Source organism: Erinaceus europaeus, chromosome X (assembly GCF_950295315.1).
Source record: "Erinaceus europaeus chromosome X, mEriEur2.1, whole genome shotgun sequence".
NCBI classification, from domain to species: domain Eukaryota; kingdom Metazoa; phylum Chordata; class Mammalia; order Eulipotyphla; family Erinaceidae; genus Erinaceus; species Erinaceus europaeus.
The window spans coordinates 27,809,653-27,881,741 of NC_080185.1; the positions used below are offsets into that span (position 1 = coordinate 27,809,653).

Sequence of the window (72,089 nt, forward strand, 5' to 3'; positions counted from 1 at the left end):
TACTACTTTTGATATCATCCCACACTTTGTCCTTTTTTCCTTACTTGCCAGGCTAGCATGAGGGTGCCTCTTCCAAGGCACGTACTTTCTGGGTTGGAGATAATGCGACTGGATTCAGCCTGGGCTGCTACTCACTCAGTGATGTGAGAGAGATGACTCAGGAACAGACTTGTGGTGGCTAGGCAATTTGATTCTTTATTGATCAAAGAGCCAAGGCTTTTAAAGGGCAGACCTGGAAGTGGCAATTCAGAAACGGAAATGGCTAGGAAAGGGGAGGAGAAAGGTAAAAGGGACTGAAAAGGTAGGAACTTCCTTAGTAACTGTTGTGAAGGTTTTAACTGGTAGGATTAATAATACCCTGCAGGCAGGGAGGGTCTTGAGGGTAGAAAGAAGATAGATCAAAGGATTCAAAGGTGGGGATCTGTCAGGAAAAACAATGATTATGTAGATAATAAGTCTGATAAGACGAAAGAATGGATGTCCCTTCAAGTCAAGCCCTGCCAAGCTCAACCACATCCTCACAATTTCCTGACAACTCCCCCTTTCTTTTTATATAATGGCCATAGTATCAGGTGTTGTATTCTCGGAGTACTCTAAAAGGTAATTGGCTTTATATAAAAATGCTGGACTCAGCCAAAGTTTCTGGAGATGTCCAGAAACATTCTAAAAATTTTTTTCTTTCTCCCTCTTTTGATTTTTATATATAGTTTTGGTATATATGTAAGTGTTTAGTCTTAAACTGTGTGACTAATGACAGATATAAATTTGTTGTTAAAATTCGGAGGCTCCAGCTGGCTAGGCTAGCTTTACAGGCGGGTAACAGAGACGACCAGCCACACGGCTGGGCAGGGAAGCTGTATTTCTTTATTTAAGAACAACGATTTATAAACTAAGACAAACTAATCACCAAAGAGAACTCTACTGCCTCTTTCCCCCGTGACGGCACCAAGCACTCTCTAACTCTGTAACTCTCCAACTCTCCAACTCTGGAACTCTGGAACCCTCTCGGGCTTCTTTGGGGCGGGGCCAAGTGGGCCCGCGAAATTAGCAGGACTGATCCAATTTTCTTGGCGGGGGAGAGCTAGAACAACCCAATGTAAAGCATACAACAATCAGGAATGCAGGGTGCTTTGTGAGGCAGGGAGTCTGATAAGATGGGGTAAACCTTTGGGATTACTCCTGTCCATCCTTGCTTAAATTCATGGTAGACAGAGAGACTGACAGGATAGATGCACTCCTCAGGTCAAGCCCTGCCAGGCTCTACCACATCCTCACAATTTCCCGACACTCTTATCAGAGCACTAAAGAATTTTTTTACTGGTCTTCACTGTGAGAATGTTGAGCTCCCTGAAGGAAAATCCACAGAAGTGTAAAGAGTGTGCCCTGGAGAGTTTCTAACTTCAATACTAGTACATACTTAACCTCCAACAATTTTTCATAATTAATAATGAATTAAGTAGTTCTGCTGATGATGAACTCTAGCTTGTCACCTCCAGGCAAGCAGATTTGAATATACATGTTACTCCAGAATGTGAGGTCCTCAATTATCTGAGTCTAAGAAAAGTCATGTATTTTAGGTTTTTGTCCAGGAGTTCCTTTAAAAATATTTTATTTACTATTTATCTATTTTGGAGAGAAATTGAGAAGGAAAGTGGAGACAGAGAGAGAGACAGGAGAGACACTTGCAGCTCTGCTTCACCACTGCTGAAGTTTTCCCTGTCCTTGTGGGGACTGAAGACTTGAACCTAAATCCTTGTGCATTGTAACAGATGTATTCAACTAAGTGCACCGCTGCTTGGCCCCTCCAGATGTTTATTATTAAAGGTGGGAATAGGAATTTCTACACACTTTATATACATTTTTAACTTTTATTAGTGTTTTAATATTGATTTACAAAACTATGTGTCAACAGAGATATAATTCCATACCATTCCCACCACCAGAGTTCTGAATCCTTGATCCTTCCATTGCAAGCCATCATGGTTGTCCCCCAAGATTGCTGACATGGGTTAACTATCATTTCTAAACTATCTGTCTACATTTATACATAATTGTCCCCTTTTTCTTCCAGGTCCAGTCCTCTCTACCCATCAAAGCTACACATAACCCTATTATTACATCCAAATCCCTTTTCCCTACTCTCTCTCTCTCTCTCTATCAGGGTCCTTGTGGAGCTGGAGTTCAGAGCCCTCTTATTTTCTTCCTCCTATCACATCTCCCCCACTTGGTATGTAGATCAAAATTGTTTTGGGGGCACAGAAGTTAGGAGTTCAGGCTTCTGTAATCGCTTCTCTGCTGGACATGGGCATTAGCAGGTGGATCCATACTCCCAGCCTGTTTCTATCTTTCCTTACTAGGGTAGCGCTCTGGAAAGGAGAAGTTCCAGGATATATTGGTGAGGTAATCTAACCAGAGAAGTTGGAATAGAATCATGACTGCAACTTAATGTGTGAAAGGTGGCAGGATATAAAGTGAAACAAAATGGTTACTGAACAGGAACCAGAGTAGGAACAGAACAGATGAAATTAGGGCTCTTAGGATGGAAGGAAGCTAGGAAATCCATTTTAGGCATATTTCTTGGTTCCCATGACTATGATAGTTGTTGCATGAGTTTGATAGCTAGGATGAAGTTGGATAAAAATACTGTCTGAGAAAATGGTGTCTGCATAGAGAAAAGGGCTAGAAAGCTGGATTAAGGCAGAGAGTAGATCACATTCTTGAAACAAATTTTATGGATAAAGTTCACTATTTACATCTATCCATCCAACTCAGGGCCCATATATTTATTTATATTTACCACCAGAGCCTGTGTAACCTGAGTCCCTATTGGTCTGAGCTCACAGCTCCAGCCATCCCTTATATTTTTCTACTTAAGACAACTCATATATTTACTGATATCTCTACCCCTTTCAATAGTTTATATTTCTTCTGAAGAATTTGAGTTTCCAATCAGTCTTATTTCCAGTTTGTTTGTAAAAAATATTTTTAACAATTCTTACAGTGTAGTTCTGCTGGTAACTGGTTTGCTAAGTTTCTGTTTATGGAAACATATTTACTTTGATTTTATTATTATGTAAAATTCTTGCTTCTTTGCTTTTGTGTCTTTGTTCTTTAAGGCATTCTTTCACTATCTTCTAGCATCTATAGCTTCTGATCAGAATTCTGTGGTGAATTAAATTATTCATCTTTACACAACGCATTATTTTCACTTGTGTCTTTTGAGATATTTCTGCATAGCTTTGGGTTTCAGAAGTTTAATTGTGATATATTTTTGTATTCATTTCAACTTAATTAAATGTTTTCAATCTTCAATTTTATGCCTTTCACAAAATTGTGAATGTTTGGGAAGTGTTGTCTCCTCAAATACATTTATATACCTTCCCTATTTAGCATTCTCATTGATTAAGACACTGTATATTTCTTGATATTTTTTATCTGTTCTTCAGGTTGAATGCTGTCTTTGAGTTATCAAATAGTTTACTGCCTCTTTCCTACATTATCATTCTTTAGTAATTTTTTAGATAGAGAAGTAGAGAGGCATAAACTGTGTGTGTATGTGTGTGTGAATTGTGCTCCTCTTATCCAACAATCCTGTTGATCAGTATTAAATCAGTAGTAATAATAGAAAATAGAAGCTGAAAAATAAGAAAACACAAAGCACAAGTTGAACTAGGTTTGGTATATTGCACCAAAGCAATAGACTCTGGGTGAAGGAGAAGGTTCAGATACTGGAACATGATGGCAGAGGAGGACCTAGAAGGGGTTGAACTGTTATGTGGAAAACTGAGAAATGTTACACATGTTACAAACTACTGTATTTTACTGTTGCCTGTAAACCACTGGTCCCCCCCAATAAAGAAAAAAAAAGTTGTTGGAGTGATATATCAGCTAGCACTATTCATTCATACTTATTAGTTGAATATGAATTCATGAGGTATATTTTTTATTCCCTGTAAAACATTTTAATGTTAGCAATTACAACCTTACAAATATAAATTTCAATTAAAAAACAAATGTATTAAGTTTCTTGTAAGCATTTCTTGTAAGTTGTTTTCATGTGTATTAGAAAATTTTTAAGGCCAGATTTAACTTTTTACATTAACTGAACAAGTTGAACCCAAAATTCATGCAAAGAAAATTACATTTTTATTCAAAAACTGTCAGTGGAGTCAACTTAACAAAGATTGCTAGTAAGAGTGGTATGCAGACAAGAAGAAATCATACCTATGTGTCAGCAACTGTTATGTAAAACATGATTTTTCCAATAAAATTATTTGAAAAAAATCTCATTAAATCAAGAAAAATAAACTTTTGAATTTATATACATATATATGTATCAATTCGCAGTCACAAAATGCAATTGTTCCATCAGGAAAGTAGTCACAGTGAAAAAAAAAAAAGAGTAACTGATGTCTGTCTCTTCTTATAGCGTCAATAATGTGTTATTTCAGTACCCCACACTTATAACTTCATTTAACTTTAGTTATCATTATGAATCTCCTCTCTCCAAATGTAGCCACATGGGGCTTTGAGGATTCAACAAATGCATATTAGTGGGTCTCATAAATTCATTCCATAACAGGATGCAACACTTATATGACATACATTGTTATATAAAGTCTTCCTATACCTAACAGATGTATGCAAATTAACTTCACTAAAAAGAAATGTTATGTATTGATCTTAACTCTAAAAATTAAGAATGAGAAGGAATGTGAATTGTACATTGAATTTTTCACTTCATTCCAACCGAGCATAGCTTAGCAACTGTGCACATAATAGAACAGTAGATTTGGAATTCAACACACAGTATATATCCATATTAGCTACATATACTTTTTAAAACTATCCATTTAGATTATATTTACAGTAGGAGATCCAAAATGAGAGAAGTAATTACTTACTGTTCTCTGCCATTACAAGATAACACCTTGAATATTTTACTTAGTTGTAGATGTCATACTCATTAAAATTACAAATACACTAATCTATACTCCAGTGAACAACCAGAATCAGTATAGAATGCAAAAACTGTATTATATAAACTGTGGTTGGAGACACTGGTAAGAGTAATCTATAAAATAGAAATAAAAAAGGGCTACGATCTCTGCTTTTAAACACATGACTGAGAAGTAAAGTGCTCTGTTTAGTGAGAAGTAAACAGAGCACTTTAAATCTCAGATACATAGTTAAATTGATTATAAGCCAAGCCAATCAGCACTGTGCAGATGGAATGGGTTGAACTGGGGCATGAAGAACTCAATGTGAGCAATGATATGTAAGTAACAACCAGATAGCCGTACCAGGGAGAAAAAATTCTTTTTCATTTATTTATTTATTATTATTGGACAGAGATAAAGAGAAATTGAGAGGAGACAGGGAGAGCGAGAGAGAGGGAGAGAGACAGAGAAATACCTGCAGCACTACTTCACCGCTCGTGAAGATTTCCCCCTGCTGGCTTGAACCTGGATCCTTGCTCACTGTAATGTGTGCACTTGACCAGGTACCCCACTGCCTGGCCCCAGAAAAAATTCTAACACCAGTTAAGTTATGGTCTAAGAAACATTTCAGAGCTCTTGAAACTTGAATATTTGTTTTTAATAGTTATTTAGTTTTATAAGAGAAAAAGGTATCTCTCAATTCTGGCCTGTGGTATTACCAGGAATTGAACTGGGAGCCTCTGAAATCTGAGGCATTCAAGTCTGGTATGCTACTAGTCACATTTCTCTAGCCTTTAACTTTAAGATTATTGAAGATTATCATTTTAAGATCACCAGAGGAGATTTTCATCTTTTTTTTTAATTTAAGAAAGGATTAATTAACAAAACCATAAGGTAGGAGGGGTACAACTCCACACAATTCCCACCACCCAATCTCCATAACCCACCCCCTCCCCTGATAGCTTTCCCATTCTCTATCCTTCTGGGAGCATGGACGTAAGGTCATTGAGGGTTGCAGAAGGTAGAAGGTCTGGCTTCTGTAATTGCTTCCCCGCTGAACATGGGCGTTGACTGGTCGGTCCATACTCCCAGTCTGCCTCTCTCTTCCCTAGTAAGGTGTGTCTTTGGGGAAGCTGAGATCCAGGACACATTGGTGGGGTCTTCAATCCAGGGAAGCCTGGTCAGCATCCTAGTGGCATCTGGAACCTGGTGATTGAAAAGAGAGTTAACATACGAAGCCAAACAATTTGTTGAGCAATCAAGGACCCAAAGCTTGGAATAGTGGAGAGGAAGTGTTAGGGAGGTACTCACTACAAACTCTAGTGTACTTCTGCTTTCAGGTATATATTTTGCAGTAGTTCATGGATACCTGTGAACATAAGCTCTCTCCCATAGAAACTGGTGTATATCTAGGTTATGGGACTATGTTAGAAAGTGAACCACCTGAGATGAAATTAGAGTGTACTACAAAAGGAAAGGTCTCACCAGAGTAATGAAGCTGAAGGGTTGTCATTCCACATGTGAAGTCTCTGGACACAGTCTGAGGTGAAGCATGTTGAGGTGGCAATCGTTGCGTTGGTTAGGCTGTGATCAGCAGATGCAATATTATTTGGTATGGATTGGGAGACGCATACGGGAAAGTGGGCCCTATCCAAGGGTTCCAGGACTGGGGGAAGTAGGGGCTCTACAGTGGAGATGTGAGGTTCCTGCTGTCTTAGGGTTCAAAAAGATAATCTATAGTTAATGTTATCATCACATTATCTGGTAATTGGGTTAACTTTGAAAAGTCCTTTTGTTAGGGTTTGCTGTACAGTATCCAGTATCTTGTATATAGCTGTGCTATTAGATGCTTCTAATCTACTTGGTCTAGGTTTTTGAGAGAGTCCGCATATCAAATATATAGCCTATATATTAAAAAGATTCAGTTAGTGTTTTGAAAAACTTTGAGATGTACAACTGATTTTCCCCCTCTCATATTAATTAACTACAGATTTATATGTCTACATTTTGCTAGGAGTGTACATAAACAGCATTCCCACCACCAAAAGACTGTGACCCATCCCTCCCAACCACTCTCACCCCCCACTGGCCCAGGAAGCTTCATGTCTACCCCTCACCACAGTGTTTTTACTTTGGTGCCCTACTAACAATTTGATCAGGTCCTGCTTTTAGTTTCCCTTTCAGATCTTCTTACTCAACTTCTGTTGAGGAGTGGGACCATCCCATACTCATCTTTATCTTTCTGACTTAGTTCACTTAACATAATTCCTTCTAGCTCTGTCCAAGATGAGTCAGAGAAGGTGGGTTCATTGTTCTTGATAGCTGCATAGTATTCCATTGTGTATATATACCACAGCTTTCTCAGCCACTCATCTGTTGTTGGGCACCTGGGTTGCTTCCAGGTTTTAGCTATTATGAATTGTGCTGCTATAAACATAGGAGTACACACCTCTTTTTGGTTGGGTGTTATGGAGTCCTTGGGGTAAAACCCCAGGAGAGGAATTACTGGATCATATGGAAGGTCCATGTCTAGCCTTCTGAGAGTTTTCCAGACTGCTCTCCACAGAGGCTGTACCAATTTACATTCCCACCAGCAATGTAAAAGGGTTCCTCTGTCCCCACATCCTCTCCAGCATTTGTTGCTGCTGTCCTTTTTGATGTATGCCATTCTTACAGGAGTGAGGTGGTATCTTAGTGTTGTCTTAATTTGCATTTCTCTGACAATCAGTGACCTAGAGCAGTTTTTCATATGTTTGTTAGCCTTTTGGATCTCCTCTGAGGTGAATGTTTTGTTCATATCCTCTGCCCATTTTTGGATGGGGTCATTTGCTTTTTTGGCGCTAAGTTTGCTGAGCTCTTTATATATTTTGGTGATTAGTTTCTTGTCTGATGTAAGGCATGTGAAGATCTTCTCCCATTCTGTGAGGGGTCTCTCTGTTTGTTTAATAGTTTCTTTGGATGTGCAGAAGCTTTTCAATTTGATGTATTCCCATTGGTTTGTTTCTTCTTTAGTCTTCCTTGCAATTGGGTTTGATTCATCAAAGATGTCCTTGAGGTGTAGGTGGGAAAGTGTTTTACCAATGTTTTCCTCTAAGTATTTGATTGTTTCTGGTCTGGCATCTAGGTCTTTTATCCATTTGGAGTTGATTTTTGTTTCTGGTGAGATAAAGTGGTTCAATTTCAGTCTTCTGCATGTTACAACCCAGTTTTGCCAGCACCATTTATTGAAGAGAGCCTCCGTTTTCCATTTAATCCTTTGGGCCCCCTTATCAAAGATTAGATGCCCATAGCTGTGGGGACTTATTTTTGGGCTTTCAATTCTGTTCCACTGGTCTGTGTGCCTATTTTTGTTCCAGTACCATGCTGTTTTGTTGATGATGGCTTTATAATATAGTTTAAGGTCTGGGAGTGTGATGCCTCCATTTCTGTTTCTTTTCCTCAAGATGGTTTTGGCAATTCTCGGTGTTTTCAGGTTCCAGATAAATGACTGTAGTGTTTGTTCTATTCTCTTAAAGAAGCTTGGTGGAACTTTGATGGGTGTTGCATTAAATTTGTATATGGCTCTGGGGAGAATATTCATTTTGATGATATTTATTCATGATATTTATTCATTTATTTATTTCCAATCCATGACCATGGGATATCTTTCCATTTCTTGGTATCAGTTTCTATTTCCTTGAGTAGCGACTCATAGTTTTCAGCATACAAGTCTTTCACTTCTTTGGTCAACTTTATTCCTAGGTATTTGATTGATTTTGCTGAAACAGTAAATGGGAGTGATTTCTGGATGTCTTCTTCAGATTTAGTGTTTGCATAAAGAAATGCCACTGATTTTTGTACATTGACTTTGTAGCCTGATACCTTGCTATATTGCCTAATAACGTCCAGTAATTTTCTACTGGATTCTTTAGGTCTTTCTATGTATACTATCATATCATCTGCAAATAGTGAGAACTTGACTTCTTCCCTTCCAATCTGTATTCCTTTGATTCCTTTCTCTTGCCTGATTACTATGGCAAGAACTTCCAATACTATGTTGAAGAGTAACGGTGACAGTGGACAGCCCTGTCTAGTCCCTGATCTGAGGGGGAATGCTTTCAGCTTCTGTCCATTGAGTATGATGTTGGCTGTCGGTTTGCTATATATAGACTCCACTATCTTGAGCAATTTCCCATCTATTCCCATTTTTTGTAGAGTTTTGAGCATGAATGGGTGTTGGATTTTGTCAAAGATTTTGTCAATAGATGCTTTCTCTGCATCTATTGAGATAATCATGTGGTTTTTGGCTTTGATTTTATTGATGTGGTGAATGACATTGATTGACTTACAGATGTTGAACCAGCCTTGCATTCCTGGGATGAATACCACTTGGTCGTGATGAACAATCTTTTTTATATGTTGCTGTATCCAGTTTGCCAAGATCTTGTTTAATATTTTGGCACCTATGTTCATCAGAGATATTGGTCTGTAGTTTTCCTTTTTTGTTCTGTCCCTATCAGCTTTTGGTATCAGGGTGATGTTGTCTTCATAGAAGGTGGAAGGGAGTATTCCTGTTTCTTCAATCTTATGGAATAGCTTAAGAAGTATGGGTATTAACTGTTTCCTGAAAGTTTTGTAGAATTCGCTTGTGAAGCCATCTGGTCCAGGACTTTTGTTGTGGGGAGATTCTTAATAACAGTTTCAATTTCTTTGTCTGTGATTGGTGCATTTAGATTTTGTAGTTCTTCTTGGTTCAGTTTTGGAAGGGCATATGTTTCTAGGAATTGTTCCATTTCTTCCAGATTCTCTAGCTTGGTGGCATATAGTTCTTCATAGAAGTTTCGAAGGATTCTCTGGATTTCTGTGGTGTCAGTTGTGATATCTCCTCCATCGTTTACAATTGTATTAATTTGAGTCTTCTCTCTTTTTTGTTTGGTGAGTCTGGCTAGGGGTTTGTCAACTTTGCTTAATCTTTCAAAGAACCAACATTTGGCTTCATTGATCTTTTGTATGGTCCTTTTATTTTCGATGTTGTTTATTTCTGCTCGAACTTTAGTGATTTCTGTCCTTCTGGATGCTTTAGGGTTCCTTTGTTCCTCTTCCTCTAAGTCCTTGAGGTGTGCAGTAAGGTTGTTCATTTGAGCTTTTTCTCGGTGTTTAATATGTGATTGTATGGCTATAAGTTTCCCTCTCAGTACTGCTTTAGCTGTGTCCCAAATATTTTGATAGGTTGTGTCTTCATTTTCATTAGTTTCCAGGAACATTTGAATTTCCCACTTGAGTGAGTCTCTGACCCAGTGGTTCTTAAGGAGCATGTTGTTTAGTTTACAAATTCTGTGTCTTTTAATAATTTTCTGTTTGTTCTTAAATGTTAGTTTTACTCCACTGTCGTCTGAGAAGATACTTGGGATGATTTCAATGCTCTTGAATTTATTGATGCTGTCTTTGTGGCCTAACATGTGGTCTATCCTTGAGTATGTGTTATGTGGATTTGTAAAGAAGGTGTATTCCAGTTTTTGGGGTGGAGGAGTCTGAAAATGTCCAAGAGGTCTAGTCTGTCGATCTCTTCATTCAATTCTCTTGTATCTTTATTGGTTCTCTGCTTTGTTGATCTGTCTAAGTGTGAGAGTGGGGTATTGAAGTCTCCCACTATTATTGTATTACTATTGATGTGTTTTTGAAATTCTTTCAGTAGATGCTTAATGTATTTAGATGGTCCCTCGTTGGGTGCATAGATGTTAATAATTGTTAAGTCTTCTTGGCTGATTGATCCTGTAATCATTATGTAATGTCCTTGCCTATCTTTTATTACTTTATTTAATTTAAAATCTATCGTGTCTGAGATGAGAATGGCTGTTCCTGCCCTTTTTTGTGGTCCGTTAGCCTGTATGATAGTTTTCCATCCTTTCACTTTAAGTCTGTGTTTATCTTGTTGTGATAGATGGGATTCCTGCAAGCAGCATATGGTTGGGTTATGTTTTCTGATCCATCCCCCCACCCTGTGCCTTTTGATGGGTGAGTTTAAGCCATTGACATTTATTGATATTATGGATTTAATGTATTGTAGTGCCATTGTTCAAAAAAATTTTTGCTCTGATATATTGCAAGTATTATAGTGATGTTTTTGTTTATAAGAGGTCTTTTAGAACCTCTTTCAGGGCTGGCTTGGTGATGGTTGCCTCCTTTAACTGTTGTTTATCTAAGAAGGTTTTGATCCCTCCATCTAGTTTGAATGAAAGTCTAGCAGGATATATTATCCTTGGTTAAAACCCTTTTTCATTCAGGGCTCCATAGATATCTTGCCACTCCCTTCTGGCTTTTAGAGTTTGAGTGGAGAAGTCTGCAGATAATCTTATGGGTTTTCCCCTGTATGTGACTTTTTGTTTCTCTCTTGCAGCCTTTAGGATCCTTTTTTTATCCTTACTTCTTCTCATTGTGACTATGATGTGTCTTGGTGTCTTTAGGTCTTGGTTGATTCTGTTTGGTACTCTCTGGGCCTCTTGAATCTTGATGTCCTTTCTGTTATTCAGGTGGTAAGTTTTCTTCTATTGTTTCCTCTAGAATGTTTGCTTCCCCTTCCTCTCTTCCTCTGGCAGGCCAATTATACGAATGTTACTTCCTTTGAGATCATCCCATATGTCTCTGTTGTTGTTTTCAGTGTCTCTCAATCTCTTTTTAAGCTCTTTCACCTCTTTCTTAATTTTCTCTAACTCATCCTCTGTCTGACTAATTTTGTTTTCTGCTTCTGTTAGTCTGCTTTCCCTTGTCTCAGCTTCTTTCTTCATTACAGCTATTTCAGCTTTCAGTTCTCTAATTGCCTCAAGATAATCAGTATTTTCTTTGGGGGTCTCAACTGTTGTTTCCCTAATACTGCCATTCCTTTCCTCCAATGTTGTTTTCATTTCTGTGATTAATAAGTTTATTATTGCTTGCATACTTTTCTTATCTATGGTTACTTCTGGCTGATTTGTAGCTTCTTCTGGGCTCTTGTCTTCATTCATTGTAGTAGCAGTTTTATTTGTTTTTGATCTACCCATTTTTTTGATTTGTGTGTTTCTTTTTTTTATGCTCTGTTGTTCCTCAGTTGTTGTGTCTTGAGTACAAGTAACACTGTACTAAATACCTTTATGACAATTGCACTCACCAACCTCAGCAATTACAGTAGCAACTGAAGCAAGTATTGAAGTAGTTTAATCATTACCAGTTAGCCAAACAATTTCTCCAATCCGTGAAAAAATAGTAACCAAATCCCAGTGAAGAAAGAGAAAAGAAAGAAAGGATAGCAAGAATAGACAATTATGCAAATCTACTATCCACTGTATATTCTAGGGGTAACAAGAGATACACACATAGAGAGTCCACTCTGAGTCAGATTTCTTCCCCCAAATAATTCACAAATTCAGAAAGGCAAAGAAGAAGGAAGAAGTGTATGACAAGATAAAAAGAGAGAGAGAGAGAAAGACGAGAGAGAGAAAAGGGAAAAGATAAGAAAAAGAGCTGTAATTAAAGAGCAGTGAAAGGAAATTCCCAAATGTGTATCAGTGAATTCAAAAAAGCACACTGTGGTGTGAAGGCTGGGGGCTGTGACTTTGGAAGCTGTAGGATTAAGGATGAAGGGATGACAAGAATGAGAAAAAGAAAAAAAAAGGAAGAGAGAGAGTGCAAAAATGAAAAAATAAGAAAAAGAACAGTCATAAAAGGGCAGTGAAAGGAAAGGGCTTTTTGTATTTATTTTTAATTATTTAATTAGCTATTCTGGGTGAGGTTGGGGGGGGTTGGCTACTTAGAAAGAAAAAAGGCCAGAGGTTTCAGAAGGGTATAGACTTATGATTAATGATACTCCCTGGTGGGGCAGGAATTTGGTAAAGAAAAGGAGCTCCCCTCCCCTGCTAGGAGCTGGTCCCCAGGGACTGGTTATGGGGGGGGGGCAGGAAGGAGGTATGCTTGAAAATTAAAAGGAAGAAAAAAAATTTTTTTCTCATTTTTTCCCTACTCAAATTCTTAACCCAAATTAAGTTATAGTCATCTCCTTGGTGTCACTGCTAGGACCCCTTATTGGCTGGCCTGCTAAAGGCAGAAAATCCTACTGTTTCCAGGAGATGTGGTCAGAGCTCAGCCACTAGCAGCTTCTCAGTCCACCTTCTTCTGGGAACCCCCCCCCCCCGAAGCTTTTTTAAAGGATTTATCAAAAATGAAAACTAGCTCCAAGTCCTTTTGATCCAATGAGAGCTATACTCAAGGATGTCCTTGGATCCGCCCTCAGAGTTGCGGTGGTCCCTGGAGACTCCCAAGAGAAAGTCCCTGAGCTACAGTGCTCCCTCCTGGTCCTCTGCCAGCCGCCCAGCAGCGCTCTGCAACCGTCGGAGGAGCCGCCTTCCCGGGCCGAGGACAGTGCCGGCGCACCCACCTTGCCTGCCACCGCCTGGGAAGTCTGGAGCAGCACGCCGGCTAGTCCGTGCCACTTCTACTCTAATTATTAACCTAAATTAAGTTATAGTCACCTCCTTGGTGTCACCGCTAGGACCCCTTATTGACTGGCCTACTAAAGGCAGAAAATCCTACCGTTTCCAGAAGATGTGATCAGAGCTCAAGTCACTAGCAGCTTCTCAGTCTGCCATCTTCCGGAAATCTCCGGAGTTTTTCTTCTATGAAAGAATCTATCAAAATCTCTCCTCATTTAAATGTCAGCTCTTCTGATAGATTTTATATGAGATTCAATTTTTGTAATTGAGTAAACTGAGAAAAATTAAACCATGAATACTCTCCCTTATTGCTAGACTTATTTCTTATTTGTATTGGAGCTATCCTTCATCACTAAGCACATTCCATAATGTGTATGACACAGGCCTACTCATACATTCCATTTTTATTGCCCCATGCCAGTACTCAATTGATTAGCAAGTATTTTTGGAAAACTCATTCTATGATTAGCACTAAATACCACCTGAGAATTAATAGAAAGATCAGGCAGAAATGCTGTCTCTGTGGGTTTCCATAGACCTTTGGGAATCTAAGGAATGCAGAGACACAAGGGAATATGACAGGCTCTAGAATTTCATATTGGAAGGTTGATATGGGTGAGAATGGTCATGAATACAAAACATGAGATGGCATGCCAAAGAATGACCTGGTACTTAACAACTCTCTCTCTCTCTCTCTCTCTCTCTCTCTCTCACACACACACACACACACACACACACACACACACACACACATCTCTCTCAATACTTACCTCAGTGAATGAAATCATTTTATGTGAAGTTTTCTAACCAGAAGATTGAATGTCATCCTTGATGTCACCATACCCCTTCGACTCATATTATCAAGTCTGTTAGTAGATGATAACAGTTCTACCTGTTTCTTTAATACTATTCTCTGTTATATCATAGTCATGGATGCTTCAAAAACTTGAACTCGACACTTAATTGGTCTGTCTGCTACTCCTGGTGCTGTCTATTCTTCCCACTAGAGTTGAGATTATTTTTCTCAACTCCAACATGATCATTTTCAACTTTCCTACTCAAACATTTTCATCAGAACCTCACTATTCTAAAAACACATTTTATACTCCTCGGTTTGCTATTGAAGGACATTATGACTCCTGCCTTTTTCTCAAGCATATTATTAAAAAATTGAACATCTTTCCATTTTCTTGATTACTTCCAGATCTTTCAACATCCTAACTCTTTCTGCATAGATGACTCTTTCCTTTATGCATGGAGAACTTAAATTATATCTATTGTATTATTATTAATACTCTATTAATATTAGATTAATGCTGTATTAATATAAAATATTATTATTGTATTATGCTCTTAAACTTTTTTTTCATTTGGCAATTTGTTCCTAATCCAGCCTTACCTAAATCCAGGTTTGATTCTTTTCTTCTGTAGTACTAACATACTGAATTATGCACTGTTGTATAACCCTTTACACACTACGTATAATATGTGGCTCGCTTGTTTTTGTATTGCATTAGCCTATGAGATATTTAAAGGCAGGCTCCTTGATGTCTTACTTACTACATACATAAAACAGGCACTCAAAAACTAGTAGAATGTATAAAGGTATAACAGAACATAGATAAATACCAATATCATCAGATAAATACAGATCAAAATGAGTGTTGAATGTGCATTCTAGAGGTGTAGGCAAGAAAGGCATGCCATACAAAATGAGAAACTTCATGATGGTAGTTTAGAGGAGAGAAAGAACTAAGAGGGAATGAAGAAAGTCAGAGTCAGAGAGGCAAAGAAACTCTCCAAACAAGTATCACTGTTCTGAGTCCCCCCATATCTACTTTCTTTTTTGTTTTAAAATAGAGGCAGAAAGAATGAAAGAGACTAAACATTGAAGCTTGCGTTATGTGGTAGGGTTTGGGCTAGAACCAGTGTTCAAGTGAGCTATTTTGCCATCCCCCCATATGTACTTTCTACATTTCTTGCTGCAATTCTCGCTGTAGGCTGACTATGGACAAACTACTTTTTGCCTTTTCTAGAATGCCACGTAAATGGAATCATATAATATAGTCTTTTAGGCCTGACTTCATTCACTTAGTATAATTTAACATTCATCTATGCATCAGCACACATGCAGCAATAATATGCCCAGTTTTTTGCTAAGCAGTTTTCATGTGACACAATTTACTTATTCATTCACCAGCTGATGGACATTTTAAATATTTACAGTTGAGGTTATTATGAAAAGATATTGCTGTGAATGCTCTAGTAGCAGCAACTGTGCCTGCCTAGCCCCTCAACTCACAGCAAAAGTAACTGGTGAGAGAGAGATAAATTGGTCTTGGAAGAGACTGTTGGACCAAGAACTCATTTCAACATAATAACCTTCTCCTCCTCCACTCTGTCTAATTTATCAGCACTTTTATAAAGTTATTCTATCAATAGCCACAAGTGGGAAAATATAGTGCTTTATCGCATCTTCTTCAAATAATTTGTGAATAAACATACAGGATAGTCACCTAAATATTTGCATTTTTCTCTCTCAATCTTGCCTTCAGTGTTTCCTTATTTATATTTGTTTTCTCTCTATTTCTGCAACTCATTGCTCTCCTTCTTTCTTTGCTTTCCCTTTTCTACTTGCCCTGTATTTTCCACTGCTCTTTGTCCCACTGCTTCTTTCTTCTATGTGAGCTTAACCAGACATGCCACTGCTCAGCTCCCTCCCTCTCTCCACTGCTCTTTCTTGTTCCTTAATAACTCTTCCTTTCCCTTTCTCCCTCCATTTTCTCTTTTTCCCTTAAGGATGGAAATTTATATTTACAAAATGGTTAAATTAAGGATGCAGTCAATTTGCATGAACTGTGACGCACCATAAGCATTTTATGCACTGCCAGCTCCGTTTATTTACTTGTAACTGTGAGAATACTAAGCACTCAGTCCCATTTCTATTATACGAGATCACATCAGTCAATTACACCTAATTTCCTATAGTGATTCTGAGAATTTCAGACGAATGGCTTTTGTGTTTTGCTTAAATAAGGAATTGTTGATTCCTATGCTGCATACCACCACTAAAGCTCCCTGCCATCCCACCCCCTTAAAATCCCTATGTTTTGACAAATTGGAGTCATTAGTATTTCAGCTCTCTAGAATAGTTTTAATCATTCAAGGGGTGATGTTCCATGTTCAAACTTCTGTATTAACAAACTCTCCCTCCCTTCTTCCTCTTGCTAAATAGAAACCTGATACTTAAGCATCCTAGATTAGTGTTTCAGGTGCACTTCCAGCCCACCCATGAGAATGTGTGCTCGGATTCCCATGTCTAATGCCTATGAACATTAGCGGGACTAAGAAGGAATTCGTTTTATAGCTTTATTGGGATTGCTTCTTTTGTACCTCAGCTTTTAAAAATTTTTTTTCACAAGGTCTTGGTTTAATAGTCTGTTTTAGTTAACACATATTCTGTTTCCTTTCCCAGGGCCTTAAAGCCCTCCTTAAAATTAACAGTGGAGATGAGAGGGCTCTCTGAGTTGCACTCCTACCTAGCTGTTAGTGGAAAAGCATAAGGAAGCTGGGGTGGGGGGGGGGAGTGGGAGAGGAGCTATAGGGAAGTGTGGTGTTCAGGGTATGCATGGAAATAATGTCAGTGTCAAAGCACCAAATTGCCATGTCACTATCTTGGGAAATAACTTGTAGAGTGAAAGAATGGGGGAAAAGAAAAAGAAGAGCTGGGAGGAAATAGGAAGATGAGATAATAAAGAAGGAATATTCAAAATCAGAGTCTCTCATTCTCCTCAAATATTCTCATTTGCAAGTCAAGGAAACCTTGGCCTCTCAGCAGTCCCTTACCAGCATCATTTTCCATACATTTCCTGTTTTTTCTCTTCTAGATGTATTTGAGCTTGTGGCTGCTACCCAAATGTGCTCCCTCATCCTGCTGTTTCCACTGAAGACTTTGAGTACAGGTCTGCCAAGCACAGAGCTGGGCTGCGCTATCACTCCCTTGTTTCCGACTCTATCTTTCTATTAATGCAGATGAAGATGGATTTAGTCTGCCGTGCAGCCACAACACACAAATGAATAATATTGAGCTTCTAGTCCCTGAAAAACCATAAATCTTTTTTTATGTGTATTGTTGCTACTTAGCCACATCTCATCCTCTCCTTGTGTGTCTGGTTGTTTTAGGATCCCAAAGCAAGATCTTTTTATATTTGTGTACTCATGGTTTGAGAACATTTACAAATTATTTAAGTGTATTTCAGAGGTCTGTGAAAATGACACCCATCAATTTTGTGGTCAAAGAAATGTCCTATTTTGTTTTGTTTCCATTCTGAATGAAGGCACAGGTAATTAAGCATTCAAGGGCATTTACATTTTCAAAATTCATCTCTGAAAATGGAAATGTCCACAAATTTAACCTGTTGATAAGTAATAGTTGTGAATCCTTCATTTTGCTATCTGTTTCACCATAAGGTGGAAAACAGTGGCATATGCCCAGACTGTCCCCAGTCTCCTAAAATGGTGCAATGCTGGGAAAAAAAAAAAATCATTGCTTGGTAATAGACAACGTCACAAATCAAACTCGCTTCCTTTTTGCATCTACTTATCTAGCTTAACATTGCAACAGTCACAAACAAGCTAGATATTAGTCAGTTATATAAGTGGGATGGTGAATACATTTCAGGAAACTTCCAGTCTTTGTGTTTACCTGTATTTTCTGTTTTTTTTTTTTAACCTTGGCTGAGATACAAATTATTTAGAGCCCAAATTAAAATGACATTAAAAGAACACAATCAAAGCTTAGTACCTGGTGAGAAACATGACTCTTAGAAAAACATCTCTGTTGATGTTTTCCATTTGAATGATTTCCAGCAGGTGACATCAAGTTATAAGGTAGTGGATTTATAAAATTACAGGATAGTTTTCTGAATTTGAAGGAAATTTAGGTTATTATTAACACATGTGCCTCTTCCTAAACTCTTTTTTTGTTTTTGGTCATTTTCAATATTTTAAATATTTTATTGGAAGGATTCATGGTTTACAGTAAATACAATTTTTGACACATGCATAAAATTTCTCAGCTTTCTGCAAAGCACTCTCACCTCCAGCCTAGATCCTCCGCCACCATCATACACCAGGGCCTGAAAGCCCACCCCCCCATCTCCATAGTCCTTTGTTTGGTACATTTCACCAAACTGCAAAACCTGGTTCAAGTTCTTAATAGCTGAGTGGTATTCCATTGAATATATATATATATATATATATATATATATATATATATATATATATATATATACTCACATTTCTCAGCCACTCATCTGTTGTTGAACATGCTTGCAAGTTTTGGCTATTACAAATTGTGCTGATATGAACATAGGGATACACAGATCACTTTGGATGAGTGTATTTGATTCCTTAGAATACGTGCCCAGGAGAGGAATTACTAGATCATAGGGTAAGTGCATTTCTAGCCTTCTGAGAGTTCTCCAGACTGCTCTCCACAAAGGCTGACCAATTTATATCCCACAAGCAGTGCAGGAGGGTTCCCTTATCCTCACAACCTCTCTAGCATTTGTTCTTACTATCCTTTCTGGTATACACCACTCTCACAGGAATAAAGTCCTATCTTATGGTCTTTATTTGAATTTCCTGATAATCTCTGACTTGGAGTATATTTTCATATGCCTGTTGGCCTTTTGGATCTCTTCTGTTCATATCCTCTCACTACTTTTGGATGGGTACATTTCTTCCTTCCTTCCTTTCTTTCTTTCTTTCTTTCTTTCTTCTTTTTTTTTTTGTTACTGAGTTTGGTAAGCTCTTTATATATTTTGGTTCTTAGCCTTTTGTCTGGTGTATGGCATGTACAGATCTCCCATTTTGTACAGGGTCTCTGTTTCTTTTGCTGTGCAAAGTTTTCCAATTTGATGTAGTCCTGTTGGCTTATGTTTGTTTTTGTCTTCCTTGCCATTAGACTTGGGTCACTGAAGATGCCTGTAAAACTTAGATGGAACAGAGTTCTGCCAATATTTTTCTCTAAGTATTTTATAGCTTCTGCTCTAACATCCAAGTTCTTGATCTATTTGGAGCTTACTTCTGTGTGTGGTGAAATGTAGTGGTTCAGTTTCATTCTTCTTGACAGTTCAACCTAACTTTTCCAGTACCATTTGTTGAAGAGACTCTCCTTTCTCCATTTAATAGTCTGGGCACCCTTGTCAAAAATTAGATGTCCATAGGCGGTATGTCTCCCTAAACTCTTAGTGAGTACAAGCTGGGATAAAACTTTCTCAAACTAAGATACACAATTAGTAATTATATTTCTAGTTCTCAGTCTGTCGTAGTTCTTTATAACTGCTAATAATACAATTCAAAAACATCTTTCAAGAAGACCAAAAGTTATTATCAACTGTAACAGACACATTATATATAGCTTGTCAACATTCAGTCCAAAGAAACCAATGCCTCTGAACAGGCTGTTTTTTTTTTTTCTGCAATTATGTGTGTTTGCTACACTAGATAAGAAAATAAGCATTGGCCCCATGTATATAGGCTATATTTTGCAGTATTGTCATGAAGGCAAATGAGCAAAATGGATCTATGAATACTTTGGGGGACAAACAACAGTGCTATACGTAGATAAAGAATTATAATAAAAATAATGACAGTCATCAGATGTGACCTAATGAAAATTGGACAGCCAGACTAAAAGCAATTTTACAAACCGTTCATAACTATCTCCTTCTTTTGTTGTTTGTTTTCTTGTTTCTATGGTGATCTGTATTTGTATAAAAAGCTCACCATTTGGATTAATTGCCCCTATTAGTCCAGCTTTTCTCTCTCTGTCATCCCCCACCACCAAAAAAAAAAAAACACCAATCACCCAGTTATCCAGGAAAATTAAAGTAAATAGATAGCAAGTAAATTCAATGGAACTGGTCCAAGCACATTAAAACTTGACTGTGTCAAGGTAGATTGCTTCTAATTTCTGTTCAATAGAAGTTAACCCTAGAGATGCTTGGCCAACTGTGCAAGCTCTGAATGGTTTTCTTCTCATATAAATAGAAATTTCCAGAAAGATTTGTTGGCAATGCCAAAGTAAGGAAATTCAACAGACATAAATACTGTAAGAAGAGAAATATTGGGGAGGGGATCAGGTGGTGGCACACCTGATTAAGCACATACAATACAGTGTGCAAGGACCCAGATCAAGCTCCTGGTCCCCATCTGTACGGGGAAAGCTTCACTAGTGGTGAAGCAGGGCTACAGATATTACTCTTTCTCCCTGTCTCTCCTACCTCTATCAATTTCTCTCTGTCTCTATCTAATAATAAAATAAAACAAAAATATAATTAAATAATAATAAAATTTAAATAATAAAAAATAATAATAAAATTTAAAAAAGATTTTAAAAAGTAAAATTTTAGTACTCCAATAACTATCTTTCTAAAATTGTGTGTACACAAATATTAACTATAAATTATGTGCATATTCAAACATACATTTTCTTTCTTCTTTATGCTCTATATGTCAAACTAATGACTTTTCCCTAATTGTAACATGAATTTAAACTTAGAGAAATGTTTAAGATCATAAATATTTCTCTCAGATTTCCTATACTTTGAAATTTTAGTTTTTTTGCCCTCTCTTTAATAAGTCCTCATTTAATGCTGTTGATATTTTCCTGCAAATTGTGACTTTAAACAAAAACAGCCTGAAATGAAATGAAATAACGTTATTTTGTTAGAACATTGATGAAGGAAAATGAATTCCACAAATGCTCAATAAGACAGCATCATTTATGATATATATTCTTGAACAGCACGCATTTGAACTGTGTGGGCCCAATAATACACAGATACAAACAGCTGACATAAACTTTCAGTAATTATACTACAGTACAATAAACTTGGTTTCAATTTCTTTTCTGTAGCTTCCTTTACTGTGAGAATAGTGTGTAAGGCATAGAACACACTAAATGTGTACTAAATGACTGTTTATGTTTCTATAAGGTTTTCAGTCAAAAGCACTCTATTAGTAGCTAACTCAAAAATTAGAAACAGCTATTTGATTGCACAAAGATCAGTATCTCTCTGTTGTTCAAAGGTCAATTGTAAGTGTGTGTGTGTATGGATGTGTGTGTGTGTGTGTGTGTGTGTGTGTGTGTGTGTGTGTGTGTGTGTGTATTTCTTGAGTATGCATAGGTATGATTTTCCTGAACCATTTAAGAGTAAGTTTCATATATTTCTTTATTGGTATTACTGTGCAGAGGTAAAACACATTAAAACATTTCTCAATACTCTAAAATTATTTTTTTAAGATATATTAAGTGATAGATCATCTTTTACAGAGAAAACTATTTATATTCCTTACCTTTGGCTGGAAATACAGTAACTATTGTCTCCTGTTTTCCTCCTCAGAGTTTACATATGCCGTGGTTTCTTCCATCTTCACATTTCCTTTCTTTGTTCCTCTTTTGGCTTTCTTTCACTTATTTACTCAAATTTCTTCATTCTTTTCAGAGTGACATGTTATGAACAATGGCAGCATAAGCTTTAGAATCAAATGGACTGAATGCAAGTCAGTTCTCTACTTGTGACTTTCCAGTGTGATCTTCGCCAAGTTGCTTAACCTCTCTGAGTCTCAGTTTGCTCATATAAAAGAAATACAAGCCAAAAATTACATATAATAGCTTAAATCAGTGCCTGACTCATAGTGTTCAACAAATGTTGCTGTTTTTTTTTTTACTGCTGCTTCCTTTACTGTTGTTATAAGTAGCCCACGAGAATACAGTGAAAGTAAACGGGACAATGTACGGAAAATACTTAGTGGTGTCCAGCAAATAGTAAGTATGTAATAAATAGTGGCTATTATTAGCTTTTATTTTCCATATTAAGCACAGGACACACAGAGACGAGTAAGTCACCCTCTCAACTAGGAGAACCAGCTATCCAGTATTTACAGCTGCTAGATTAATCCGAACATATTTCAGAGTTCATTTCAGATGTGACCTTATCCACAAAGCTTTCACTGATCCCCTCAGCTGGAAAGAGTGGTCGGACTGTTGTACTTTACTAAGTTTCCATGACCATTTCTTTTCCTGACTTTTTGTATGAAACTTTAAAATATTGTACTTTTGTTTATGTGCACAACTTTGTTCCACTTCTAGACTTCTAGTTATTAGAAGGGCAATGAAAGTACTTTAGTATTCATCGTTTAGCTGTCAACATGTGCACAGACGGTTTTGCATTGTTTTGTCCTCCCATCTTTCTCCCATCTTATTTCACTAAGTATTTGAAGGTACACTGTTTATAGTGTATATTTAATAGGAGTTGTATAAAAGTACAAACATTGAAATATACACCGTTTGAAGTCCAAAAAAGCAAATGGTAATATGTCTGTTTCATTGTTTTTGATAAGTATATGGTTTAAATTATGTATGAGGTCATGAAAGCAAATTTCCATTTCACTTTGAGTCTGTGCTAAGTTGCACTTGGTAACTTTCTGGCGCCATCTTATAGCTATTTCAAGTGGGATTCTTTCATGGTGTACATATTTTTAAAATATTGTCATGATGTGCCCAGGATAGTTACAGAACTTCCACAGCAAGTGCTCCTTGTTGAAACAGAGTTATTAATAATGACAAGTCATTTGGATACTTTAATTAGTGTCCGTGCTATTTCCATTAGTTAATATATATTTTTAACATCACAGTACCTAACAACAAGTGTAGTATAGATTTCCTTGGCATTGAAACTTCCCCATTGGAATATGCTGTCCTTAGTTTCTAGAGAACTTGTTAAAACACTAAGAAAAAAAAAAACTGCTGTAGGTAAAGGTCACTCTGATAATCAAAAGTATCTTAATGCCAAGAAGCCAAAGTTTTCCCTTTGCTACTTTTTAAGCATGTAGGAGGTTTTCCACAATCTTTTTGCAATGCATGTACCCTTCTACAACTTGCTAATCTAATTCTGAATAAAGGGGTTCAAGGGCATATTTAGCAAGATCATCACAACCATACAAATCCCAACTAGTCTCAGACACCACTAAATGACTCAGTTGTTATATTTCTGTGTTGGTATGCTTCTAAATTCTGCTTCTAAGACCGTTTCTGTTACATTGCTTGAGGCTGCGGTCTATTTACATAAACAATGGTTTTCATTGGTTTAATCCCCACTGGTTCCTGCGCTATTTTCCTTCTCCCCACCCCCTATCCTACGAACTTCCTCTTCCTGACACTTCCGCCTCAGGAGATATATAGGACAGAATTGTGATTAGAGATTAGATTGTTGAACTGCATCCCAGCTCATCAATAAAGATTGAACTGTGTTCCCAGCTCAGCTATGAGTCCCTGGTTGTCTCTCTACTGCCCGTGAAGCTAGCCCAGCCCGGCATTTCTGCAGCAAAAGTCAATTCTATATCTTTAGTAACTACAATCTTGAAGATAATACCTTATACTCAAGCTTTAGAACATTGATTTACTCATATAATTAGTAAAATATTCACTGATGTGTGGGTATTTTTCTGCTCACTGATATTGCCTCAGAACTTGAGTGCAAAATAGATTAGCAATGGCTACTTTTAACAATTTCACAAGCAATGCCCATTTGCCTAAGATCTCATGGTTCCTTAGCACTAAGTTTTTTTTTTTGTTGTTGTTGTTGTTTGTTAATTTGTTTTTCCAACCAGAGCACCACTATTATGTTTTGGCATGGTGGTGCCAGGGACCTGGCTCATTGAAAACTGTTTTTAATATAATGATACTAAATAGTGTTTCTAAGTTTCACTAGGTGAACCCCATCAAATGTTATGCTTACTTTCTTAAGTAATTGTAAGTATTTCAAAGAATTCAGGTATAGTCCCTTTTTGTATTTGAACTTATTGGACATGTCTTGATCCTTTTTCTCCTTATACGTTATCTTAATTTGGAAACTATTCCCTTCTAAATGCCATCAAAAGTTATCTGGTTGGTCACACTGGAGTCTAAGACAGAACCTGATTTGAAAGGCTGCTGACAAGGTTAACCGTTTCACGCATGGGTATGAAATATGTGTAACTCTAGTTGTAAATGATCCCATCTCTGGATTTTTTCTTTTGAAACAGAAGCCACAACTAGTAGGATCTTGAATTAGAGGGACAGGTGGACTGTCAGCTCTGAACCCAACCCCTAAGTATGTGTGCCCAGGATAGCATCACTAACAGCAGGGAGCGTTAGAAGCCAGAGAAGGTCACTTTCTGTGTGGTTTGAAGTCTTCCCATTGGATCTAGATCATGACCTAGCCTTTCAATCTGTCAGAGTTATGAAATCTTACTAAAAAGTGCTATGGGGCATGCATAGTTCTTCATGATATGCTTCCTATTCATTTCTTTAGTCTCATTTCTAGACAGTCTCTACACACCTCATGTAGGCATATGTTGTACTTCTCTGCCCTGTATTACAAAACAGGTGAATCATGTGATAAATATCAGAGAAAAATTAGGTAGGTGGTACAGATATTTCAGAGTAGGAAGCCCCCACCATGCCTAATGAGAGGGATACTGAGGCTGGGAAATTTGGATAAAGAACACCCTAACTGCTGTCAACCAGGATTAACTCTTTTCTCCTCTATTCTCTTAAATTCACTGCTTGATAGTCTGTTTTTCAGAGCTTACCATGTTCTGCATTATACTTACTTGTGAATATGGATAGATGTCTTACATGATTATATTCCTGAAGGCAGAGTTTCTTTTTATTTCCTCATCTCTGCCACCACTTTCCATAACACTTTGGATATAATCAAAATGAATATACAACTTTTAATTGTTCAAAAAGAAAGATGAGGTTATGGGACCTGAGAGAGTAGCTATTTGAGAACTTTTCAAGTTTCCCTCACGTTGTTATTGCCTTGTCTCTACTCGTAACCAACCTAATTCCCCAATGCTATTATAAAATAAATATTTCTAAAGTAACATGATTAGGTCAAAGTTAACACAGAGTTCTATATTCAGATTTAACCCATGGTTATTGAATACTTATTTGACTGATGAGGAGCTGGAGACTCAAATAACTTTTAATAGCCTGCCAAATGTCACACAATTACATAGCTAGCAAATGTCTCTGCCAAGGATGAAATTCAACCCCCCTGGTACAAGTCAAAATCTTTTTTCACAAATACTGAGACATTTAGAGAAACTCGTCTTTCCATGTATAATTCTAATGTATTTATGTGCTTAGTCAGAAGCATTTTCAGGAATAGTCAGGAATTTTAATATTCTGAATATATGAGTTTCTTTTTTGTGCATATGAATTTCCATGTTTATGCATTTATGCCTTCATATTTTGTGCATGTGTTTGTATATGAATATATTCAGGTATTTTTGGTATACTTATCTATTTATATGTGTGTGCATTTATGTATTTCTTGATCTTACCTGTAGGGTTATGAAACTCTTACTTCCAGCATTATTAGATGAGAATACATCAGTTAATTATATCTTAACTTCCTATAATGTTTCTACAAATTTCAGCCTGCATTTTGATTAAAAGATCCAAGTTCTTAAGCTACGAAGGGAGAGGACAAAGAGAGCAGCTTTTTTTTTTTTTTTTTCTCCAGGGTTATTGCTGGGCTCGGTGCCTGCACTATGAATCCACCGCTCCTGGAAGCCACCTTTCCCCCCTTTTGTTGCCCTTGTTGTTGTAACCTCGTTGTGATTACCATTATCGCCATTGTTGATGTTGTTCGTTGTTGGACAGGACAGAGAGAAATGGGGAGAGGAGGGGAAGACAGAGAGGGGGAGAGAAAGACAGACACCTGCAGACCTGCTTCCCCACCTGTGAAGCGACTCCCCTGCAGGTGGGGAGCCGGGGGCTGGAACCGGGATCCTTACTCTGGTCCTTGCGCTTTGCGCCACATGCGCCCAACCCACTGCGCCACCGCCAGACCCCTGAGAGCAGCTTTTTGTAGAAATAAATTTCCGAACTTCAGAATCATCTGAAAACCATAAAAAGCCTCAGCTATAAGAACAGGAAAAAAAGAAAACAATCATTACTTAAGTTTTAAAGAGAATTAGGAAAATGATGAAAACAACTTTGGGAGCAAGCATGCACTGGAGCAACCAGTAATCTCAGAGAGATCAAGAGATGTATATGACCTAGAGGAGCAGCAAGAAGAGCCTCGAGAACCCAGAGAAAACACCAGTATCAGGCAGTTGAGGTTTTCCACCCTGAGAGTGATATAGGACCATATGGACACCTTTTAAAAAGTTCATAGGAAAGACTTATGAAAGATGAGAAGGAATAGATAGCATAATGGTTATATAAAGAGATTCTCATGTCTGAGGCTCCAAAGTCCCAGGTTCAATCCCTTGTACCACCATAAACCTGCACTGAGTAGGGCTCTGGTAAAAGAGGAGAAAGAAAAATAAAGGAAAGGAAAGGAAAGGAAAGGAAAGGAAAGGAAAGGAGAAGGGGAAGGGGAAGGGGAAGGGGAAGGGGAAGGGGAAGGGGAAGGGAAAGGGAAAGGGAAAGGGAAAGGGAAAGGGAAAGGGAAAGACTATGGGCACTGGTGATTGAGGTTTGAGGCCTAGATGTAGCCCTGAGAGAGGAAAGCTATGGAATACATATAGTGGAAGAGGAAATCAGTACAAATTGAGCTTCACTCTAAAAAAAAACCCAAATAAATAAGTAACAAAGAAATAATTCTACACGGCACAAGAGAAGGAGATGGAGCTTGAAAACACTTGAAAGGAAGTATAACATTCATGTATATGACATTCTTAAAGATACAGAAGATGAGAGTAACTTTGGAACTGTTAGGGGAGGGGAGAGATTAACTGGAGTCTTCCCCAGTTCCCTCCCGTATGGGTTCCTGTGGGTTTAGCATGGCCTTCTTGAAAGAATTGCAAGATGGACTCTCATGAATTGTATGCATGTTCCACACTTCTTTATTTTGTTATGAAGTAGAAATACTGCAAAAGTGAAGTGAAAATGAAGAGGGAGTTTTGGGAGTGAGTGTCCCTGAGGGCCTGGGGAGATCCCCAAAAGGCCTCTCCATGTGAATGTCCCCTCCTCTTAAACTCTATATACATCACACCTGGGCCAGCTTCCCATTGGCCTTACTAAACTCCTCCCACAGGGTGTAAGAATGATGTAGCAAAGTGATTGTATTTCCAGGCTCTGCCTACACATTCCTTAACTTCAATAGAACCAATATTGAGGAAATTACTTTTAACAACATTCCAGAACTAAATGTACATCTCAGCTTACACACAGAGAGAATTTACAGGTCCCCACTCAAACATACTGCTCAAGCTAAAAGCCCAAAGCACATAATTGTATGAGTTGCAAGATTTGAGAAAAAAAGAAATCCGTTAAGCTTCTCAGGGGAAACAAAAAACCAACCAAGTTTCAACAAGGTAAAGGTAAGGTTGCCCTTCTTATAGTGGACGAGAGACAAAGTTGGAGGAGAAAAATCTACTACTAGTGGAAATTCTTATATCAGCAGTCCCAAGCGAACAGCCCGATTATGTTGTTTTTCCTATTTGAAAAAGAGAGGAGAAGCTCTGATAATCATAATTTCAAGATGTCTGTAGCAAAACTAAACTACAGACTTCACTACAAAGGGCTACAGTCTAGGGAGGGGGTGATCCCCAAGATAAGCATCTAGTCTGATTTACAAAGCTGAAGCTAAATTTCTTTTTTTAATTTTTATTAGTGAATATTGGTTTAAAAGATTGTAAGATAATAAGATAGTGATTCCATTCCATACACTTCCCACTAGTAGAGTTCTGTATCCCATCCCCTCCATTGGAAACTTCCCTATTGTTTACCCTTCTGGAAGTATGGACAAAAATTCTTTTTGGGGTGCAAAGTGGGACTTCTAGATTTAGTAATTGCTTCTCATGCTGAATTTGAGTGTTGGACGTCAATTCATACCTCCAGACTTTTTCTATCTTTCCCTAGTGGGGCAGGGCTCTGGTGAAGTAAGGTTCCAGGAAGTGTTGGTGAGGTTATCTGTCCAAGGAGTTCAGGATGGAATCACAGTAGCATTTGCAACTTAGTGGCTAAAATACAGTAAGATATAAAACAGGACAAAATGTTTAATAAACAAGAACCATAAAGTAGGGATAGAGCAGATGAAAGTAGGGACCTTAGGGTAGAAGGAAGCTACGAAGTCTATTTTAGGAATATTCCTAGGAGCCTATGTCTTGGTAATGTTTCCTTGAACTTGAGAGCTAACATGGAGATGGATTAGAAATATTGTCTGAGAAGATGGTGTCAGAGTTGAGAGCAGAACTGGGAAGCAGGATTAGGCAGAGTTGCTTGCAAACTTGAAGAAAATACATAAATGCAATTTTTTTATCACAATGATCTAATCCAGTGCACATATCTATTCATATTTAGCATTGAAGCCTGTACAACCTCCGAGTCCTTGTCAGACTGAGCTCATAATGCATAGTCATAGCTGGGAACATTCTAGGTTACACTCACTTCAGAACCAGTCTTCCTTGAGTGACAGTGTAGGATGATTCAGCCTCCCTCCAGAAAGTGGGGCAGTCTCTACCACTGACTGTTCATAGTGAGAGTATGGTCCTGAAGAAGCCTACAAAAGGGCTTATGATATTCCCAGTGGGTGTGGCCATTGATGGTAGAGAGAGGAATCAATTAGAGGTCTAGGCCCATATTACCTATGGGGGAATCCAAGGATCCCAAATGATTGGGTGACCTGATAGTGTTTTACAAGGCCATCCTTAAGTGGTCCAGTCAAAGTTAAGTTTCTAAACAGAATGTAGATCCTAAGTTTGTGATAAAGTGTGCTGGAATTATTAGTCAAAACTGAGGAAAGCATGTAACGCTGACAGATAGACACACAAACACACTGGGAAGGAAGGAAGAAAATGTGAAAAATGGGAATAGGTGAGGAAGGTTAAGTGAGAAGGATGACAGCAATACATCAAGATAATAATCAAAAGTGGTCTGGCTAGGAGGTATTGGAATATGACAGATAAATTAAGTAAAATATGATTTTATGATGTGAGAACAGCCAACCACATAAAAGGAACAGACTTGTAAAAATACAAAGTCTTCCTCTCCCCAACTCCCCTTCTGTCAAGGGCTCTTGGTTCTCTTAGAAAATGTCCGAGGGCACATTCAAAGAGTTGAAGTTATGTTAAAATGCTTGCCTATAAACCGTTATTTTTAGAAGTGAATTATAAACAATGGATGATGTTCTGATGTTGCAGTAATGTGTTTTTAAATTGCTAATTGGTGTTGCTTTTGCAGTTTGGATGTTTCCATTTAATTTTAATTATATAATTGGTTAATCATACAATAAATGGGACAGAAAGAACGAATTGTTGACTTTTGTATTTTCCTTTGGACAAGTGATTAAAACTTCTGAAGTGGCCTTTTTCTTCCCCTGACCACCCCTCTTTGCTTTATTGTCCATGTAAATGTCTATAATTTGGGAACATAAGAGAGTAGTCAGACTGAAGCAAGCAAGCAAACAAACAAACAAACAAAAGCTTCTCTGGACTGGCACTTCAGGGAGTTACTCTGCCAGTCCAACCCAGTATGTGACTGCTCTTTGCTGCTAGGGCTATCAGCTTCATGCAACACAAAAAGGGGGTACATTTGAGGTTGGGTGACTACACATCCACACATCTGATAAAGCACACAGGTTACAATACACAATTACCCTGGTTCAAGCTCCCAGTCCACACCTGCGGGGACGGGGAAGCAATGCTTCAGGCCTCTCTCTCTATCTTTCTGCGTGTGTGTGTGTGTGTGTGTGTGTGTGTGTGTGTCCCCCTCTCTAGCTCCCCTTTCCCACTCCACTTCTCTCAGTCTCAACCCAAAATAGATAGATATGAAAACGAGGGCACTGAAACACTTTGTAGACTATCTTCAGAGTCTCCCTTCACTTTAGATCTATCTTTTACCTCCCCCTGCCCTTATCCAGTGCACTCAAGCATACATATTACCTTCTCACTAGGTTTTTTCTCTTTTCTTTTAATTTCCACCAGGTTTATCGCTGGGATCGGTGCTATCACTGGGAATCCACTGCCCCCAGCGGCCACTTTTTCTTCTACTTTATTTGATAAGACAGAGAGATACTGAAAGCGGAATGAGACACAGGGAAGTAGAGAGAAAGAGAGATACCGCAAACCTGCTTCACCCTCAATGAAGACTGCCCCCTGTGGCGGGGGGGGGGGGCTGGAAGGGGCTCGAATCCAGGTCCTTGCATATGGTAATATATGAACTCAACCTGTGCGCCACCCACCACTGTTTCTCATAGGGAAAAGTTTCTTGAAAAACTGGGAGGATTGTTATTTGAGGCTCCTGGGCCAGTAGTTGCCTTTTCGTTAAGTGCTAAATGAACCTAACAGACCCTTGCAGCATTGCCACTTTGGAATACAGCCAAACCTCATTTTCTCTCTGACCTAATCACCTTAAGTTAAATCACCTAGGTCAGTCCACTGGCTGATTTGAGACAAGCAGTGAAAGGTCTGAACTTTCACATCTTTATGCCTTACAGCTCACAATGTGTACTTCAGGTCAGTAAGTTTCAGTTCTGGTTCATCAATTGTATTGTATTTACTTTTAGAATCTTCCTTCATGGTAGTGAAATACCCTCAGTTTAGATTCTGGAGATGACTTAGTACCCCCAAACTATGCCCTTAATAATTGAAGAGCTTGGGCCGGGAAGTTGGTGCACCTGGTTGAGTGCAAAAATCACCAGGCACAAGAAACCGGATTCAAACCCCCAACCTCCCATCCCCTACCTGCAAGGAACAAAGCTTCTTGAGCTGTCTGTCGCCTCCTTTCCTCTCAATCTCTGTATCAATCCAATAAATATATTTTTAAAAAATAATAATTGACAAGCTTGACAAAGAATATTATGAAATAAACTCAGGCTCTGAGGATGAGATGCAAGGTCCCTTTTTACTTCCCTAATAAGCCAGTTCTCACCTCACCTCTAAAGCTTCCCACCTCCCCCAAAAAATCATGTCTTGCTTGCTGTCTCCTCAAACCACTTCACTTCACCATTTGTGAAGCTTTCCTCCTGCAGGTACAGGCCAGGGCCTTGAACCATGGTCCTTGTGAACTGTAGTGTGTGCTTTTAATCATGTGTGCCACTGCCTAGGTCCCTTTTCCTTTTTCTTATAAGGACAGAGAAATAGGGAGAGAGAAGAGGATATACAAAGGGAGAAAGAGAAACAGCTACATACTGCTCCACTACTCGTGAAGCTTCCTCCCTGCAGGTGGGGATGGGGAGGCTTGAACCATGATCTTCACACATGGTAATATGTTCCTCCAATAGTAAATCAGGTTAACAACCAACCTCTGAATTCACTAGCCACTCGAGAGAGCTGACATATGCCTTTGGTGGCTTTATTGCTTCAGTGAGGTGGAGGAAAGACTCAGTTTTCTGAGAATTTAAGAAAATCATCAGGAATCATAGGAACTTGGCAAAATTCCAGTTTACTGGTGAGGATACCATCCTAAGGCATTAAACTGGAAGAAAAGAAAGTTGCTTCTAAATATTTACCAAATAGCTCTGATGATGTAAAGATAAGGGCTGTTTTGCAATATATATATATATATCTATCACATATTATATATCATTATATTACATATTATATATCATTATATAACATATCATCATACATCATATGTTACATATTTAGTGATGTAAATTCTCAGGTCTTGTTGACCTACCAATGTCCATGTCCAGTGGAGAAGCAGTTACAGAAACCACCTTCTGCACCCCATAAAAGAACTTTGAGCCATACTCCCAGAGGAGTAAAGGACAGAAGAAAACCAATGGGCTCTGAATTCCAGTTCCATCAGGACCCAAAGCATTTGTCACCAGGAATCTTGATTTTGTACCATCACAGAAAGGGAAGAGAATCTGGCAAACACCAGAGGAAGACAAGCTTGCTTCCCTTATCAAAGGGAAGAGAATATAAAGGAAGGTTAAAAAAAAAGGTAGTACTGTAAGTGTGACTTAGAAAGGAAGTTGAAGGCAAGAGTGTAGGAAAAAATGAGCAAAAATAGATATAGATGATATAGTTATAGATGTAGATATAGATGCTATAGTTATAGATGTAGATATAGATGCTATAGTTATAGTTATAGATGTAGATATAGATGATATAGTGATAGATGTAGATATAAATGCTATAGTTATAGATGTAGATATAGATGCTATAGTTACAGATATAGTTATAGATGTAGATATAGATGATATAGTTATAGATATAGATGTAGATATAGATGACATAGTTATAGATATAGTTATAGATATAGATATAGATGACAGTTATAGATATAGATATAGATAGATATAGATAGATATAGATATATATAGATGATATAGTTATAGATATAGTTATAGATATAGATGACATAGTTATATATATAGATAGATATAGATGATATAGTTATAGATATAGTTATAGATGTATATATAGATGATATAGTTATAGATGTAGATATAGATGACATAGTTATAGATATAGATAGATATAGATGATATAGATATACAGTTAACCAATATTAGTGACCATGGGAGAACTACTGCAGTTTTTAATGGTGGGTATGAGGACATAAAACTCTGGTGGTGGGACTGTTAGGGACTGTTATACACCAATTATCTCATAATTCTGTAAATCAATATCAAATCACAAATAACTACATAAATAAATAAACTCTCTCTGGAGTCGGGCAGTAGTACAGCAGGTTAAGCTCACGTGGTGCCAAGTGCATGGACCGGCATAAGGATCCGGGCTCGAGCCTAGGTCCCTACCTGCAGGGGGGGGTTGCTTCACAAGTGGCGAAGCAGGTCTGTAGGTGTCTTTCTCTCCCCCTCTCTGTCTTCCCCTCCTATCTCCAATTTTCTCTGTCCAATCTAACAACAACATCATCAACAACAACAGTAAAAAAATAAGAGCAACAACAACAAAAAACATAATTTAAAATAAATAAATAAACTCTCAGATCTTGGTAAAATTATAAGTCACCAACATAATATTACTGAATGCTGAGTATGTGTACTTAATTCTCCTAGGCCAGTGTTAGCAAGACCCAGCACACCACTGAGAAGAGACCAGCTTGCCCTGGTTAGAATTCTATAAGACTGATTTGATTAAAAAAAAATTCCATTCTACACTAACTGAGCGACAGAGAAAGATACCCTAGACCACCCTGTGCACTACATGGTTCTTAATGCGTCCTGTACTATGGACTCCACCCTCCTAAAGTTTGTCTAGTGTTCCTCTAAGTCCCAACAGAACTTTTTAAAGAACTCCAGAGAAGGAGGGAAGAAAGGAGTTTGGGGAAGAGGGAGCTCTCAGGTCCAGGTACATGGTAATGAACTTAATTTAGTGGTGAGAGTGTTTTGCAGATACCTATCTTGGTGAGATGAGAAATTATGCCACGTGCCAATAACCGTACTAGAACCCATTATCGTCCCTCTAACAATAAATAAATAATAAAGGAAAAAAAAGAATTGTTGTTTTCTTCTCTCTAGGTTTAGTGTCTTTGGGACTTAGAAACAAATCACTTTGGTTTGGCCTCAACATTTCACCTTGTACCCTGCCTCAATGAATATAAGTGTTCAGTCAAATCACTGACTATGAAATGTATGTTGTGTTATAATACAATGTTCATTTTTTTAAAGGGGGAAAACTTTGTACTTAACACTTGTTTCACATAATGCATATAATGTAATTCTGAAGCTTTTCCAAGGGAATCCCACTTCTAGTCAGTCCCATGCTCAAATACTCAAGGTGCAAAAGTAACAATGGATGTGATTCAGGGATATTTCCTAATATCACCACCTCCTAGGATAGTGACAATAAGACCTCTTATGTCAACTCCCTCTCTCTTTCCCACTGAATTAGAACGGAGACCGAGAAAGCAAGCTTGGCCATTAGGGGAAAGACTGACCATTCTCACAGTGTTCTCACAGTAACTATTTAATATCAGTCAACTAAAGAGTTATAAACCAAGAGAGAATCCCAAGTTCTTGGTGTGTGTGTGTGCGTGTGTGTGTGTGTAAGATTCAAATTAAAGAGACATTAAGTCTGTGGGAGTCCAATAAAGGAAAGCCAGTATTATCAATGTCAAAAACTCCATCTCTTGAATATCCAGTGTTCTATCTCATAGATGGAACTTAAGAAACAAGGACAGAAAGGGAAAACACAAATTAAAAATTGTATTGGATTTGGTGTACTTCACCAAAGCAAAGGACACTGAGGAAGGGGGGTTGGGGGAGGCATTTTTGGGTCCTGGTGCATGAAGGTGGAAAAGGATCTATGTTGGGGATGAAAATATTTTGCAGACACCTGTCACTATCTCAGGGAGATTAGAAATTGTACCCCTCGTGTCAATAACTATACTGTAAACATTTAACACTCCAACAAAATGATAAAATAAAAAAATAACATCTCTGTTAAGCTGAAGCCCCAGTCTCAGACCCTGCTGTCTCTTACTACTGGTTTAATAATACCGGAACGGTGAGATTTTTTTCTCCAAGGTTATTGGCCAGAGAATGTTTCTCCTTCTGCAGGCAAGCTGCAACTTTTAAGACTCACCAAAGCAATCCTAGAAATGGAACTTTGGGCATCTCAATTGTCAGCCAGAATTTTGAATGAGGGACTTCTATGAAGACTGAATAATAAGTCCCTTCACGTTTACACAGTGTCCCACAGCAAAAAGGGAGAAAGAACGCTATTCTCAACAGAGTCCCAGAAACTTTTTCAGGCTTCCATCACCACTGTTAGAGGTCTACTTAAGGAAAGCAACCCCTCCCCCTGCACAGTGTAAGAAGCCAGGGAGAAGGGCCAGAAGTACCAATGTGTCACCCTCCCCCCACACCTGACTGTTAAAGCCAAAAATGCAAATGAACGCGATGCAAGCACCTGAGGACAAAGGCTAAAGGGAATCTCCCTTGGTCCGGAGCATCCCCAGACGCCATTATGAAAGTTAGAAGACCCAGAAATCCCAGGCCCTCCTCTCCCTCTTTTAAGGCTTGTACTTTCCTCTTTTCTGCCCTTGCTTTGTTTCAATAAATAAAGTTAGAGGGGAACCTCGTGTCCTTTGCCCTGTTCCCTTTCACGCCCTTGCAACACCACCTTTGGTGGGAATTCTGGACTCTAGATTCAGGCTGCTGGTGTAGGAGCCTAAGTTCCTTCAAGGGGGATTTCTGAGAGTCCAGGGCAGGAAGATCATTGCCTTTTTTTTTCCTTTCTTTTTGGTCCCATTACAGTGCATTCAGTACATTTGGGGTGGGGGAGATGGCCTACTTGTCATGCAAAAAGACTCTCTTGCTGAGGCTCCAAGATCTGAGGTTCAGTTAGCCTTACTACCAAAAGCAAAAGCTGATTAGAGCCTTGGTAAAAAATAAATAAAAATTTAAAAATATATAACAAATAATAACATAAATAGATGGAAAAATAACAGAGTAATTATGCAGAAGATTTTCATGCCCGAGGGTCTGAGGTCATAGATTCAAACACCATAAACCAGAGTTGAATACGGAGTCCTGGGGGTGGGAATTGTGTGGAAATATACCCCGCTTATTCTATAGTCTTGTCAATATTTCCATTTTATAAATAAAATTTTTTTAAAAAGTTGACCAGTCGTCTGGTCTCTCCCCCTCTGTACCTTTCTGCTATCTTTCATTAAAATAAAATAAATAAAACATTTAAAAATAAAGTAAAATAAAATACATTTAATGTTGATTTCTATCTTAATATGCACTTTTACATGATTTTTTTTTAATTTGAGGTTTTTTTTTTTTTTTTGGTTTTTTTCACTCTATGCATCCAATGCACAAACAGCACAGGGTGATAATGATTAAAAGAACCTAAAACTCATTCCATGTGCAGACTGCTAGGATGTGAATCCTAGCTCTGCCACTTGCTGACTGTGTTGGCCTTGGACAATTTGCTTAATGGTTTTGTGTCTCAGTTTCTTCATCTGTAAAATGGGGCTGATAATGACAGCTTTGGTAAAGTGTTCTTATGGGGACAAAATGAATTCATATTTATAACACACTTACTGCCCCTTTATTATCCTAGTGATTTTTTTTTTTTTTTGCCTTCAGGGTTATTGCTGGGGCTCGGTGTCTGCATTACGAATCCACTTTTCCTGGATGCCATTTTTTTCCCTTTTGTTGCCTTCGTTGTTTATTGTTGTTGTTGTTATTGCTGTCATCGTAGTTTCTGGATAGGACAGAGAGAAATCAAGAGAAGATGGGAAGACAGGGAGGGGGAGAGAAAGATAGACATCTGCAGACCTGCGCTTGTAAAGCGACCCCCTCCTGCAGGTGAGGAGCCGGGGTCTCCAACTGGAATCCTTATGACAGTCTTTGTGCTTTGCGCCACCTGCGCTTAACCCGCTGCGCTACTGCCCGGCCCTGTCATAGTGATTTTTTAAAATCATCTTTATTTATTTGTTGGATAGAGACAGCCAGAAATCAAGAGGGCTCGGGAGATAGAGAGGAAAAGAGACAAAGAGACACCTGCAGTACTGCTTCACAGCTTGTGAAGTTTTCCCCATGCAGGTAGGGGCCAGGGGCTTGAACCCTGGACCTTGTGCACTATAACATGTGCACTTAATGAGGTGTGCCACCACCTGGCCCCCCATAGTGGTTTTTATATAAATGTTCTAAAAACTGATACAGATGTTTCTACCCTGTTAGATAATAACTATGACTAGTATGTTCCAAGTGACCATCATGTTTGACCAATTTTACCACTGAAGTATCTAAGAAACCTTTGTTATCTCTTCAGTAACAGCAAACTCCTGGACGTTCTTCATGTCTGGCTTGCTGGCCTTTTCTCCCACCATCCTCTTATTTTCCTGGCACCCTCCTGACTCTAACTATCCGAAACTCCTCTATCACTGGTGATCATTAGACTGCATGACCCTCAAAAGCAAGAACAACCATCCTCTCAAATTATTAGTACAATGGATGAAAAGGCTCACTAAACATTTGCTGTGCCCTAGGGTAGTATGTGGAGGTCTGTAGGGGAATTTTCATTCAATCGTACCCCAAACTTTGGGCAGTAGAAAGTATACTTACAAACTCCACTTCACAAGTGAGAAAATGGAGGCTTGGGAAAGTTTTATAACTTGCCTCCAAACCACATATTGATATTCAAGTGACCATTCTCTTCATTAGGCAGTAATTTAGAATTTATGATGAAGTATAGGAGAGGATTCCCGGAAATTGCACTTGATGTACTTGAAACATAAAGGTATAACACTTAATTTATCTGATAAAGGAGTTGCTGGATTTCAAGTTCGCATAGTTTGCTCTTAAAAGTATTTTGCAGATGATCTGTAATCTCTCATGAAGGGAAAAAATGCATTTAAAGAAAAAGTTGTCCTTGTCTTACAGCTATTACTTGAGCCCACTGAATCTCATACTTTAATTCCACCCTAGATGTCCAGATCTTTGGTTACTTAGTATCTTATCCTCACATGATCACTTTAAAAATTAAAGTTTTTACTTGATTTAATAGTGGTTTACAAGATTATATGACTATAGGGATACATAGTTCTACACCACTCCCATCCCCAAGGTTCTGTACCCCCACCATAATCACTATAGTTTTCTCTTTTTTTAATTTTTAAAATTTATTTTCCCTTTTGTTGCCCTCATTGTTTTTATTGTTGTTGTGGTTATTATTGTTGTTGTTATTGATGTTGTCATTGTTAGATAAGACAGAGAAATGGAGAGAGGAGGGGAAGACAAAGAGGGGGAGAGAAAGATAGACACCTACAGACCTGCTTCACCACCTGTGAAGTGACTCCCCTGCAGGTGGGGAGCCGGGGGCTCGAACCGGGATCCTTATGCTGGCCCCTGTGCTTTGCACCATGTGCACTTAACCCACTGCACTACAGCCTGACTCCCAGTTTCCATAAGTTTTAAAGACAGTTTGCCTACTTCCTTTTTTTCATGCATGATCATTAAAAAAATAACTTTCATGGTCAACTCAATGTGTTGTCGTCATCATTAGAATCATCTCAGTCTATGGAAGTTGGGAAACTTCTATAGAATTATAATGATAGTGTTGGTGGTAGCAGCCACAGAAAGTTATGATGTAGGGGCCAGATGGTAGTGCACTTGGTCGAGCATACACGTTACCATGGACAAGAACCCAAGTTCAAACCCTCGGTCCCCACCTACAGGTGCGAGAAGCTTCACAAGTGGTGAAGCGATGCTACAGGTGTCTCTCTTTCTCCATTTCCTCTTACCCCTACATTTCTCTCTGTCCTATCAAATGAAAAAAAAAATAGATGAGTATCTAAAAACCAATCATTTATGATGGACATACATTATGCCAAGTCTCCTGTATTGGAAATTTTACCTTCACTTTCCCACCAAAGTATTAGAGACTCAGAGTTGGACTTAACTGGAGGTCACTTCGCTATTGAGTAGCAGGACCTGCACTGATGTCTAAATTGGTGTCTCTAAAGCCTGGATTTTGTCTCAAGCTGGGTTTTGAAGACTGTCCAAGTCACTTAACCCTCTATGAGCTTCAGTTTCCTCATCTGTAAAAGTGAGAGAGATAGCACATTTTGTAGGGTTGCTGTGAAGATTAGGAATAGTATATGTCCCGAGGCACACAGTAGGGACTGAAACCACACTAGAGAGATTTTGTTATAAATGGGGCATTGATTGGGCAAAGGAAGGTTTGAGATCCCTTTAAAAGCATTGGGGACCTGGGGTGGGGGTGGTGGAGTGATGGCCAGCTTTGGCTGCCTCAAGAGCTGGCCCTCTCCCCTCCAGAATACAGTGACCCAATGAAACTCTGAGCAGTCTACTGGCTAGGGGGCAGGGGCCTAGATTTGGCTCCCAAAAACCTCTGCAGGGACTCCGGAGAGAGGCGCGGACTGGGAGGGGCATAGAAATCTCGGTCGTCAGTGGACTGCAGGTGTCAGGCAGAGTTGGTGTAGGTGGGCTCGCAGAGCCCAGCGGAAGGAGGGAAGAGGCTGGGCGGGCAGTGGGCGAGCTGGCGGGAGGGGGAGAGAAGTAGGCGGGGCTCTGAGCCCGAGAGGTTGTCCTTAGACAGCTCTTCTCATGCCGGGCAGTTTGCTGCATCTGGAGGAGCTCACTGGAGAATCTCCAACCTCAGAGCGGGCCTTCAACTACCGTAAGTACCTGCAGATGAGCGCATAGCCCAGTGGCCGAAGATTTAATACTGGCCACCAGATCCTAAACGGACCCCCCTTCCCAAATAATCTCCCTTCGGTGATTAATTGCTGTAAATTAAACTGCTCCCCAGTCTGGCCCCCCACCCTCTTCATCCCCCCTTTTCTCCTTTCCCGAATCGCAGCCTCCCCTCGCTGAGTATTTCTGAGCACTGTGGGGCTTTCAGCTTTTCCTTCTCAGTCTTCCCTCCAAACCCTCAGCGGAACATGTACCCTGCACCCCGTTGAACCCAACCCCTTGGAGCCCTCAAAGCCATGCAGGGGGCGAGGCACTAGGGATTTCTGTGTGCCTCCTCAAAAGCACTGCAGCGCTGCCTGAAGATGGGGGAAAGTGCTTGGGATGGGGTGGAAAGGAAGGGTAAAAAGCCAAAGTTGGGGGGGTGGAAGAAAGGGAGTGGGAGTGGGTTAAAGGCCAAAATGGGCGTGGCTAGTTAACCTGCAGGTTTTTCCCAGGTTCATTCCCTGAGCAGTCATCCTTTCTGTGGGATGTCAGTGCTAGACTTTCCTTACTGTTGGGGAGGGGTCGGGGTAGGTTATGTTGAGAAGCCCAGCTTCCCTATAGCCACTCAAACCTCCAACAGGCAGAGAGCCTGGCACAGGGGCCCAAGGTGATAAGGCTGGGATCTCAGCTGGCATCATCTGGACAGAATCTCAGATGGCACCTTTCTTTTGGCAGTAGAAACTGACTTTTCCAATAAATCCTAGCCCAAAGCCTGTATGTGTGTGTGTGTGTGTGGGGGGCAGGTGTATGAATGGGGGCAAAGCAAAAGCTCAAGCCTGGGTCTGGGGTCTGGGCCTGGGCCTAAGAAGGGGGGGTGCAAAAGGTTATGGGAGCTGAGCTTGAGAGAGCTTCTTTACAGCTTCTACACAAGTTTAATCTCTGCCCTTTGGGAAGAATAATAATTACCACCCTCCCATGAAATACCCACTACATGCCTGGCATAGTATAAGTATTGTCTCTTTTCTAATTCAGCAATGCTAGGTAGATATTATTTTAATGAGGGATATAGGAAAAAGATACATAGAGAGATGAGAGCACTGCTCAGGTGTGGTTTATGGTGGTGCTGGGGATTGAACCGGGCACCTCAGAGCCCCAGGCATGAAAAGTCTTTTGCAGAACCATGATGCTATCTCCCGGGCCCTGATTCCTCAACTTTGCAGATAATTCAAAGAGGGCAATTGGAACATCCTTCAATACAAAATGAGAAGTGCAAATGGGAACTCTACCCCTATAAATCTTTAAATGAGTGTCCACTTGTTTCTTAGTGCCCAAGTGTTTTGGAAAGGAATTTCTCCCTTTTCTGGCTCCTCAGTATCATCCAGTGTTAGTATTAGAGCATGTGAGAGGCTGTTCCCCTAAGATCAGTTGGGGAAGCAAGATTACCTCCTTCCAATGCATATTTGCTATATTCTCCGAAGTTCAAACTTTAAACTAGCAGCAAACAAAAATATTTACAAAGGATGGGCAAACCATACATCATTTACACCTTATATCAATTATCTCAAGTAGTGTGACTCTACAACATCTACTGGAGAGGAGACTTTGAGTTTGGGGAGTAAGAGATGAGAATGTGGGTGACAATGGGTCTGAAAGATTCCACAGGAGAAAAACGCTGGGTTTTAAGAGAGGAAAGGGCAGGCAAGAAAAAGGCAAGGACTGCCTCTAAAATTTAAGTATTGGTTTCAGAGCATAAGCCTGGGAGTTAAGCACAGACTCAAATCTGAGCTCTGATGTTTAATATCACTTGACTTCAGGCAGATTATAAATGCCATCAAAACCTCAGTTTTCTTGTCAACAAAATGGGGATAGGAGGAAAAATACCATTGCTAGGTTGCTGAAAAACTCAGAGAAAACAGCTTGGAATAAAGAATCTAAAAAGGTGACTCTATACGTCCTGTCTCTCTTAACCCACAGGCCTTCTGCTGGCCTGGACTAGCTTGCCCTCTGGGATTCCTAAGACCCCAGGGTCAAACAGACATTTCAACAAATTTGACATCTTCGAATCAGCAAAGGCCTTACAGGTGGGAAAAGGGGAATGTGAGGGAAAGGCATCAGATGCAGGAGCAGGTGACTTTGCAAATTGTGGTGTGAGGGAGTGGAAAGTTCAGTGGTCAAGTGCAGTTTAATGATCTTAACTAATTTTTCTTTAGGAGCTGACGAAGTTCCCTGAGTAAAAAACAATTCTCTGCTTTTAGATATCACCACCTGTGGAAGAGCAAAGGCCTCCACGACTGAGTACCAGAGGCCCCAGGACCATGCTGTGCTCCTTCATCCTCTTGCTTTTTTGCATTCGTGAGTATAAGGGAGAGGGGAAGGGGAAGTGGCCTGTCATTTCCACATCTACCCTAGGAGAGTGGGTCTTAGGGAGGAGGAGGAGGAGAGGATTGTAATTTGAGGGTGGGCATTGGATTGACCTTCTTGTGGTGCATCCCGTGAGTACCCATTTATTGGGGAAACTGACGATCCTTTCTAGCCGACTGAATCCACATGGATCCCAGTCACTTTCAAAGCCAGCAACAAGCAGACGTCAGGCTCAATCTGACGCTGTTGACTGGCTATGGAAGAAGGGCAAACGCTAGAAGAAGAAAGGGTGGGCCAGGCCAGTGAAGAGGCCCTCCTTTTAGCATTAACTTCTCTTTTCCAGGGTTGAGTCTGGGTGTGGCATCCACAGGTAAGTGAAACTTGTCACTTCAAGGGTCTTAATTCCTCAAGACTCCAAGACATTAGTGACCCTCGCTGGCATTATGACTTGGTTTCCCACAGAGTGGATGATGTGTCTATCTCAGATGGAAATGAAGTCAGTCTTCTACTTTATTCTTCAACTCAGTAAAATTCCTTGACCAAATATCCTGGAGTGTCCATCCCTTCACCCTACCTTACATCTCTCTCCATGCCCCCTGCCAATTTCTTGTCCCCCAGGGAATAGCAAAGGGTGAATCTGGTTTGAGGTTAATATTAAGGGACATTAGTGGGAGGTGGTGTCCTTTATGGGAGGGAAAGGAGTGGGCTGCTCACATCTTTGTGATTTTTGGGAAATAACAGATATGCAATCTCAGCCGGAGCTGTGGATAGAGAGCAACTACCCCCAGGCCCCCTGGGAGAACATCACACTTTGGTGCAAAAACCCTTGTGGAATTGCAAGCAAGTTCCTGCTGACAAAGGACAAAACAGAGATGACCTGGATTCGCCCTTCCTACAAGACCTTCCAAGTTCCCTTCCCCATTGGGGCCCTGACTAAGTCCAATGCAGGTTTTTACAGGTGCCACTACTGGATAGGAACAGGCTGGTCAGAGCCAAGCAAAATTCTGCAGTTGGAGGCACCAGGTAAGAAGATCATCAAGATAGAATATAAAGAGTGATGCTGCGTGGGCCAGGCAGTGGCACACCTTATTAAGCACACACATTATAATGCAAAAGGGCCCAGGTTCAAGGCCCTGGTTCCCAATTGCAAGGGGAAAGCTTCACAAGTTGTGAAGTAGAGCTTCAGGTGTCTCTCTGTCTCCCTCCCTATCTCCCCTTCTTCTCTCAATTTCTCTGTCTCTACCCAATAATAATAATAAAGAATGATGCTGGGATTCAAATTTGCCTTCTCAGAGCACAAGGCTTTTCATTCATCTCTTTGTTTACCTCAAAAGCATTCATGAATGCATGCAAGCATTTCACGTTAGGAAAAAAAAATGTTTGTTTTCTATAGCCACTGCACAAGGAGGATGCAGACTCTGAAACTTCCAAGAGGGAAAGAAACCTCAATGTAGGGCTGGAGGGGGAGCAAATAAAGATGATGCAGGGAAACTCATTTGAGTATATATCTTCCAAGCTACTCCCCCAAGATCACTGTGCTTGCTCTACCTGAGATTTAATTCATTCTCTTCTTCCAGGCCAGCTGCCCAAGCCCATCTTCTGGATCCAAGATGAGAACTCCCCTTTTCCCGGATGTAATGTAAATGTACTCTGCCATGGCTGGCTGCAGGATTTGGTGTTTATGCTATTCAAAGAGGGATATGCAGAACCAGTGGACTATCAAGTGCCAACCGGGACGGTGGCCATATTCTCCATTGCCAACATAACCCCCCAAAGTGAAGGGGTTTACATCTGCCGTACTCATATCCAGATGCTCCCCACTCTGTGGTCAGAACCCAGCAACCCCCTGAAGCTGATTGTGGCAGGTGGGTGTAGATATGGCTGCTGGGGTCTGATGATTGTTGTCCCCGGGATCATGGTTGGATGAACCAGGATTGCTGGTTTTACTTCCCTCGACCAGTTCCTCCTAGTCCCTGCATGATCTATGAGCTAGAATTATTTGACATTTTACTGAGATACAAATTAGAGTCACACAGGCTAGAGGCAGATGTGTGGGAGTCAATCACTTGGCTAGTGAGTGCACCCAGCCAAATGCCCAGTAGTTTCAATTCATCCTAACTTCATTGTTCTCTACTTGTTGAATATCTTGCATGCATTTGTTCATTAATCCAGTATTTATTGAGCACCTAATATGTGCCAGGCACTGCCAATGCAGTCTTACAAATGTGTTTAAAATTTTTGAAACATACCTTATTCTCTCTGTGATTATTATTTTCATGTGTAGAAGACAGCTAAAGTACTAGTGCTAATAATACAAATGAGCAGAAAAATGACAAAGAAAATGAAAATTCACATACCAGAAATGACTTTGAAAATTACTTTAGTCCCTTGTCTACAGGTGCAATAAAGTAATCTCCAATGTTAAATACAGCAGAAGGAGTTCCCAAATATCCAAATGCTAGATACATGAACCAACCTTAATCACCCACCCCATAGCCTGGATGCTTCTAGACACAATTGATCATTTTAGCTTTTGTTCCCCTGACAAGCTAAATAAGCTTGTGAAAGTTGTGGTTCTACAGAAAGGACCCTGGTCTTTGAAGCAGTAATCCTGGTTTCTAGTTCCACCTCTGACACCACTTCCCTGGGTGATCTGGAGCAAGTCACTTCATCACTCTGTGCTTTGGCTTTTCTCAATCTGAAATGGGCTAACAGTATCGACCCAATCTACTGTATTATGCCTTTTTGTGCCTCAGTTTCCTGATTTTAAAAATTGATAAATTAATAATGCCTACCTCACAGGGTTGTTGTGAGGATTTGTTTAAACACCTGTACAGTGCCTGGCATATAAGATCTCAATAAATGGCAGCTATTAATTTTGCTAGTTAGCTTTTTATTGAGGGTTGAAGAACCAAAGGATGGTCTGTTTGAATTGTGTGTATGAATGCTTGGTGTGTGATTGTCCTTTCAGTAAAGATTCCACTAACATAAACTTCCACATTACTTGTTCAATCCCCCACTGGGCCATGAGCATTTGGCTGAGGGGAACATGGCTTTGCTCATATGGCCCTAGACACCCAAAGGCCCTGACATATCCTATCTGTTCAATGATCATCTGATGGAGTTGACCCTTCTAATAATGATGGGTCTGCTTGCAATTGGGGTGGGTGAGAAAACACTCTGTGCAAATGAGATTTGCTCTCTATTTTGTAGTACAGTCTCTTTGGGAGAAAATATATAGAAATAAGAATGTAATCCTGTCATCAGAAATGTCTTTAGTCATAATGACCAACCCTTCCTTAATTTTTTTTCCTGATCTCTTGATGGAAGGCATGTCCCACAAAGACAGAGTCAAAAATCATTTAAAATTTTTGATATTTCCTGGGGAGTGACTTGAAGAACTACATTCAATATTTTTGGGACCTGAAGATACAGAGAATCACAGATGTAGCTATTCCACAGAGACACACTTGCACACAGTTAATGTTCAGTAGAGTTGACAGTGTCTGGTGAATATCTAGGGGCATAAATTAACTTACCTTCATTAGACTCTAGAGGAGACAGAGATTCAAGGAAGAAAAAGGAAGCAGGGAGTAAACTTCAGCTACTACACTTGCTGTCCAAGAAAATTAGGAAAATATGACCAGAAGACTATAGGGAAAACTCATCCTACCTCTAATTTGGATCTTTTCCCTTTCTAGGACTCTATCCCAAGCCAACTCTAACAGTTTATCCTGGGCGCATCCTGGCACCTGGAGAAAGCCTGAGTCTCAGGTGCCAAGGGCCAATCTATGGAATGACCTTTGTTCTAATAAAGCTTGAAGACTTAGAGAAGTCCTTCTCTCTCAAGAGGCCAATAAAAAATGAGGCATATTTCCTCTTCCGGTCTTTGAAAAAATATGATACTGGACGTTACCTCTGCTTTTACTACGATGGGTCATACAGGGGTTCACTGCTTAGTGATATCATGAAAATCTGGGTAACCGGTAAGAAACAGGGATGTCATGAGGCTTGTACTGTGTGTTAAGGATATAGTCCCCCATTGCCTTCCCTTAAGCAACCTGATCTTGTAACCTGATCTTACAATCATGATTAATGGCAGGGAGGAGGGCAGACTTTATTAACTGTATTAACTGAGTTTAGATGGGATTCCTCAAGGGTACTCTGGAAGAAGAGAAGGAGGAAACCCTAAGTATTGAGAAAGGGGGAGTCAGACTATTATGTTTTGGGTCTTGTCCTAGACACTCTTCCAGAGACCTGGCTGTTTGCTCATCCCGGTCCTGTGGTACAGATGGGTCAGAATGTGAACCTGTCATGTCAAGGGACAGTGGATGGCATGGGAGTTGAACTCTATAAAAAAGGAGAAGACAAACCACTTCAGGTTTTGGATTCCACCAGCATCCGTGAGGGCAAGTCATTCTCCCTCAATAATGTTACTTATAGTGATGCTGGCATCTATAGCTGCCACCATCTTCTCTTCTGGAAGACCTCCATCAAGATGACATCACACAACACTATGGAGCTTTCGATTATAGGCAAGTACTAACCACTGTGGTTGTTTGTTGTTATCATCATACCTTGCTCTAAGAAGGAGCTAGGGACCCTGTTCCCATTTGGAGGTACTATCTCCGGAAAAACACAGTAGGAGGGCAGTGGAGAATTATCTAATGGAAATGTGAAGTGACTTTTCTCCTTAAATTATTACTTAAGCTTTATCTTTCTGCCCAAGTTTGGCTCCTGAAATATTTATTTTCTTTTGGGCCAGAGGAAACATAAGTATGTAATCTTTCTGATTGAAGATGGGGACTCAGGAATTTTTACAGAACCCAGGAATAAATCAAGGGGTCTCATGCAGTCAATTTTGGAGCTAGTGATCTAGTAGAAGTGGAAAAATAAAAAATAAATCAAATCACAATCTGAGAAACATTTTTTTTGGAGTAGAGGGAACTGAGTGTGAGGCCACCTTTTCTAATTTTAGTGTCTGAATTGGTTGCAGAGAAACTCCCTACACCTATTCTATCAGGCTGGCCGAACAGTGTGCTCAAGCTAGTAAAGGTCACCCCACTCCAGTGCCCAGCACCTCGTCCAGTGCTTGAATTTTCTTCAGAAAAGGAAGAAAGAACACCACTGCAAAAATTCTCAGTGGATCGAGATGTCACTGTCAATAATGTTAAAGGGAAAGGCACAGAGACCTACAGTTGCAATGATCGCATACGCCGTAACATCTGGTCATATCCCAAGGATCCTCTGAAGTTGATGGGACCGAAAGGTGAGAGGATGACTTCTCACAGAGATGCTCCCCAATTATGACATTGACCATTATATCCCTGGAATCTCAGAGCAGTGCCCAGAAAAGTAAGCACTGGGATGTCAAAGGGCTTAAAAATTTGGGTTCTTGAGTTTGAATACCCTTCTTCCGGGGTGGATTTAGAATTACTCCAAGGTACAAGTTTATCACTTCTACCTGTTTCGTTCTCAGTAACCACTTGCCCCTCCCCCAGGAAGGTGTTCCTTTCCCCCCTGACCCTACCAAGGCCCTGCTTCTGATCTTCTCTGGCCACAGGTTTTCTTACTTGGAATCACGTTCTGAATGAAGCTCTCAGGTTGTCCCTAATCATGCAGCTTGTTGCCTTGTTATTGGTGTTGTTGTGGATAAGATGGAAAAGCCGAAGACTCAGACTCAGGTAACTGTCTTGACCCTATCCCCTATTCCTCAATTTAGTTGAGTCCAAGTTCTGCAGAGATTCAAAAATGGGTGACAGTTTAGATGACACAAACCACACAGGAATACCCTTCCGATCCCCTACCTCCTGGGTTGAGAAGGCAAGAATTTTTCATTCCAACTGTTTCTTTCACCTCACTAAGGTGTCAGCACCCAAACCACAAGGTGGTAGAGATGTATCATTATCAAAGGCTTAAGAAAAAAAAACTGAACTTCATTCACTGATCCTCCAGTGAGAGCAGTCAGATCTTCTACCAACCACCCTGGCCTTCAGAGATAATTGATGCCTCTCACATTAACTTGCTATGAATTTTTTCTTCTGAAAAAAAAATCATAGTGTCCCATGTCCTAGATTATTATTATACAGTTCCCATCTCAACTTTCACTCTAAATCCTAGCTCTTAGGGCTGAGATGGCCCTGTGGAACGCTGTCTCAACCATTCTGACCCCCCCAACCACCTGTAAAGAGCTTTCTGAAAATATAATCTTAATCCGGGTGAGCATATGATGAGATAATATGATCCATAAAGTGAAAGGACAAGCCTCAGATCTATCCTGTCATTTTCTTTTCTTTTCTTTCCTTTTCTTTTTTATTTAAGAAAAGAAACATTGACAAAACCATAGGACAGAAGGGGTACAACTCCACACAATTCCCACCACCCGATCTCCATATCCCATCCCTTCACCTGATAGCTTTCCCATTCTCTATCCCTCTGGGAGTATGGACCCAGGGTTGTTGTGGGTATCCTGTCATTTTCTTTGATCCTTCAGTGTCCCTTGAGGTCATTTCATTTTTCCCTGAACTTCATGGCTTATACTCAGGCTACCCTGCTAATAAATAAGAAGAAAGGTGACAGTTTCCAGCCTGTTGGAGGACTTTATGCCTTCCTTATTTCCCCTCCCCACTCCTGGCTGTATGCACACTCATCATGACATGATCATAGATCTCTGTACATCTTAGAGTATTCAGTATGGAAGGGATTGTGTGTGTGTGTGTGTGTGTGTGTGTGTGTGTGTGTGTGTGTTTTCCACTGAGATCTGAGGAACAAAGTATTTGGTAATGAGAAGCGAGTCTTCTGCAAAACCACCCTCTTTTGAGTTAAAAAAAAAGTTTCTGTGGAGGTCAAGTTTGAGTCATTGTTAGAATCTGTCTTGAGTCCCATGCACATAGGGGCACTCTTCAAGCCAGGGATTAAGGGAAAATATAGTCTCATGTACCCTCAGTCTGGGTCAGGACCACTACATCAAAGAACAATTTCAGAAACCTGATTGTAGAGAAATAAAATGGCAAAGTCTGTTTTCCAGAACAGGGAAAAGGGTGAGTGTCAGTGTTTTCTAAGTGAAAAAAATAAATTCAAAAAGATTTTGGCTTAGATTGTCTGGTTTTACAGGATTCATAACCCAAAGCTGCTGCACATTCTAGTCCTATTCTGGGTGGCAGAGGGGAGATCCCACTCTCTGACAAGCTTAGCTCAGCACTGACAATCCTCTGGTAATTCACCTCTGCTGCCTAGGCAACCCTCCCATAACAAAGGCAGGTGAGGCAGGTTGGTCTGAGGACCAATAATAAAAATCTGCTTCCAAACTTAAACTTGATGAGGGAGAAACAGCCAAGATTTTTACCTCCACCCCCACACCCACCACCCAGAGCTGCCGATCACTGAGCTCCAGGGGTTCTAAGAGCTGAAGAGACAAAAAAGCATTTTCACTTCTGACATCTCCATTTCAGCAACAGCAGTAATCAGGGGCCACGGGGCGCTGACATATGATATAGGCTGGGGAGGGGACAGGGGGCTGGGGCACCAGGGTCATGAGAGAGCAAGAAGTTTGTAAGTGGTGGGGCCCTCAAAAAAAAAAGTCATTAGTGCCAGAAAAGGTTAGCTCCCATTATCCTGGCCAAACCCACTCCTTATTGGGTGCTGAGGAAGCCAATGACATAAATTGCCGCCCCCTTCTCTCCGCCCTCTCTTTAATCCGAGCAACTCCTCTCATCTCTTTTCTGGTCTCCTTAGAGAAGCCTGGTTGCTGGGAACAGCTCAAGGGGTCACCATGCTCTTCATAGTCACAGCCTTGCTTTGCTGTGGTGAGTACAAGGGTGTGGGGAAGGGACTTGAGTAAAAGCCCCTTCCTGGGGGTGAGGGGGAGAGGAGCCAGAACCCTGGCAGCAATTTCTTTTGCAGGACTGTGCAGTGGGGTATTGACAGAAGAGACTGGTGAGTTTTTCCTGCTCCAGGCTGGGACATTCCTCCCTGAAGATCCGAAATAACTACGGAGTGTCAGTGTCAGTGGCCAGGGAATAACTGGTTGGGAGGGGAGGCCAGCCAGGAAGGTGCACTTGCTGAAACTACCGGGGCAAAATTCAGCCTCCCAACTCTGCTTTTCCAACTGCAAAATTTCCCCCAAGCTTCTTTACTTTGCTGAAACTCAGCTGACACATCAGCTTCCCCTCCTCCCTCCACCCCAGCACCTGTGGAAGGAGAAAAAGAGTTTGGATAGGGGCTGGCAGGGGTGGGGGTGGGCAGTGTGTTCTGTCTGTGTTTGTGTGTGTGTGTGGGGGGGGGGCTCAAGGGCAAAGCAAGGGGGAGGGGAGAAGTAAGAGAAGGGATGGCTTCATTAACTCTGCTGTTTCTAGAAATAATCATGCCAACTCCTAAGCCTGAGCTGTGGGCAGAGACCAACTTTCCTCTGGCCCCGTGGAAGAACTTAACCCTGTGGTGCAGAAGCCCTTCTAGCTCAACCAAGGAGTTTGTGCTACTTAAGGACGGGACAGGATGGATTGCTACTCGCCCTGCCTCAGAGCAGGTCCGGGCTGCCTTCCCCCTGGGTGCCCTGACCCAGAGCAACACAGGCAGTTACCACTGTCACTCTTGGGAGGAGATGGCTGTTTCCGAACCCAGTGAGGCTCTTCAGCTGGTGGGGGCAGGTAAGAAAAGGTGGAGGGCCCTCCTGGAGTGAGCTCCAGTGCCCTTGAAACTCCAAGCTGGGTGGGGGGGAGCATAAGGACCTGAGTCCCAGGGACTTGTCCTGCTTGTAGGAGTGAAGGAGCACTTTCTGGGAGGGGGCCTGGGTTGGGGAGAGTGGGAAAACACGAGAGGAGACTGTCAAGAAGAGCCAAAGGCCAGTCTATAATGGATTTCAGTGTTTTTTTTTTTTTCTGTTTATTTGCTTGCTTGCTTGCTTGCTTGCTTATTTGATTGCTTGTTTGTATTTCTGACAAATGTACTCCAAGCATCCCATTTGGGTACCTCTAAGACTTCAGACTCCATTCTTCTCCCCTCCAACCCCATATTTGTTTTCCAGACATTCTGCCCAAACCTGTCATTTCTGCTTCCCCTCCAGTTGTGGGTCGGGAGCTACAGATCCGTTGCAAAGGATGGCTGGCAGGCTTAGGGTTTGCTCTGTATAAGGTGGGGGTGAAGGAACCTGTCCAGCAACTTGGCGCCTTTGGGAGAGAAGCTTTCTTTACAATCCAAAGTATGGAGGTGAAAGACCAGGGCAATTACAGCTGCCGCACGCACACAGAAAATCATCCCTTCAAATGGTCTCAGCCCAGTGAGCCCCTGGAGCTGGTCATAAAAGGTAGAGCTACAAAACATGTGGCAGGGGGAGGGAGGGGGCAAAGCTCTAGATGAGACACTCCTCTGCCCATAGCAAACTTTGCTCCTAGGAGCCTGTGTCCAATCTTAGAGCCAGGCAGGCGTGGCACTGGGAGTGCCAGGGCCTCTGGCTGCATGATATTAATAGCCATAATCGTTATTAATAGCTGGGGTTGGTGGAGGGTGATTTACTTTTTCTAATTATTTTCATATCAATTATCTCACTGAGCTGTAGAACAAGTATTCAAGGGTAGCTGTGCAGGTTATCAACACCCCCTTCATATCCCAATGGGAAAACTGAAGGTCAGCAAAGCAGCCTGTGGGCCGTGAGAATACCAGGAGTCCCCCCAGGGGGAGGTGAGGAGTAGGAGTCAGGGGTCCCTGTGTGAGAAAGCCATCTGCAAAATGGAGTAAGCAGCAAAACCACTTTTCTTGCTCTCTTTCTCCGCCCCCCATAATTTGGTTTCATGCTATGTTTTGTTTTGTGCCTTCTAGAAATGTACCCCAAGCCCTCCTTCAAGACAAGGGACAGCCCTCTGGTCACTTCTGGTGCGCGAGTGACATTCAACTGTTCCACTCCCAAAGAACATATGAGCTTTATTTTGTACAAAGATGGAAGTGAAATAGCGTCCAGTGACCGATCCTGGGCAAGGCCAGGAGCCAGTGCTGCTCACTTTCTGATCTTTTCAGTGGGCATCAGTGATGGAGGGAATTACAGCTGTCGCTATTACGATTTTGCTATCTGGTCTGAGCCCAGCGACCCTGTGGAGCTTGTGATTACAGGTCAGAAGGGGTAGAAGGAGTAATGCAGGCAGAAGTGGGACTGAACCTGGATCAGTGGGTGGGAAGGCTGTCAGCTGGAGAGGAAGAAGTGCCCCTTCTAAGTGACATGGAGAAAGTGCTTAGGATAGTGCTTGGCACTTGGTCACAGTTCACGTAAGGCAGCTGCTGACATTATTATTAATACAGGCAGAAGACACAAAGTAGAGGGTAGAGGCAAGAAATACATTTCTGGGGAAGGAGGGAGGCAGTCCAGTATGTTGAAGCCCAGAGCCAAGCTCACTTGTCTATTTATGACATTTATTTAAGACAATCACACACACACACACACACACACACACACACACACACACACACACACGGAGGGGAGGGAGACCACAGCACTGAAGCTTCCTTCATTGTAGTGGGGGCTGGGCTTAAACCTGGGTGATACACATGGCAAAGCAGCTCACTTTCCAAGTTGGCTATTTCATGGGCCCTTCTGACATCTGTTTGTGGCATAGCCTTGAGCTTTACGCTCACTGTCTACTTTTTCTTTAGCTCAGTTGTCAGAGATTGGTGGGCTGGATGGTCCTCAGAGAAAGGAGACCTTGAGATGTCAGCTGCATATTACACAACCTTTACAAACTATACTTTCCAAAGTCTGTTGAACGTCATTGCAACATGTTTAAGTACAAATATCACACTATACAAGGGTGCATGTAGAAAGATCCCTGTTCTCCAAATAGTTAAAAACTACAATGTCATGGGCACAAATGGATGGAAAAGGAAAATATAAAAATATGTGAGGAGTGGTCATCACTGTGTGGTAAAGTCATACTTTATTTACTAGGTGTTTGCTTAACTTTTAATATTCTTCTTAACTTTTAATATTCTATAGACATATATATGTATATACATATATATGTATATATTTAATCTCTCACAGTGACACTTAAAAAGAACCCTGCAAAATGTGTGTGTATTTATGGTGTTAGATTTCTTTCATGTTATATTCTTTTGACTTTCAGAATTCTATCCCAAACCAACTCTCCTGGCCCAGCCTGGTCCTGTGGTGCTTCCTGGGAAAACTGTGACCTTGCGCTGCCAAGGGGCACTGCAAGGCATGAGATTTGCCCTCTTGCAGGAGGGATCTCAGGTCCCCTTACAGTTCCAGAGTGTCTCGGGGAATTCAGCTGACTTCCTGCTCCACACTGCTGGAGCAGAGGACTCTGGGAACTACAGTTGTGTCTACTATGAGACAACCATGTCCAACAGGGGATCCTACCTCAGCATGCCTATTATGATCTGGGTGACTGGTAAGGACAGACAAGCAATGGACCGGATTGGAGAAACTTGAGTTGGGGTCAGGGAGGGTTATCTCTCTTGGGCACTATTATAAGCAGAAGAGAAAGGTAAAGGGTTTGTTATAAGTTTTAAGTTGCTAAAGTCACCATTTGACATCTTTTGCCTCTTCCTAGACACATTCCCCAAGCCATCACTGTTTGCTGAACCCAGTTCAGTGGTCTCTATGGGACAGAATGTTACTCTCTGGTGCCAAGGCCCAGTCCATGGAGTAGGGTACATTCTGCAGAAGGAAAGAGAAGCCACTTCAATGCAGCTCTGGGGCTCCACCAGTAAAGATGGGGCATTCTCCATCACCAATATATCTGGCATGAGCATTGGACGCTATAGCTGCTGCTACCACCCTGACTGGACCAGTCCTATCAAGATACAACCTAGTAACACTCTGGAACTCATAGTAACAGGTAATGGGAAGATATTCTAAGGGCCATGGGTATATAAAAATGAGGGGACTGATTGGTTCATGGGAGATAGTTTTCAAAGAGCTCAAGGAAAGGTAAGAAATAGTCATTCCCCTTTATTAAAGTCTTCAGAGCTAATATCCTGGCAAGTGAACTCTGCTTTCTGACCAGGAGTTAATCTCTTCTAGGTTTGCTTCCGAAGCCTAGCCTACTAGCCCAACCTGGTCCTATGGTGGCCCCTGGAGAAAATATGACTCTTCAATGTCAAGGGGAACTGCCTGACTCAACATTTGTCCTGTTGAAGGAAGATACTCAAGAGCCAGTAGAGCAGCAGAGACCAAATGGGTACAGGGCTGACTTTTGGATGCCAGAAGTGAGAAGTGAAGACTCTGGGACTTACAGCTGCGTTTATTATTTGGACTCTGCTCCTCTTGCAGCTTCCAATCATAGTGACTCCCTGGAGATCTGGGTGACTGGTAAGATCCTGGAGAATTCTGTAAGAGTCTTGGTTTCTATAGTGCTTGACTATTTTCAGTGGGGTAAAGGGTTGGGTTCAGTGCTACTTCTTCTAACTCTGTGTCCTGATGGTTACAGATAAGCCCCCCAAACCCTCTCTGTCTGCCTGGCCCAACACTGTGTTCAAGCTAGGGAAGGACATCACACTTCAATGCCGAGGACCACTGCCAGGTGTTGAATTTGTCCTGGAACATGGAGAAGAAGTACCTCAACAATTCTCAGAGGATGGGGACTTTGTCATCAACAATATAGAAGGAAAAGGCATTGGAAACTACAGTTGCAGCTACCGCCTCCAAGCCTACCCCGATATCTGGTCAGAGCCTAGTGACCCCCTGGAACTGGTGGGGGCAGCAGGTGAGAAGATAAAGCCTCCATGGTCCTGGTATTTTCAAAGACAGCACACATATGAAAAGGGAAGGATTTGCAAGTCATATATTTCAGCTTTGGTCATCTGAGGATGATAAGGGGAAAAGGACCTTAGATTTACTAAAAAATAGTAAGATGTTTTCAAAACCTCTGCCTTTCAAAAAAAAAAAATAGGACTGATTCTGCTTCAGCATAATCCTTGCCACCGGCCCACTCTGGTGCAGCCTAATCACATGACCCTCATGTCGATTCTTGGAGAGGAGCCATGAGAAGGTGACAAGAGGTCAAGTGTTAACCTCAGTGGTATTGGTCTCTTTTCCTTTTATCATCACAGGACCTGCTGCTCAGGAGTGCACTGTGGGTAATATTGTCCGAAGTACCCTGATTGTGGTGGTAGTTGTAGCCTTGGGTGTGGTGCTAGCCATAGAGTGGAAGAAGTGGCCTCGGCTCCGAACCAGGTAAATACTTCATGCCAACATCCTTCTGTAAACTCAGGGCAACTGAAAAAACAATCATCTGAATGCTCCTCTAAGATCTGAACGCCACAATTTCAGGTTGTTGATACCATGTCTTCCCTCAGTCATGTCTCTTTTTTTATACAGGGGCTCAGAAACAGATGAAAGAGACCAGACCATAGCCCTTGAAGAGTATAACCAAGAAGGAGAACCTAGCACTAACAGCAACTCTCCCTCATCAACATCTCAGGGAACTTCTGCAGAGGTGCAAGTTCCAGTATAACTATCCCCTCCTTTATAAGAGCTTCCCTTTCCTCTTTCTTAACCTCTGAGATCTGAAAACTCAACTGGTTAACCTTAGCAGTCTGCCCCATCTACTGTTCCTTGACCACTAATCATCTAAGCTGGATCAAGGAGGTTCTGGAAGCTAAGAGTTCTGCCTGAGTGAGATCTTTCCTGAAGTGAGATCCCCTGCTTCTATAACTGCTCATTGTACTGATTTACTGGTGCATGGAATTCTATTAAAAATGTTTTCTTCTGTATAAAAAGAATATTCACTATTAAACTGCAACAACTACAGTAATGGTTTCCTGTTGGTCTTCTGTCTACTTACAAGACAAAAAAATGGTGTGCTGGAGTTGATCTTCATGGCAGAATGAGGGAATATGGTATTGGTAATATAGAGAAAATAGTTCAATGGGTGAGGGAAAAAATTTGGAAATAGCATTTTTCAATTTGGCCTTATACATTGTCACTGAACAGAATGTCTTATATTTTCTTCCCATTATTGAATTAGTAGATGGATGAATGAATAATATGGCTCTCAAAGTTGAGCCTGAGGAGGAAAAACATTGAAGTTCTATCTTTTCCGCCATATTACATCTACGTCTATAACATACCTGATTTCAAACAGCAGGATTTACCTTCTACAGAATTTTGAAAATATCAAAGTTTGTTTTGTGATTTTTATCTAGAAATTACTAGGTATTGAATAATTCACTCATAACTATGAATGGTTGATTTAAAAAAAAATCATCCTCTCCTCCCTAAAAAGAGTTGGGTATTTCCAAAGGAATGGGCCTCTGGTGGTAGGATCTTAAGAAGTGAGGTGTTTGATTCTGAGCAAGGGGACTCTCAGTGTCCCCTTTTGGACTCCAAATAAAGACAAGTTTACATACTGAGCTTCTAATCCTTCTCCAAGTACCAACATGCCACTTGTCCCTTGGATGGGAGTCCAGTGCACATTAAAATGGTTGGAAGGAAGCAGTGGGGGACAGGGGGTGTTAGTAGTTCATTGAATCTCTTCAAGCAAAGCTTCTGAATAATTGAACTATCCTAGAGGAGGCCATAATCCCTTTAAAATTGACCCTAGAATTCCGTATCTTCTAGCTCTGTTCAGTTCCACACTAACATTGCTCAAGAGAGCAATGCTTGAGAGAGTGAGACATAGTTTTCTATCCATACTTACAGTAAATTTTAGAAAGAAGCTTCTCTATTTTTAAATTAGGAAGCTTATTTATCCAGAAACTTAATGAAAAAAAACATTCCATCTTCCTTAATTCCTACAGAATGAAACACTCTTGAGTACTATAAGCTAATTTATATTAAGCCCTTTGGAATGTAGAAGTACAAAGTCTTACTCTGATTTCCATTTGATGAGATTCTATTTAGTTGCTTATACTAATTTCTTATAGTGTTTCTAAAAATTGCATTTCAAAAATGCTTTTACATTTGAATTCAGCAAAGCCTAATTGTTGCTTTCTGTTGAACACCACTCTTTGCCTTCAAACTCTTCATTCATAACCCTCAATCAAGCTGTACATTTTAAACACTGGAGGAAGGCTTGTACTTGGTCCTTTGTTTTAGGGTAATAGTCAACTTTGATCAGATCTGACTTTGTTTCCAGTGGCTGGATGTTTCAAAGAGTATTGCCAGTCTGGTGATAGCAGCAAGTTGTTCAAATTACCAAGTGATTACTTGATTGGTTTAGCCTTTCATTAAGGGAAAGACAGAGCATAGTATCAAGGTATAAAATTTAGAGAAACCTCTCAGTGATAACAGAAGAAAGATGATAAGATAAATAGGACAGAAAAATGCACTTGGAAAATTCAGGCACTGAATATGGGGTCTCCTGTGTTGAAAAGATTTTACCTGACATATGCATGCAATCAGAGAAATTTTTGGTAAACCTTTCAAAAAGAAACAAATAGTGAGAAATATTGTGACACTGGACTGTTAGCCAGTTTTCTGAAAACACTCACATATACCATTCTTCTCCTTAGAGTACCAAGTCCTACATGTTTTAGAAAGAAAAAAAAATAGTTGTCAATTAACTGTGAAATACTTAAAGACAAAGAGTGGCTTTGGGATTTAACTTTCCTACTGACTGTCAGAGCTATCTCAATGAATTAAATGTCTGTTTATAATGCCAAAGTCGTCACAAACTCTCAATGAATTAAATTTCTATTTATAATGCAAACGTAGCTGATATCTGACAGTGCTCCACATGGTATGTTTTTTCAACCTGGTTGCCATGGGAATCAGTCCCTTTACCCCTGGCTGGCCTCTTACCATCAGCATCAGGTAATTCCTGGGGAATGGAATCTCAATTAAGGTGGAATGGACCTTTGACAGAATTTATCTGGGAAGAAGAACATGCTAAGAAAAAAAACGCAAAATATCCCTGATCCTTGATTGACACACCTTTGGCTCCAGCATCTCAATGAGGCAAAAGCTGTCCAAGTACAATTTCCTACCAACTGCAGAATCTCCTTCACAGCAGAGATGAAAGGTAGAAGTACTCTTTCTGTGTAACTCCAGGCATAGGAAACTCACCATGGCATAAGACAGCTGGAGAATTTCATATTATTTGATTCATCCCGTAGGTGTTTATGTTATATGCTCTTCATACTCTCTGGTTCTAGCTCTAAGTCAAGTTGTACCCCAGATGAAATCTAGTTCTGAGAGAGAAACAAATAGAAGTGGAGAGAGAAGGAGAGGGAGAGGTTGAGGAAGAGTAGGGGAGGGCGGGGGTGTGTGCAGCAACAAAGCTTCCCCCAGTGGTGGTAGTGGGGGGGGGTAGCTTAGGCTTGAACCAGGGTTGCATGCATGATAAAGCAGGAATACTATCCAGGTGAGATATCTTACCAGTCCTAAAATTTAGGTTTATCTTTCTTTTTTGTTTCTTCTTCATAAATGTATACACACACACACACACACACACACACACACACACACACACACACACACACGTTGGGGGGGGGACGCAGAGAGTGAGAAAGTTAAAGATAAGACAGCACCAAAGCTCCTGTAAATATGATGGGGAAGGGGTTGGGTTCAAACCTGGGTCACACACATAAACAAATCTGCATACTATACAGGTGAGCTACTTTGCCAGTCCAAAATCAGTTCTTATACACAATAATGGTATAACTTTCAAAAGTCTTGAGTACTCTCCTGAATCTAGAATATTTTACAAATGGTGCTTCCTCATCAAATACTAATTCTAGTAATTCTAGTTAATTTTCTATTATTGGGTGGGGATAGATAGCAAAGAGACTCTGGTGCCTGAGTTCCCAGGTTCAATCTCCCGTACCACTATAAGCTAGAGCTGAGCAGTTCTCTGGTTAAAAAAACAAAACAAAACAATCAAACAGCCTCTATTATTTAGGCTTTGAAGAGGGCAATGCTTATGAAACTTAATTTCTGTCATATTCAACTAGAGAATCTTTTTTCTATGTGTACCACATATCTGTTTTTATTTAGAACAGAGGGCAATGATAAATGACATGGTAAAAAATAAAATAGAAAGGAGATTGTGCAGAGGTACAAATTTTGTGAAGAACTGTTGAATATTTATTTATTTATTGCCACCAGGGTTATCACTGGGGTTTGATGTTGGCACTATGAATCCACTGCTCCTGGAAGCCATTTTTCCCATTTTTTCCCCTATTTTTCTTGACAGGATAGAGAGAAATTGACAGGGGAGGGGAGATAAGGAGAGAGAAAGATACACACCTGCAGACCTGCTTCACTGCTCATGAAGCATCCCCCAAGGTGGGGTTGAATTTTTATTTTTAAATTTATAATAAGAGTTTTAAAATAATTTACAAGATTATAAGATAATAGGGGCATAGCTCTACACCATACCCACCACTGAAGTTCTCTGTCCCTATCCCACAGTGATAGCCATTATAGTTCTCACAAAGTCTTTAGAGATAATTTGGCTACCTTTTCCAGGAGGGAGGGAAATATTGCACTTTTAAATGATAGTTGAAATACCCCATTGAGAAGACAATATTTGACTTAAAATTGGAAGGCAGTAGAAGAGCAAGACATAGGCAAATTATGTTCTGAGAAAAAAATAAAACATTCCATGCAACTATCCTGAGCTATGATTAGAACACAGTATTTGGAGCAGTGTAAGCAAAGGCAAGAGTAGGATCAGAGAGGTAATAGGAGCCATGCCAAGCAAAACCTTTGTAGGTCTTTGTGGTGTGAACTTTGACTTACTCTGAGTGAGACAGGCAATCACTGGCATGGAATGATTAGTCCTACATTTAAATAGAACCATCTAATCTTCTGCATAGATAATTGACCCTAGGGGGAAAGGTCAGTATGGTAACAAAGAAAGTGATGAGACATGGTTGGAATAATTGATATAATCCAAGAGAAATATCAATAGGTTTTGCTGACAGATTGGATACAGAGTATATTTTGTAAGCATATTTATTAGAAAAAAGATCTGTTTCAGATATTGCCTTAGTGTTTCCTCCTCCCTTGATTAAGTGCATCCTCAATAAAAGGGGACTTGTCCAATAACTCTCAACCTATGTAACCACATATGGACAGTTTATCAGAAAATTTGTCATAGTCAACCCAGAAGGATCATAAGCAAAATGCAACCCTGTATGTCTGACATGTTTTGACTAGCACACAGTACAGAGGAGAATGAAATTATCATTTTCCTGGATCTCTACTCATTAGTTCTTTTAATGCTATCTAAAGCTATATTAGTCTCTGGGCAGTGAGATTACCATGCTAACACACAGGAAACTTGTGGTCAACAACAAAAAAAACCCCAACATGAGCTTTTAACAATTCAATCCTTCCTTACCCTTATGCAATATGCTATTTTGCAACTGAGTCTTCAACTCAACTTCAAGCCTTGACATTTTCTCCTTCTAGGTTTCAACACATGAGGTCCAGCTTACAGAAGTCATATATTCCCATCCTTTGTTAGTGGCATGCATATCATCACTGCTTTTTTCAGTACGAACAACCCTGTGGGACTCTATGCTATCTTCTTATTACACATGAGAAAATCAAGCTCCATAATGACTAAGAGTAGCATGACCAAAGCTGCCAAGCTGATAACCAAAGGCAGACCTAAAATTAGAATTCCATTTTCTCTTATTTCAGAGCAACAGTTTCCCATACTAAACCTTGTAAAGCATAGTATCTGAAACATAGTAGGTGTTCAATATTTACTTACTAAATTGACCGCCTTCACATCCTACTTGAAAGTTCATTTTGTTGAACTTACTCATGTTCTCTAAGAGTTTTTCAGGTTCTGTTGAAGTGCTTTCCACTTATTAAATGCTTTAATCTTTACAGTGAATCTATGAGGTATATGCTGTCCATGTTCACATTTCTGGAAAAGGAGGAAATGGAGCCTCATAGAGATTTAGCAACCTGTCTAGGTAACATAGCTGGCAAGTATTAGAGACAGGAATTGGACCTAGGCAGTCTGGTTCTAAAATTTTTGCTTATAACCACTAAGCTATGTGAATTTAGACTATTCTGAGATTCGGACTTTGCACTCTCAAGGGAAAGGAGGTGTCTCGGTCTCCCTCACTGTCAACTGCCAAATGCTAAACCTTAGTCTCTCCTCCTGAAATCCATTTAGCACTCTGCATTTCTTTTCCAGTTGCCTTTCTTATCAATGGGGGGGGGGTTGACTAAGGTCTACTAGAAAGACATGTGCATGTCCCTAACCTTAATTGTGTTACTTACCCTTCTCTCTCAGAGCCCTATGCCACTCTGCTCTGCAGCAGAAAAAAAAAATCTTTCAACTGCCCTCCCTAAGGAGGAAAACAATGTGATGAAATGGTCACCCATTCTGGGGAAATCCCTGAAAAAAAAATAGGCAGCAGGTCAACAAAAGCTTAGAGAAGGAGATCTTCCTTTAGTCTCTTCTCCTTCCTGCAGTGGGCTCTAAGCCAGACAATCATATCAGACTGCGGTAAATAGCTTCACAGGATTGTGGCAAGAGTCATATTTTAAATTGGGTGTGGTAAGGGTGTGGAGAGAAATTCAAGCCTTTCACATAAGTTACTGGCCTCTAAAGAATGACATTCATGAGGACATCCCTTGTAATTTCAGAAGACCATCTTTGGTATCATATGCTAAAGACTCAAGGATGATCTACATGACATAGGCTAACAGAATGTGCATCAAGGGCAGAATTAATTTTGAGCTGGAGACAAATCTTGAACTTGACAGAGAGTGTCATGTCAGAAGCAACTTGTCAAAAGCACCCGAGAATCCCTTATTTATTATTATTTTTTAATATCACTAGTCAAGCACTTGCTTCTTTCTAATCCCAGCAGTCAGTGCTTGGGAATTCATCAGTTTGATGCACCAAAGTTGAACTTTTTCATGTTCTTCTAGAAACAGTGAAGGAATGAAAGACTTGAACAAGTTTACAGCTGGAAGGACCATCCCAGATGTGATACATTGAAGAACATTTCTGTAATATACCAAAACAAGTGGCTGACAAACTTCTACCTGAATCCTTTTAGGAGAGGGGTGCAGAGCTGGGTAGAGGAGACTTACTAACTAAAAGGAGTTATTGGACAAACATTCCTTAACAGGTGCTGTAATGAGTGCTGCAGAAGTCCTTTTATGAACATTCTGAGAGATACTAAATTCTTTAAGATTCTATATCAGTTTTCACAATGGTATGAAATGCATAATTTGTAACAAAATTGTGTTACACAAAACTCTCCCTTATGTTTAATTTTTTTCCAAGTCAAACATCTTCATTTTTTTAGTACAACTATGGAGAAAACAATAACTTAGAGATGCAATAAACAATTTTAGATATAAAAAAGGTTAACCAACCTTACTGCCAATGCTACGTCTCTGAGATCTCAATATCATACAAGCAATCATATAGCACTAAGAGTTTTTACTAAGTTTAAAGATAGTAGAAACCTCCATGCCTTTCTTAGAAGTATTTTTAAACCTTGTTTTCACCTTGAGTTCATGTAGTTCATTTTAGAGCTGAAGTAAACATCTTATTTTTGTCTCAAAAAACATTGCAGTGAGTTTTTTTTCTAATATTCAGTTTCACAATGATTTGTAACATAAGCGCTCTACCAGGGATTCCACCACCTGACCCCTCACAACTATTTGTATATCGACAAATTACTAAATCCTCCCCCCTTCCCTCCAAGGTTATTGCTAGGGTTTGGTACTGATAGCACAAATCCACTGCTTCCGGAGGCCGGTTTTTCCTTTTTCTCCTTTTTTCCTTCCTTCCTTCCTTCCTTCCTTCCTTCCTTCCTTCCTTCCTTCCTTCCTTCCTTCCTTCTTTCCTTCCTTCCTTCCTTCCTTCCTTCCTTCCTTTCTTCCTACTTTCCTTCCTTCCTTCCTTCCTTTCTTTCTTCCTTCCTTCCTTCCTTCCTTCCTTCCTCCCTCCCTCCCTCCCTCCCTTCTTTTCTGTTTTTATTTTTTTTCTATTTTATTTAATAGTACAGAGATAAATTGAGGGGGGAGAGAGAGAGAGGTAGAGAGACAAAGAGACAACTGCAGATCTGCTTCACTACTGGTGAAGTATTTCCACTGTAGGTGGGGAGTGGGAGCTGGAACCCAGGTCTTTGTGAGGATTCTTGCACATAATATTATGTGTGTCACCACCTAGCTCCCAAATTACTGAATCTTTCAACCTCAGTTTTCCTATCTGTAAGGTGGGATTAATCAGTACTGTGATTCAGTGGGGTTGTGGTAAAGATCAAATGAATACTTTAAAAATTTCTTTATTGGGGGATTAATATTTTGTAGTCAACAGTAAATACAATAGTTTGTACATGCACAACATTTCTCAGTTTTTCACATAACAATACAACCTCCATAAATGAATAATTTATGTGGAAGTATGTAATTAGAAACATATCTACCATAAGAAAACTATCTTGTCCACATTAGGTCTAGTGGTTACAACATAGTCTCTTATATTATATAATGACCATAAATATCCACCCAAATTTGGCCTTAATGCCATACTTGGGCAGTGTCTCATCTTATTAAAGTGCTGGAAAACATTCTCCCTATATGTATCACTAACCATATATTTTATTGTGATCATTTAATAAGTTAAACATTCAACTACCCCTACGATCAGCTAGGCCCCCATTTTGCCACACCTAATGAAAGGAAATTTTCAAAGTGTTTGTTAAGATCTTTAATGAAACCCAGGTAAATGATTTTTGCAACTTCCTCTTTCCAACAGGAAATGAGCTTGATCTGACATGACTTGTTCTTAATGAACCCATACTGGCACCTAGAGATTAGTAAGTCCCTTTCCAAGGGCTTAGAAATCATCTTCTTAATAATCCATTCTGTAAATTTGTTGGGGAATTGACGTCAAACTCACTAGGTTAGCATTTGTAAATTCTACTTGCTTTGTGGGGAAAATCATTGTTTTATTTAGTCTTCTGGCACCTCTTTCCTTATTCATAAGTTTTTGAAGACTGCCAACAGAGCTAGCCAAACTTTTTAAGACAGAACACAAAGAAACAATGGTAGATCCTAAACTGTACAATCCTTTTTCTCACTTTTCTTAAGTGAGGGAATTTATCTTTGTTAGTGTGATGTAATTAAATTCACCAGATGTATTTGTCACACTGTAGAACACTCATCATACCAATAGACAAGGCAGCTATTTCTAGGGTAATTCTTTACAAGAACTTACTTCTAGAGCAGTGATTCACAAACTTTAACACACACACACACACACACACACACACACATATATATGTATATACATATATATATGTATATATATATATGAATTGACAGTGGATTCTATAAGAATGAAGATTCTGAATCAGTAGGTCTAAAGTAGGGGTCAAATTAAGTTTTTCTCACTAACTGCCCGGTGATGCTCTTGAGACTACCTACTTTTATTTTAAAATTTATTGCATTTTTTAATTGGATAGGACAGAGAGAAATTGACAGGGGAAAGTGAGACAGGGAGGGAGAGAGACACCAGCAGAACTACTTCACCACTCATGAAACTTCCTCCCCCTGCAGGTAGGGAGCTGAAGCTCAAACCCGATCCCTTGCACATCGTAATGTGTATGCTTAACCAGATGTGTCACTGCCCGGCCTCAGAGACTATATATTTTATATGACCAGGCTCTAAATTAATTGTTCTAGATCTTGGCTGCAGACTAGAATCACCTGAATAGGTTTTAAAAATCTTCATGACAGTGCTATACCTTCAGATAAAATAAATCATAGTCTCTGGGAGTGAGAAACAGGAATCAGTATTCCTTAAGCACTCAAAACTAATCCAATACAATAGAAAGGTTGAAAACACTCTTCTAAAGTAATTTCTCTTTAATTATCTAACTAGTAGTCTTCAGAAAGACTGAAAAATTCACCCTCTGACTCACTCCTACATTTGCTGAAGTGTATGATAGGACTATTACAGGTCCATGCATAAAAACTCTTTCTTAGTAAAATGTTATTAATCAACAATATTGAAAGTGCAAGTTTTAAAAGGACAGATCTCAGAGTTGGTGATTCCAGACTTTAGAGTTTGTTTTGCTTTCATATTACTACCTCCTACTAAGATTGAGAGGTCAGATGGTGGCATATGTGGGAAGAAGGTAGGTTAGAAATAGCTTTTAGCAATAAAATCTCACTTTCCCACAGTGGGTTATTTTATATAACACTACCAGTTGTGCAACAACTCAGGAATTACTTTAGAAATGACCAAGTTGTGGTGTGTTCAGACCTCCAGAGAGAACTCCACTTATAGTGGACACTTTTCTGTTGATCGAAGTGACTATCCACATCAACAAGCTTTACTGTCAAGTAAACCCTGTCTTCATTAATGGTGGATCACTGACATCAGACTGGGCTATCCCAGACAACTGGAAGGACCTGAGACACAGAATATAAAACCCATGAGTCAAAGAGATATCATTCAAAAGTATATTGCTCACAAAGATTCCCCAACAGGAAGGTTAAGGATCAACAGTACAAAAAAAAAATTGTAATGGAGAGCAAGAATTGGAAATTTATGAAGCTGGGCATTTCTTAGTTGAGCAATCCTGATATAAATCTTTCTCCTGGCAGCCAAGCAAAGGGAGACTGCATATCGTTCTATGGGTGGGGTATGTGAAGGGCAATGGCTGGGCTGGCACTCTAGCTAGAGGCATACCAGAGGGAGAACAGCCAAATGAGGCCAGACTCAAAGAGGAACAAAGAGCAGACTGGATGGTGGCAGATCTCAAAAAAGTACTAGGCAAGAATTCTCCCTTGGCAGCAATTCTTGCTGGCGCCAGACCTGACAATCCTTTGGGACAAGAGGAAAAGTGTCACTTAGAGATTTGTTAATAGGATCACTGCTATTGCACTACTGACCAATTTTATCACATTAAGAGTACACATTGGACATACATTAGACTATCTAAAAGGGGAAAAACATAGTAGGAAAACTTTGTGATTCTTCAGTGTTACTCAGCAAAATCAGAATATTTTCTAATGATTCGTTGCCATCTGGAAACAGTCTTGATGACAAAAAAAAAAAAAAAGAAAGAAAGAAAGAAAAGAAACGAGACTTCATTTACCTCACCTCCCTTCAGAACTGAGCTTATCTCTTCTCTTCATCTCTCAGACTTCACAGACTCCTTCCAATAATTTCTTCTAATTCTAATAGTCTAAGAAAGAAAACCTCCTTAGAGCATCATGGTCCCAAATATCACTCCATGGTTCAAGGGTCATTCATCAGAAGAAGATGACTCTCACCCTGTCTCTTTTGTGTGTCCTAGGCCTTACCCTATATAGTCTTTTCTAGATTGGTCCCAATCCAATCTTTCATGGCTAACACACAATGATACACAACTTTCCCCCAGTCTTTTTGGAAGTAGATCGCTACACAGTATCTGTTTGTCTTGTGATGTGCTGAAGAGTATGAGCATCAGGGTAAGTTGGTCCAAAGTTTGAATCCTCCATTTACCACTTGCCAGCTGCATGACCTTGCAAATCTGCTAAAACTCTACAGGCCTCACATCCTCATATGTAAAATGGAAATGAATAATGAAAGTATCCTGTTCTGAAATTTTCCATGAGGACTCTCATGTTATGTCAAGTACCTAGCATAGAGTAATTCATCAATCTCTCCCTTTTTAAAGGTTTTATTTATTTATTTATTTATTTATTTATTTATTTATTTATTTATGAGAAAGATTTGAAGGAGAGAGAGAAAGATCCAGATATCACTCTGGTATATGTCCTTCCAGGGATTGAACTCAGGACCTCATGCTTGAAAATTCAGTGCTTTATCCACTGTAACATCTCCTGGACCACAACTAACTCATCAATAAATGGAAGTTTACATTTTTTTTTCTACAGAGAAAGACTAGAGAAAACAACCAGTGAGGCTGAAAAGACAGTAATTGAAAATAAATGCAGGAAGCTACAAAATATCAATAATTTAAAGGTAAAATACAAAAGAAAAATGATAAAACTCATAACCTGACGTAATAACTGTAATAGAAATAGAAGTAACCTTGAGCTGGCTCTGCTACAGGCTTGCTCAACTTCACTTTCCCCCTTTTTTTCTATCTGCAATCAAGGTTAACAGATGAAGTCAGGAGTCAGACAAGCTAGGATCATATGCTAGAACTGCCCCTTACCAGCTCTGTGACTTTGGATAAGTCCATTAGTTTCTTCTGGCATCAGTTCCTTCATCTACAGAAAGATAATAATAATAATACCCAACTCCTATAAATTGAGTAAGCCTGTAATATGTTTGCCACAGAGTAAAATTTCAGTGGAAAGAAGTAGTTCTCATCAGCTTGTGTTCAAACTTTCCGGCTCTTTGAACTTCTCAGCCTATGTTCTTAGATTCCATGCACATCTGAACTTTTATTATTAGTAGTAGCATTATCTTCTTAAATCTGAAGAACTTCCTTCACTTTCTGCAAAACTTGAGCTGACTTATTTCCACCTACCAGTTGAGCTTACTTATTTCAATCACTCTACTACTGAGGAAAAAGAGTAGAGGGAACAGATCTCAAACTATAAAGGAATTTGTAATCCTGGCAAGCAGGGAAAGGAGAGGCAGGATAGGAGGGAGAGAAAATAAATCTTTTCCCTTCTGTGTTTGTGGCCCCGCCTTTACACCTGTTAAAAGCAAGCTAGGTGGCTCTGGAAAGGAACACAAGAAGTAGAGTGTCAGTTCTGCAGCTCCCTCCAGTGGTTGGGCCTGGAGAAGTCATAAAGTGAAGACCTGGTGAGGAGTGTAATCTGAAGAGGACCCACAGAGAAGAACAAACCATGACAAGAGAGAAGACGATAATAACAGTCACAACAGGAGCAATCATCCACAGTAGAAGCAGGAATGGCTTTAACAAAGACAACAATAATAGTGATATTTGGTGGGTTTATGGAGTAAGAGGACAAAATATTTGGGAGGATTCATGGGTGACAATAGACAATGGCAACTACAGTGAACATGACAGGGGAGAAATGGTGGTACACTGGGTAGAACATATACATAACCATGCACACAGGCCCACGTTCAAGTCTCTGATCCCCACCTGCAGAGAGTGGGCTTCACAAGTAGTGAAGCAATGCTATAGGTGTCTCTTTCTCGCCTTTATCTTTCCATTTCGCTATACAGTTCTCTCTATCTATGGAAGAAAGGAAGAAGGGAGAAAGGAAAGAAATTAGGAAAGAAAGGAAGAAAGATAGAGAGAAGAAAAAGAGAGATAAAGGAAGACAGGAAGGAATAAAGGAAGGCAGGAAGGCCAACCACCAGGAGTGATGGATTCATGGTGCAAACACCAAGCCCCAGCTATCACCCTGGTAGCAATGAAAATGAATAGAAAAAAAATAATGGTGAATTAATATGACAAAGACCACGAAAATTCTTAATAAGCTCATGTAAAAGAGAGAGTCACCATAACTTTAAAAACCACACTTAGTAATTATTCCCTACACATTAGTGCTAAGTGCTTTCTACATATTTTTAACACAGCCTTTCAAGGTGCTAGCACCTTAGAAATATTAAGTAACTTGCTCATGATTGCAGAGTTAGCACATGGTGAAGAGGGCATGAAAATCCAGGTCTATCTGATTCTAAACTCAGTGTACTTTCCCCTGTACCAGCCAGCTGATCTTGCTGGTTAGGACACCTGTTTGCCTTCCAGTTCCTCTCAGCAACAAATGGCCACAGGGTTCTGAACACAACTGACTGGTTACCATGGGAGCCACCCTCTCTCCCTAGCCTCTTATTAGCAGTCTTGGACAAGGGGGCTTTTGGAAAATAGATTTCTCCCCCACCTCTAGTAGGGTAGCAGGTTCCCCACTGAGTAGAACAGTCTGGTACCCAGAAAACCAGGTGTGTCATCTTCTCACAAATGTGTGAATTGGGGGACATGAAGGAGGTTCTTCCTCCCTAATTACTAGCACTTGAAATTGGACCTTTGGAACATTTTGTCCTTTATTAAAATATAAATACCTGTTTTGATTCATTTACACCACAGTGTGATTTTTTTTATTTCATCATTTCCAAGAAAACTAGTCTCTGAGACTTTAGTCTAATATAACACAACAGACAAAGTATTTTATAATCTCTGGCCTCTCCTTCCATCTTTAACTTCTATTGTGTCCAGTCCACATCCTGATATCTTCCACCACACTCCAGGTCAATCCAGAAGCTTCTATATGTTACTGATCTGTTTCCTAATTATAACATTTGCAGCTCCCTTCACTTAGTTCTTAGTCATGAATCATAATTCAGGATAGTTCACCTCTTTCTATTAAGCCTTTCTCTCCCATGACCCCCCCTACCACAACACAACTCTTGCCTCTCTTAGGTTACTGTTCTTTGAGCTATCAGAATAGTCTGTGTGGTTTTAGTTTTGTATTTTAATATTTTCTTTATTATTTAAAAAAAATTTGTATTTATTTATTTATTTATTCCCTTTTGTTGCCCTTGTTGTTTTATTGTTGTAGTTGTTATTATTGTTGTCATTGATATTGTCATTGTTGGCTAGAACAGAGAGAAATGGAGAGAGGAGGGGAAGATAGAGAAGGGGAGAGAAAGACAGACACCTGCAGACCTGCTTCACCGCCTGTGAAGCAACTCCCCTGCAGGTGGGGAGCCGGGGGCTTGAACCGGCATCCTTAAAGCTCGTCCTTGTGCTTTGTGCCATGTACACTTAACCCACTGTGCTATCGCCGGACTCCCATATTTTATCTATTTGAATGAGAGAAATACCAAGAGAAAGATAGGGATAGAGATAAAGATAGAGACATTAGAGCACTGCTCAGCTCTAGCTTATTGTGGTGTTGGGGATTGAACCTGGGACCACAGAACCTCAAGCATGAAAATCTTTTGCATAACCATTATGGTGTCTTCCAATATCCCCATTTTAAAAATCAACCTATGTTTTCTTTTCTTTTAAAAATTTTATTAGTGACTTAATATTGATTCACAAATTTATAAGATAGCAGGGGTATAATTCCACACTGTTACCACCACCAGAGTTCTGTATCCCCATTCCCTCTTTTGGAAGCTACAGTACTTCTCGCAAGGTTATTGGTATGGGTTGATTGAATATATATATATATATATATATATATATATATATATCCAATGTATTTTATAATTTCAGGCCTAATATCCAGATCTTTGATCCATTTTGAACTGCTTTTAGGTGTATGGTGTTTATTGGTAGTCCAGTTACATTTTTCTACCTGTGTCTATCCAGTTCTTCCAGCACCATTTGTTAGACCTTTTTTCACCATTGTGTAGTTTTGGCTGCTTTGTCATGTAAAAAATGCCTATGAATGTGTGATTTTTATTTCTGGGCTCTGTACCCTATTCCACTGGTCCACATGCCCATTTTTTGTTCCAGTACCACACTGCTTTTTAACTACTATTGCTTTGTATTATCACTTGAAGTCAGGTATTATGATACTTCCATTTTCCTTCTTTTTCCTTAGGATTGCTTTTGCTATTTGTGCTTTTCAAAAGTTCCACACACATTTTTGAATAAGTTGTTCAATTTCCTTGAATTATGTCATTGGGATTTTAATAGGAACTGCATAGAATTTATAGATTGCTTTTGGCAGAATTGCCATTTTAATGATATTTATTCTTCCAGTCCATGAACTGAGGATGTTCTTCCATTTCTTTGTGTGGTTCTCTATTTATTTTAAAAATATGAGTATGGACCGACCAGTCAACGCCCATGTTCAGCGGGGAAGCAATTACAGAAGCCAGACCTTCTACCTTCTGCAACTCTCAACGACCCTGGGTCCATGCTCCCAGAGGGCTAGAGAATGGGAAAGCTATCATGGGAGGGGGTGGGCTATGGAGATTGGGTGGTGGGAATTGTGTGGAGTTATACCCCTCCTACCTTATGTTTTTGTTCATTAATCCTTTCTTAAATAAAAAATTTAAAAAAATCTTATAGTTTTCCTTTGAAAAGTCCTTCAGCTCCTTTGTTAGATTTATTCCTACATATTTTATCTTTTTGGGTTTGATTGTATATGGCTTTGCTTCCTTCAGTTCATTCCCTTTCCTCTGGCCCATATTTTGTATAGAGGAATGCCACATATTTGTGGGTATTGATTTTGTAACCTGCTGCTTTGCTGAATTCATTGATGATTTCCTGTATTTTTGGCAGAATTTTGGGGTCCTGTAGGTATAGGTCAATTTATCATCTGCAAATAGTAATAATTTAACATAATCCTTTCCAATTTGGATGCCTGTGATATATTTTTCTTGCATGATTGTGATGGCAAGAACTTCTAGACTATGTTGAATAAAAATGGTGAAAGTTAACATTCTTGCCTACTTTTTGATTTTACTGGTAAAGCTTTTAATTTTCCCCTTTGAGTATGATGTTAGGTGTGGGTTTGTCATATATAGCCTCTATTATGTTAAGGAATTTTCCCATTATTACTTTGAATATGTCATCCCATTGTCTTCTTACTTCTAGGGTTTGTAAAGAGAAGTCTGATAAAAGCCTGATAACTCCGCCTTTGTATGTAACTTTTCTTTCCTTAATAACCTACATTATTTTTCCTTGTTGTTGAGTTTTGAATATTATAGTAATTCACTTTGTAGTTGATTCTTTGTATTCATGTATCTGGGAGTATGTTCTGCCTTTTGAATAAGTATGTCCTGAGGGTCGCCTAAATAAGGAAAATTCTCAGCTAAAATTTTCCTAAATATGGTCACCTTATCCTCTTCCTCAAAAATTCCTATCAACTCTTATATCCAACCTTTTGATGGAGTTTGCAATTTCACAGTGTTGCTTCATTCTTTCTAAACCTTTCCTCTCCCTCATCTTTAAGTTGAAAGAGTTGGCTAATTGTGTCTTCTAGATTTGATGTTTTTATTCTACATGAGTCAGTCTACTTCCTAAGCCTTTACCTGATCTAGTATTGCACTCAGAGTGTCTTTCACTCCCTGCTATTTTGCTTAAAGTTTTTCTTTCATGCTTCCCGAATACTTAATGAAGTTGATTCAAGTTCTTCTTCATGTGTTCTAGTTTCTTACATAACACTATTCAAAGCTCTTCTTTTGTGTTTCCTTAGTGAAATATTCTTTCAACTCTTAAGTGTGCTTCTGTATACTATGTTTAGATTCTTGAATAGTCCTCACAATGAGCTTTAGGTAGTCTTTCTCTGATAGTCCCTCTGTTTCTATATTTCTTGGAGTTCTGTTTCTTTCTGTCTATCTGGTTTGGCAATATTTGCTTACACATTT

At 39.9% G+C, this 72,089-nt stretch overlaps 1 protein-coding gene across 1 annotated transcript; it reads left to right on the plus strand.

Annotated features, from left to right (window-relative positions):
* The first annotated feature begins 39,378 nt into the window (after positions 1–39,378).
* On the plus strand, positions 39,379–55,642 carry IGSF1 (immunoglobulin superfamily member 1). Its single transcript, XM_007517026.3, has 20 exons — positions 39,379–39,523; positions 41,778–41,874; positions 42,227–42,253; positions 42,625–42,906; positions 43,461–43,748; positions 45,585–45,869; positions 46,125–46,418; positions 46,880–47,152; positions 47,447–47,567; positions 49,618–49,688; positions 49,786–49,818; positions 50,238–50,528; positions 50,906–51,184; positions 51,697–51,984; positions 52,992–53,279; positions 53,442–53,729; positions 53,915–54,202; positions 54,321–54,596; positions 54,943–55,066; positions 55,211–55,642. The coding sequence occupies exons 2-20, from the start codon at positions 41,838–41,840 to the stop codon at positions 55,344–55,346; spliced, it is 3,969 nt and encodes a 1,322-aa protein (XP_007517088.2). The 5' UTR covers positions 39,379–39,523; positions 41,778–41,837; the 3' UTR covers positions 55,347–55,642.
* Positions 55,643–72,089: the final 16,447 nt, after the last annotated feature.

Bases quoted from the DNA above. Each gene is read 5' to 3' on its own strand.
- IGSF1 (XM_007517026.3), top strand. From the start codon at position 41,838: ATGCTGTGCTCCTTCATCCTCTTGCTTTTTTGCATTC. The intron at 50,529-50,905 runs GTAAGAAAAGGT...TTTGTTTTCCAG, and splicing joins TCTTCAGCTGGTGGGGGCAG to ACATTCTGCCCAAACCTGTC. The intron at 51,985-52,991 runs GTCAGAAGGGGT...TTTGACTTTCAG, and splicing joins TGTGGAGCTTGTGATTACAG to AATTCTATCCCAAACCAACT.